Here is a 72089-nt window from a genome sequence, read left to right as displayed (position 1 = left end):
TGTTTGAATTGGGATATTCTGTAACTTTTGAATGAGTGGCCACACTTCTTTGTCCTTCTTCCATTCATCCCTTGCTTCATTTATCCAATTTGGTTGGATAATAGAAATAGCACAAAACAATGCTTCCACATCCTCATCCTTTCTTGAGAGTGCATCTGCAACAAAAAAATTCTTCCCTTTTCTGTAGATGATGTCAAAGTCATAACCCAACATATTTGTGACCCATTTTTTTATGTTCTTCTAATGATAATATTTGTTCTAGAATATATTTAAGGCTATCATGATCCATTTTTACCTTGAAGTGTCTTCCCATTGTGTAAGGTCGCCATTTCTTAAGTGCATGTAGTATTGCCAACATTTCCTTCTCATAAATAGCTTGCTTGAGATGTAATCGTAAAAATACGCAATCACCTACATTAAAACATTTTTCACTGCAATGTTGACCTACCTGTTTTTTCATTCGATTTTGCACGAAAGTGGCGTTATCTTTTAAAAGTTGGAGAACTTGTTGTTGATGCTCGATGTGATCTTTCACTACTTGAACCTTTTTCTTCTTGATATTTCCTTCTATCTTGAGAGTTTGAGGAGTGGTAATTTCTTCCAATGCTTTACAAGATATGGTCGGATTCATTTCTTGACGCTCGATGCGATCTTTCACTTCTTGAACATTTTTCTTCTTGACATCTCCTTCTATCTTGATAGTTTGAGGAGTGGTAATTCCGGCCAATGCATTACAAGATATGGTTGGATTCATTTCTTCTTTCTCGATGCGATATTTCACTTCTTGAACCTTTTTCTTCTTCATATGTCTTTCTATCTTGAGAGTTTGAGTGGTAATTCTTGCCAATGCTTTACAAGATATGGTCGGATTCACTTCTTCTTTCTCTAGGGTTGGGTCTTGGTGTATATCCTCTTCTTTCGATGTTTCTTGATCCTTTTCTTCCTCCTCTTCATACTCTATGTAAAATAATTTCTTCTGAGCACACTTATGACCTTTAGTGCATTTTCTATCGCAATTGTAACAAAGCCCTTTTCTCTTTTTTCTTCCAATTGTTGTGGTGTAAGCCTTGTAGGTTGTGGAAGGCTAGGAGAAGAAAAACTTCCATAATTATAGTCATGAGTGGTGGGATTCCTTGTTTTCATAATTTCACTTTCAATTTTTCTTGCCAACTTGAATGCCTCCTCCAATGGATCAGGTTCCCAAAAACGAACCTCATGTTGAACGTTATCCTTTAAAGTCCCTATGAAGACATCAATCCTTTGCTTCTCTGGAATATAATTTACCCTTCTATTCAATTTTTGAAAGTCTTCAATGTGCTCTTCCATTGAACCCTTTTGTTTGAGATTTATTAATTGGCTAAAGAAGGAGTTTTTTTTTGTATCCTCATGATGTGCTATCATTTCCTCCGTGAAAATTGGCCACGTGACAAGTGGTTTATGAGAACAAAACCCTTTGTACCATAAAAATTGATTCGGTTCTAAATAATTAGATGCAATACATACCTTTTGTAACATTGGTACACCATGTAGATCAAAATATTTCTCCATCTGTAGTATCCAATTTACCGGATCCTTGCCATCAAACTTCCTCATCTCGCTTTTTCTTGATTTTAGGAGCTCGATCTTGAAATGAATGTAACTCTATAATTTTGGATCTTCCAGTTCTGAAATCGCAACTTGCAGTAACCCTTTGCGTCCTCTTTCCAATGCCACCAGTCTGATCAAAATTGGATTCTCTAAGAAAGAGTTATGCACAATCTCCCAAGATGGCTTGATTATATACCTTTTTAGAAGAGATAACCTGTATGAAGTGCCACGTGTCACTGTTTTGACCTTCCAATCTGAAAAATATACACAGGAAACTACAGTGTGTCCTCTTTCTGTAACTTCTTACGAAATTTCAATCTGATGCTCAAATGAAAGATAAACGCCTTAGAGTTCAGCCTCTTTGAGGGGGCAACCTCCTTTACATTACACAAATGAACAATTCTTGGATGATACAAATGAACAGACCTCCTTTCTATATATAGGAGTCTAAGGGGTCATAATATAATCAGAGCCGACATAACTATAATAATGTAAGGACACAATAATAACAATAGTGGGTTTCTATGGGGCACAATAGTAACAATATGGGGACTACATGGGTACAACAATATAATAAGGGGGTTGTACTAATAATAGTAAGGGGTTACACTAGTAGTATAGGGGCCTAACATGCCCCTCTCCTTTAAGAAGTGTCTGTCCTCAACGCTTGAGTACTTCTTGATGCTTCTGTATAAAATTATTGTCCTCCCATGTGGAATCCTGAGCGGGTAAGTTCTTCCACTTGATGAGATACTCTCAAATTGATCGATTTCGTCGCTGTCGGATTCTTGTTTCTGTGACTGCTCCAGGTTCCAATATGATTTTTCCTTCCTTTTCATGTTCTGGCAATATTGTTTGAATTGGGATCTTCTCCAACTTTTGAATGAGTAGCCATACTTCTTCGTCCTTCTTCCATTCATGCCTTGCTTCGTTTATCCAATATGGTTGGAGAATAAAAATAGCACAAAACAATGCTTCCACATCCTCATCCTTTCTTGAGAGTGCATCTGAAATTTTTTTTTGCTTCCCTTTTCTATAGATGATGTCAGAGTCATAACCCAACATATTTGTGACCCATTTTTTCTGTTCTTCTAAAGATAATAGTTGTTCTACAAAGTATTTAAGACTATCATGATCCATTTTTACCTTGAAGTGTCTTCCCATTCGGTAAGGTCGCCATTTCTGAAGTGCATGTAGTATTGCCAACATTTCCTTCTCATAAATAGCTTGCTTGAGATGTAGCAATAAGAATACCCAATCACCTACATCAATTTTTTTTTCACTATGATGTTGATCTACCTGTTGTTTCATTCAATTTTGCACCAAAGTGGCATTATCCTTTAAAAGTTGGAGAACTTGTTGTTGATGCTCGATGTGATCTTTCACTGCTTGAACCTTTTTCTTCTTGATGTGTCCTTCTATCTTGAGATTTTCAGGAGTGGTAATTTCTTCCAATGCTTTACAAGATATGGTCAGATTCATTTCTTGATGCTCGATGTGATCTTTCACTTCTTGAACATTTTTCTTCTTGATATGTCCTTCTATCTTGATAGTTTGAGGAGTGGTAATTCCGGCCAATGCATTACAAGATATGGTTGGATTCATTTCTTCTTTCTTGATGTGATCTTTCACTTCTTGAACCTTTTTCTTGTTGATATGTCCTTTTATCTTGAGAGTTTGAGGAGTGGTAATTCTTGCCAATGCTTTACAAGATATGGTCGGATTCATTTCTTCTTTCTCTGGGGTTGGGTCCTGGCGTATATCCTATTCTTTTGATGTTTCTTGATCCTTTTCTTCCTCCTCTTCATACTCTATTTAAAATAAATTCTTCTCAACACACCTATGACCTTTAGTGCATTTTCTATCACAATTGTAACAAAGCCCTTTTTCTCTTTTCTCTTCTAATTGTTGTGGTGTAACCCTGGTAGGTTGTGGAAGGATAGGAGAAACAACACTTCCATCTTTATAGTTGTGAGGGGTAGAATTCCTTGTTGCCATAATTTTGCTTTCCACTTTGTAACAAAGCCATTTTTCTCTTTTTTCTTCCAATTGTTGTGGTGTTGCTCTAAAGAAGGTGTTGCTCTTTGTATTCTCATAATGTGCTATAATTTCCTCCGTGAAAATTGACCACGTAACAAGTTTTTTACGAGAACAAAGCCCTTTATACCATAAAAATTGATCTTGTTCTAAATATGAAGATGCAATACATACCTTTTGTAGTAGTGGTACACCATGTACATCAAAATATTTCTCCATCTGTAGTATCCAATTTACCAGATCCTTACCATTAAACTTCCTCATCTTGCTTTTTCTTGATTTTAGGAGCTCGATCTTGAAATGAATATAACTCTATACTTTCATATCTTTAAGTTCTAAAATTGCGACTTGCAGTAGCCCTCTGCATCCTCTTTCCAATGCCACCAGTCTGATCGAATTTACATTGTCCAAGAAAGAGTTATGCACAATCTCCCAAGATGACCTAATTATATACATTTTTAGAAGAGAGAACTTGTATGAAGTGCCACGTGTCACTGTTTTGACCTTAGGATCTGAAAAATATACATAGGAAACTACAGTCCATCCTCTTTCTGTAACTTCTTACGAAATTTCAATCTGATGCTCAAAACAAAAGTTATGACTATTTTCCCCAGGTCACCTGTTTGGAATGTAATTCGGGAGTCTACAAAAATGCCAACTTCCTCAGATCATATCTCCGCAAATATAGTGCGAAAAGCTCTGAAATTTGGACCTGTGGTTCAGAATGATTTCGGTCCAAATGGGTTTTTTTTAGCGTCTGAAACGTCGCTAAAAAAAAGTTATAGCGCAAATGCCACGATGACCTGTTTGGAGCAGCGAAACCCTAGAATCCAAAGCTCCGATACCAAATGTTTTGAAACCAGCTCACAAAAAGATAGAAAAGATAGATCAACGCCTTAGAATTCGGCCTCTTTGAGGGGGCAACCTCCTTTACATTACACAAATGAATGATTCTTGGATGATACAAATGAAAATACCTCCTTTCTATATATAGGAGTCTAAGGGGTCATAATATAATCAGAGCCGACATAACAATAATAATGTAAGGGCATAATAATAACAATAGTGGGCTTCTATGGGGCACAATAGTAACAAAATGGGGACTACATGGGTACAACAATATAATAAGGGGGTTGTACTAATAACAATAAGGGGTTACACTAGTAGTATAGGGGCCTAACAAGGAGATTCATAAAGGACTTCAACAAAGTAGCCTTACCCTTGTTTGAACTATTGGGCAAGCACTCTTGAATTTCTTCTGGTCAGAAAACTGCCAAGAGGCCTTAGAAACCTTAAAAGATAAGTTGACTACCACACCTATACTCTGAGTCCCAGATTGGGCTCTTCCTTTTCTCATCCATGCTGATGCCTCTGAAAAAGCTATAGAAGTAGCTCTAGGCTAGATAGATGACAAGTTACCTTATGCCATTTATTTCATCAACAAAAATTTGTCGAAGGCTGAATTGAGCAATATTGTGATTGAAAAAGATTTCCTAGTTGTTGTCCATTCCTTGACTAAATTTAGACATTACATCACTAGTTACTAGACCTTTGTATATACTGACCATGCTGCTATTAAATATTTGATGAACAAGCCTGATGTGAATGTCAGAATTATTAGATGGTTGCTTTTATTACAATAGTTTGATCTAACTATCATTGATAAGTCTAGTAGAGAAAATGTAGTTGCAGACTTTTTGTCTAGACTTTCTTTACCTACAAGTGAGGAAGGAATGGTTGATGATCAATTTCCAGATGACAATTTATTTTCTATTTCAGTTCTCTCTCCATGGTTTGCTGACATATCCAACTACTTAGTGGCTGCACAGTTCCCTCCAAATCTGTCCTCCAAGGAAAAGAGCAGAATTATAAGAAAGAGCGCCCCATTCACTTGGATTGGGGACAATCTCTTCAAGCTAGGCCCAAATCAAATTTTGAGGAGATGTGTTAGGGAGGAGGAAGTATTTGACATCCTTTTGGCCTGTCATGATGGGCCTTTTGGAGGTCACTTTGTAGCGAAGAGGACAACCTGCAAGGTACTCTAAGTTGGCTACTACTGGCTCACCACCAAGATGTAAGAAGATACACCAGTCGATGTGACCAGTGCCAAAGAATGGGGAAACCTACTCCCAGGGATGAAATGCCTTTGCAACCTCAAGTGACTCTTAAGCCATTTGATAGGTGAGGCATGGATTTCATTAGGCCCATCGATCCACCATCAGGGCATAAAAAGTGCATAATTGTGTGCACTGGTTATTTGAGAAAGTGGGTTGACCAAGGATGTCAAGGTAGTAATAGAAGAGAAAGTGGATGAGTTCTTAAGGGAGAATGTGCTTTACAAATTTGGGTACCCTAGAGAGCTAGTCACTGATTAGGGCGCTCAATTCACCTCACACCTTATTGAAAATCTATTGAGTCAGCATAAGATCAAGCACATGAAGTCAACTACTTATCATCCTCAGGCCAATGGACAAGTAGAGGTCACCAAAAAAGCATTAGAAGGCATTCTCACAAAGGTTGTGAGCAACATCAGAAAAGATTGGGCTGACAGACTAGTGGAGGCCACTTGGGCCTATAATACAACCTGAATGACAACTACTGGCTTCACCCCTTATGACTTGGTCTACGAGAAGAAGGCTCTGCTCTCCATTGAGTTTGAGTACAACACTTTGAGAATGGCAGCATAGTTGGATTTGGATGTTACAAAGGCACAATAAGAGAGGCTACTCCAAATCAATGGTTTAGATAAATTTAGGATCCAGGCCCTCCTACACATAGAGGCGACTCAAGTACAAAGAAAGGTTTGGCATGACAAAAACATCAAAGACAAAGTTTTTCAAGAAGGTGATTTGGCTCTGTTATATGACTCCAGGTTCAAGGACTTCAAAGGCAAATTGATGACCAGGTGGCTAGGCCCATATCTGATAGAGAAATTCCATGACAATGGGGTTGTGCAAATAAGGACCATTGATGAAGAAGGTATCCCCTTGCTATTCAATGTACAGATTGAAAGACTATAAAATACCTTTGTCAAGGGAAGAGTTCATCAATACCATCAATAAGTAAGTGAATGTGCTTGGAAGTGTCTCAACTTCAAATTCACAAAATTCTTGAAGATTGTTTTATTTATGAAAAAAATGAAGAAAAGAAAAGAAAAACAATAAGGGACCTAGGTGAAAACCTCTATGAGGCAAATAGGGCAAATTTTTGGGTTGAAAACCTCCTTGAGGCAGCCCAAGAGTAAAAAAAAGGAAAATAAAAAGATCCTTGGGCGAAAACCTCCCTTGAGGCGCTTAGGGAAAGCAGACTGGTTGAAAACATCCTTTGAGGCGACCTGTGTATCTTAAAAAAAAAAATGACATGGCAGGGACCTCAAACCTGCCCATTAATAAAATTTTGTGATTTTTGCAGGTTTTTAAAGGAAACAAAGGACACAAAGTTCAGAGGAAATCAAGCCAAGAAACACCCCATTCTTCTTTCATTCGTTTCATATTTCCCTTGCCTACCATGTCTCCATCATCCATCCTCAATTCCAGGCATCAAAAACCTGTTTGTAGGCATTTTTTGACCTCTACAGGGTTTCATGTACTTACTACACGAGTTTCCTGTAGTACTACAAGATGTCCTGAAACTCTAGAGGAATGAAATCACGATTAGGAAATGATGATGCATACCTGTTCTAGGTTGAAAGAGGGGACCATACACCTCACCACCTCTCACCCAATACCAACTCATGACCATACCACCCTTTATGTCCATAAAAAACTACTCAGACAAAAAAAAAAAAGCTACAGGATTTCCTGTAGTAACTACAGGAAACCCTGTAGCAGCCTGTGCTCTCACAACAATAGTTCTTCATGCATTCTCCTTCAGCACCAAGGCAAGTAAAGAGCTTCAAACCCTTGAAAACACTATGACTCCCATCCAGAGCTTAGCAGCAGTAGCAACAAGACAACGCACCTGCACATAGCAACATAGAGGACAACCACATCAACAGGAAGAAATATACAGAAAAAATGACCAAAGAAAAGCACTTACCTGAACAAAAAGAAGCACAACAGAGTCATCCTCCAACATGTAGAAACCAAGCGAAGGAATGCACAAGTACGACAACTCATCCGAATTATTCCCTAAGTATGATATAGTAAACGTGTAGGAATATGAAAAAGTCGATTTTATAAGCTGGAGGTGGCCAGTTAACTTGGCCACCCTTAGCTCGAAAACAAAACGTGAACTCTTAGTCAGCCTAACACGTGGCAACCTCACATCAATAAGAATGATTTGGAAAGGTGGTCGAGTTAATTTGTGTGAGGGTGGGTGATGATTACAAGGAGAGGTTGCATGATAACTTACGGTGGGCCAACAATCCCAAAGAGGAAATCCCGTACACTGCTAGCCAATACAACGCTCCAAGGAATCGACCATAAAAAGAAAATATTCCAAACTCTCATGCACCATTTGTTCATTTCGAGATCAGAGAGGACCGGGACCACCTTGGAGAGCCATCAAGGAGGAAAACCTATTTTAGCCACCCTACAGGAAACAACAACTACAGGAAATGCAAGGAGCTACAAGAAACAATGGAAATTCACAGAGAACGTTAAAAGGAGGTGCATAGGGTCCAACTACTCATAAATTCTCCTCATCCAAAGCATCACAGTGAAAGGTAGGTGGCCCATATCTCCTATTCTTTGAATTGATAGCTAGGAACATAAAAAATTGAGTTTTTAAGTGATTACAGTGGGCCTGGGAGTTTTAAAAGAATTGTGAACAGTTTGAAATTTGTGTGGAGATAGGGAGAAATTGCAGCCATCCACCACCCTCACTCACCCTAAAAACTAAGGCTAGACTACCAAAATCCCTACAATCAACCAACCAGAAAAGGAACATGGCATGAGGGTTTAAAAAAAGGGAATCCACAGAGACATCTAGAATACACCTCCATCCTCTTGTGGTAGAAATATTTACAAGACATAACTAGTTGGGATTCTTTGAGCTGCTTAGAGGGTATGATGATGATGTAGCTCAAGAATTTTCCATGGCACTTAACCCTCAGGCTAGGATCAGTGCTACCACTGTGGTAAGAGGACTGTCAATTCAAATTACTCCTAAAGTAATTAACAGAATCACTACACTTCCTCAAGGGATGTCATGGAGAAAGGAGGATAAGGCTACAATCACTTTTACAAAGAAAAACTTATTCTTAAGGAATGAGGAGCCAATTGAGGAAAAAAATGGGATAAGAAGGGAAAGCCTTCCCTACCCTTGGAATGAGGTGAGCTATCATATTCTCAAATATATCTCTTGTGAAGGGAGGCTCAATATAGTCTATGGCTATCAATTTAGACTCCTACATGAGTTGAGATTTGGGGAGGGGATACCCATTGATAGAAGAATCAATATGCCCTACTTCTTTCTACAATCAACAATAGACATGAGCTTAAAATTCCAAGAGGGGAAACATCAGCAATTGGCACACCGTGGACTTATTAAGCTAATACTAGAGGATGCCCTGAGCCAGCTCAGAATCCCCATTCAATGGTCCACATTCTGAGACATGGATAGAGAGGCTGTGATTGAAATACAAGCCCTTGAATATGATAGGGACAATACCTCTAGTGTTGAAGAGGAGGATGAAGAAGATCCTAGAGAGGAGGTAGAAGAAGAACTTGAAGAGGAAGAAGAAGAGCCTGAACATGAGGCAAAAGAAGAACTTGAAAAGGAAGAAGAGGAGAAAGGTGAAGAGAAATAATAGAAGGAAGAAGCAATCCTTGAGGAACACACCAATGAAAGGGAGGAATATCTAAGGTTGTCTCCTGAACCAACTGAGAGGGAGGCAATTGTTTCCTTGATTGCACTAAGCACACCTGTCAAATCAAAAGGGAAAGACAAAGGAAGACTCCCTTCTATTTCAAAACAAGGAGGAGCACTAGGATCAAACAAGGGAAACCACAAACACCCACCAGAAATCCAATCATTACTGAAGACTCACCAAAAGAGCAAGAAAATATAGTTTCCATAGAAATAAAAGGTGAAGAGGGCACATCAAAACAAACTTCCCCAAAGTCTCCCATCACCTATGTTAGGAGGCCTGTCACTAGGTCAAAATCAACAAAGAAACATAAGGAAACTTTGACCCCATTTTAGAAAGGAAATATCCTTCTATAGGAAACTCAAATAGTCCTACAAGAAACTCTTTCAGCACTACAGGAAACACAAAAAAATAGTAGGAAGGACAACAAGGACAGAGGGAAGGCAAGGAAGCAACAACATAAGTACAGGAGGTGGAAAATTCTCCAAAGAAATCTAAGGGAGAGTCCCAAGATCTATAGGAATGTAGCCCACAACCCAATCTAAGCTCTTATTACAGATTCATTAAGGGAGGCAGAGTAATACCACATAAATTTTCCATCCCTCTCTTCTTTGAGCTTGAGAAGGAGAGAGGAAGGACACACCGCTAGATGCAAATTTCCAAATCAAAGAATGTAGAGGACGTGGGCCATATGGAAGAGAAGCTACTAGAGATGGACAAAGAATTGAGTAGGATAAGAGACAGGGAATGAATGATTAGATCTCAACTAGAGGCAAAAACACACATGGCTAAGGAGGTAGTTATAGGAAAAAGAGAGCCAATTTGCCACCATGGAAAGCCTCTCCATGGACACACTCCAGTGTAGGATGCCACCAAAATCATATGCCTTGTACCTCAAATATCAATGGCTGAAATTTCAGATAAAGACACTAACACAATGGGGGACTATGCCTTTCCAAGACTATAGGTAGTTCATTGAGCTATGTGACAAAAGCACCCTAGAGGATAAGGCCAAGATATCTGAATTATACTTGCACAACTTGGCCTTAACAGACTTGAATGTGTGGGACCCCAATTCAAAGTTGGGGGACTTACAACTAATGGCCCTTGCATCATGGATGAGTCATGAGGAGGCCAGTGCTAAGGAGGTGAAGAGGGTGTTGGAAAGAGAAGAAAAAAATCCCCTTTACATCAGATCAAAACAAATCAATTCTATGGTTTTCCTTAGCACCCACAACATCATTGCCAATGATCCCCAACTTGCACCAAGATACCTAGCTACACAACAACACTCAATCACACATTTTGAGAACACCTTGAGATTGCTAGGGGATGAAAGCTAGCAAGGATGGCAAAGGAGATGGGCACCCTACCATAGAGCCTAAGGATCAGGGAATATTATTCCCCTGAAAAGATGAGAGATGCACTAGAAAGGACCCCACTGTATAAGAATGCACTGTAGAGACTCAAAATCAATTGGATTGGTTTGAAACTCAGTGCACCTTTGATATTGGGTATACTAGAAGGTAGAAAGGAGGAAGAGGAAAGAAAGCAGTGGGAGGAAATAGAGAAGCATTTAGGGTTTTATCCACAAGAGGAAACTCCATCAACAAAGGTCAAGGATGTCAGAGAGGCCATAAGAGTTATGAAAGACATGGACATAGACTAAGTTGCTCAGAGGATGAGCAACACTTTCAGTAGGGTGTGATGATGAGGATCATCAATAGGTCAATTATATGGGCCTTAATGCCACTCTCCATTTATTAAAATAAACTTTTCTCACATTTCTTTACATATTTTATTATATTTTGCTTAGCGAGAAGGGCAAAGGTGAGATGTTATGTCAAGTGGCCTAATGTGCATTAATTGCAAGATTTGGAGCAGTTTTTGGCTAATTTAAGTGCAGGAACTCGAACTAGATAAGCAAGAGGGATTTTAGGAGATTGGGTCTCCCTCCTTAACTCCTCAATCACTCAAATATTCCTCCACCAGATCTCATCATCTTGGAGTTACAAGCAACCAAGCCCACCGAGTTCATTAGCAGCCAAGCCAGTGATAGTTGAAGACAAGTTAATCTCGAGTTTGGGAGCCAAGCCTCCCTAATTTTAAGGAAGTCGTTGGTAGCTTTAGTTGTATAAATAAGAAGGCCTAGGGCCTCATTAGAATTCAACTTTTTATTATAGCCAAGAGGCAATTTCGAGCTTAAGATATTGTGACTGTTATTATCATGTTATTTTTGGCATTTTGGTGATAATGAAAAGGGTTTCGTTGATCCAACACTGAGTTGACTCAGAGGGTTGAAGCTTCTCGGTTAGGACCCAACCCTAGCAGCAAAGGTTCCTCTTATTTTTGTACATGTATCCTTAGATTAGAATCATATATTAGTTGCTGAAATTATTTATGTTTTGTTTAATTTGCAAGTCTTTGAATGATTGGTTAGTTTTGCTTCTATTAGTTGGAGAAGTAGATCAATGTTACATTAGTGAAAGAAAAGACTTCGAAAAATCTTGTGACAATGGCCTCATCCTCATCTCCCTCATGGGATCATGGTTTGAGGGCCCCACTCTCACAGCCCCAAAAACATAGTTACTTTTGGTTATTAAATACATTAGGGTTTCTTGTTGAGCAGATCATTTTTCATGATTTGTTAGAAGCATTCATTGTCATTTTGGTTTCTTGAGTTTGTTGCAGATTAGAAAGAATTTCATTCCTTATATTTGATCCACTAGCCATTAATAAATCACTTTCTTAAATTCAACTCATATTTTCCACATTTACATAAAGTTGTGCATAAATGAAGAAATGAATAGGTGTTGTTGCAAGAGTTGCTGATCTACAGGGAGAAATCATTCCATCAGCCTCATCTAAGTGTTCTCCACCTCTCGCCAACCCTACCAACCATCAATTCAGATTTCTGTTTTGTTGCCACCGTGGACAACCACCTTGAGCAAACCCAACCATCTTAAAGAGTTGGGTTGATCCTTGGGTAGTGTGCACCTTCCCCTCACTTCCTTTCACCTTCCCTACCTTCCTACAACTTTAAGCTAAGTTTCCTGTAGTAAACTAGGACATCTTGTAGTAACTACAGGAAATCCTGTAGCAACTACAAGAAACCCTGTAGCAGCCTGTTTTAGGAAGAAAAAATGATCAAAACCTAGGGTAGGTCTTCAACTTGACCTCCATACCCCTCAATGCCATTTTTGACTAGTTTTCCCATACCTTTCTCCCCTGCAAAAGATCATCTTGATTAGTTTAACATTTACATTTCTAAATTGAAAAACCAAAAGACTCTTTTATGCAATATTTAGCTAATGCATGCATACATCAATGTTAACAATATTAGCATCGTTTCCATACCTACTTAGTCTACATGGCTAGATGATATAATGCAAGGTTAAATTAGGTCTCTTTTGCAAGTAATGTGTGTTAATTCCTAGCTAGGTGATTTCATGTCATTTCCATAGCACTTTCTATTCAACACTTTCATTTCCTTAACATAGGCAAGCATTTACTTTTTGCATTAAAGATAGCTTTACATTCACTGTTAGTAGTTAGCCTCCTTCTAGTCAATAGAATACTAGTTTGAAAAACCCTAGTGGTCTATCGCCCTAGTTGAGAAGTGACAAGAGTAGACTGTTGCATCTGCTGTGCATATAGCACTGTCACCTCCAAGTTTGTACGAACCCCGGGTTGATAAAGTAAAGTTGGTCGCCCTAGGAGTTGCAACATCCTTGCTGCAATACTGGGGCTCATCAAAGCTATTGGTAATATATCTGTGTTCTTGAAATTATAAAAGATAATAAATGCACTCTTGCAAATTCATCATTTAATGGCTTAAGAAAAGTTGTTGATCCAGAGTGTCACTGTTTACTCCCTTTCACATTATTTCTGGCAATATTTTTGAACAAATAGAGCGGAGTCATCTTTGATGCCAATTCATATTGTATTTTGAAAAAATTCTCTCTATGACTATCGTTCAATAACAACTGCAATCAATCAGGCAACATAGATTTGGTTAAGCAGTCTATGCAAAAATTAATGATACAATTGCTACCTTGATAACAATGTAAAATAAAGATACAATAACATAGTTTCAAAGAAACTATTAGCTTTTTGTTCAAAATGCAAATATAGTTATTCTAGTAACAAACTTACAATTGCATTGTCCTCTATAGCGTCACCATCTTTTATATTGAGTTATAGTTGTTTGTTATTTTGGCGACAACATATTACTATTACTCCTATTGAACCAACTGCATATGCATCACTTGAGACAACAAGACTGTGTATTGTTGTATCTAGAGCCAGACTGTCTTTTTGCAAATCTATGCAATTTATTCAATCGTGGTTTTGTCCTGTAACAATATGCAACATTTTGTGTCTCCTTGTTTATAAATACCCTTGTTTCTTATCGCAACATTTGTAATTCGAACATTATTTCCAACAGTAAGCATTTTTTTGAAATGTTTTATAAGATTGTTTCCCATGTTCATTGTGATTGTTAGTTGGTTGTGGGTATCAAGCAAATCACCGTGGAGTAGTTGCGCCTTTGTAGGAGAGTTAGGACTTTTACTTTGTGCTGGCCCATAAATAACCAATATATCGCCTTCAAAAGTTTTTGCAAATGCTCCTGAGCATATTTCAATGATTGACAAGGATGTTGCTTCCATTGTTTTTCTTTGCTCATATGCAAAGTCGAAACAACATGCTTCAAAAAACACTGACATTGATTTAATGCAAACATATCATTTGACTATACAAACATTCAGTGCAACACAAATCTAACCTTTTTGGATTCTAATTTTCCACCACTTGTTCTTCCAATAATTGTTTGCTAGAGTTAGATGTTTCCATGATATTGTTCTAAATGACTAGATAAATCGTTGTGAGAAACGAAAATGCAAGTCGTCAAGTAAGAGACAAGTGTATAAAGAACATTTAAAACATTGTATACTCTACAATGATAAATTATATATACATGAATTCTGTTTTTATGGTACTATAAGCCATTGTTGGTGGCTATGTGGTAAATGTGCATAAGTTACAATAAAGAAATTGTTTTATAGATTTCATTGACAAATATACATATAGTTAACTTATGGAAATGTGTTATTAAGAATTACCATGGGAACATTTTTTTTTCAAAAGTAGTTGCACAAGAAATAATGAAATATAAACTACAAGTTAAAGCAAATAATATTATTCAGTATATGGAGCAAAATGCAACAAACTGAGATAGAAAATGAGTAAATTACATGCCAATCATGGCATAAAAATTTATAGTTATACTAGACAAACATAACAAATTTATGTTCATGGTTCGAAGACTTAACAAATTTGATATTTGAATGTTTTTGTTGTTTTTTTTTTGTGTGTGTGTGCAGAATTTCTTTGTTTTTCAATGTTTTCAAATCAAGGCATATGTCAAAGGTGCACATTTGCAAATGTGACGAACACTGTGACAAGTCAACAATGAAATTGTAGAATACAAACATTGGAAAAATGAATCAAGGCGACAACAAAGATATGGTGAGACAAATTGTATGATGATATATCCAATAAGCATCAAAGACATGGAAAGAAATAGTACTAGCTGAAAGGTTTGTCCAAAAGTGATCTAGCATTGAGCTATAGTGAGTTGTTGGTTTTTTTCGTATGAAAATTGAAGCCATTATTTTTCATAAATGAAAGTAGTTTTTTTTTGTTGATGGCTAGTTTCCAACATGTCCAAATTGAAATCACCAACAAGCACAATTGGGTAGTTGTTGCATGTATGCTTTAAAATGAATTTGATGAAATTAATTATTTCTTCAATGTTTGTATTTGGTGCAATATATACATTTGCAACCATATTGATTTTTTTTCTTTTCAACATGGAATGTTGCAATTGTTGATTCAATTTGGTGTTTTGTATAAGTGAAATGATTCTCAACCACAATATTTTTTCTATAGTATGTGAGAATTCCATGTAAAGGATATAAATGTATGTATTCATATTTGATACACAATAATGGATTTGATGGAGGTGATTTTGCTTTTGTTTTTTCGAAACAAAGAATGTCAACACTGATTAGATCATAGTCAACAATCTTGAGTGTTCAATGAACATATTGTCAAATCGTCAATTGTTTTATTTTGATATATGCTATATTCAAGCTCATATGAGGCATTTTGTCTAAGTCTCTTTAGCTCAATAACAACTTCGTCATTGAGACAAAGGTTACCATGTTCCAATTTGTTTAATAAATACAAGGACTTAATATCTTTGACACAAGAAATTGTAGCATAAACAAGTCTGTGTTGCCTAACTCATTTTGAGTCAAAAGCCAATTTGTCCATTGTTAACGCTTGTGATCGATGTATAGTTCGTGCACATGCCAATTGAACAAGAAATTGTTCTCTTGTAAAACTAATTTTGTTGTTTAATTCATTATTCCTACAAAATCTAGTAACAAGTGTCCATGTAGACATTGTTCCATCTTTGTATAGATGCACCATTTTTTCCCGTTGAATATTGCCAACAATTTGATCAACAAATTCGATCCAAATTGCACCATTTTTTCCCTTTGAATAGTGCCAACAATTGGATCAACAAATTCAATCCAAATTGCACCATTTTCAAATGTTATTGATTCTCTAAAAATTCCTTCAACACCGTTCGCCAAGCCATCCAGAATATTGTAATTTTTGCCAATTAGTTCAACAAGCATATTTTCTTTCAACACAATAGAAGATGGCAACTGCAGTTTGATATGTTTATTGTGATTTATATTTGTTGAGTCAATTTTTCTATCATATGCATTTAATATAATTGCTTCTTTGTTGATGAGAGACAACATTCTTTCATTATGTTGTACATTCTTGTTTAAATAAAACAACTATTGAAAAGTTGGATCATTTGGTGCCGATCTATCATAATGTTTGTTCAAGAATGCAAGATCATCATAAGTATGTGAACATGTCTTGATTTTGTTTAAGATATAAACAAATTATTTATTGTCTTGTCACATTACCTATTTTAGTTCATAAGTTTTCACATTTTCTTTCCAAAAAATGTAAGGAGCACTAGTTCCTTTAAGATGAGGTTGTTCAAATATCGAACAATTGCACACAGGCTGTGCTTGACATAGGTCACCACAAAATATTATGTCAAGGTTCTCAAACGGAGAAGATGGAGTATACATAATTTTGCGGAGTCACTTGTCAATGCTATAAAGCAATTGAGACCCAATTAATGAAGCAACATCTATCAACAAAAATTTAAGTTGTTCACATTCTTTGCTCAATACATCGAGTGTGTTAGAAGTCAATGGCACCATGTGACATGACAAAAGTGGAAAATGAAAAGATGAATGGACTGTAACACTATGTGCAATATATCTAGCTTTTCCAGTAAATGCAAGTATTATACCTTTTTTTTATTCAAAGGGTCACTTTGTAAGTCTTTGTTATAAAGTTGTGCAAGTGCACGGTAAAGTGCTTATGTAGTGAATGTTTTTCCCATACTTGCACCTCTAGTGATTAACAAATAGAAACTCTTATTAGGATTATTCTTTTTCCATAGAACTATTTGTTCAATTATTAATTGTTGCTCTTGATTTAATTGTCTAATATTTTCATGGTATGCTAATGTGTCCAAAACAAAGGGACGCTTAATGAATTCATTATTTTTTGTATACTTAGTTTGAGTGTTCTTGAATTGCATTTTCTTTTGCAAACTCTGTTGAATGTCATATTTTCATTAGAACAAGCCCTATTGTGAGTTTCTAATGGCAAGTGAAACATAAATACTTGTCACTTCGGGAAGTAATTGTAGTGGAAGCAGTTTCAATATCACCCCATGGTGTGACTAGAAAATGTGTTTATGCGAAAAGTATGCTTCAGCCCATGTTTATTCATTTTTCTTTAATGTGTATTCAGACTCCTTGAATTGGATGTAAAGCATCATTTTTTTCTCTATAATCGTTTTCTGGGTCCATGTGTTCATTGTATCAAGGATATATATATATATATATATATATCGTGACTGAATAAGAGGAAGCATATTCTGCCAAGCAAACTTGCTCAAGGGCAACATGACATGAAACTATCTATCGATAGTTGTCATGAAAATAATACCTTCAGAATTACCGGGTTCTTGTTCTAACAAAATAGGTTTTTTAGAACATATGTTTGTTTTTCAGTTGGAGCAGTGTTAATGAAAATTGTTTTTCTAGAAGCTGAATACAAAGGCAATGATAGAGCAATGTGGATTTCTTATCGACTTGACATTTTTTGCATATTTAGAAATGTGTTTCCAAGCTTACGAATAGTTTCAATTTTTTTTTCTCCACAAGATATGCAATTTTCTCTAATTTGTTTGAATGCAGTTGTCATGGAGCGATCCAGTTTTGTCATATAAGAGCTGCAATATGCTGCTGCAGCATAGGCATCTAAAAAAAATCGAGCATCCGTGTTTACTTGCCACAACGAAGGTATTTTTTTTGCAAATGCGTTTATCCACACATAGCAAGGATTTATTTTGAGCAGTATAATTGGCCGAGTAATACAAAATCGTAAGAGCACGATGTATTCTTGTTTTGTAATTCCAAGATCGGCTAAAAACATGGCAAATGTTATGTTCTTTGAATAGGATTTGTCTTGTAGAAGAAATGAAAGTTTCTTTTGCATTGTTTGCATATCATTGCACAAAGGATGCAAGATACAAGTTTCATCAATTGGTGGGATAGGGAAACCAAATCTACAACTAGAATTTTTATGTTTTTTGCAAGTTTTTGTGTGGTGATGAGTCTGAAATTGAATCATTTGATTCGAAAAAATTGTTGAATCACAAGTCAAATATTGATCAATGAAACCTATGACATCGACATCAAGGGATTGTTGATATATTGGCGCATTTTGAATCCAAATCAATCCATGGTCATGCTCAGTTCCTCTACTTTGGAAATCTATAATAATAAAAAAATAATCTTGCACTTGACCAAATAATTCATTGTTTTTTTTTATCAAGGAACATAGTGACAAGATTCTATGCCTATAATATCGACTACATATGACCAGTTGAAGTTTGATCAATGTGTCAATGCATTCATCATCGAAGTTCTTTGCCTCATTTGTTATGGAGTCAATATTTTGTAGTTTTAATGCATTTATTAATGGTTCCCAAAGATGCTCAACACTAGTGAATGTCACAAAGAAAGTCGGTGGACCAAGTTGTCTTATCATTGCAAATATATCTTTTTGTAAATGTTCAAAATAGTGAGGCAATGTGCGAATGCTTCTTAAACATTGATATGAAATTGGTGACTTTAATAACTTCTGAAGGTTGCCTTTATTTTTAACGTCTTTAGCAACTAGTTTTTGTCCTTTTACATCTCCTTTGTGAATAAAAATCCAAGCTGAGTTAGAAACCTCGTTTATCAAAATATGAATTGCTTTAAAACATATGTTTGTAATATCTGTTGAAAAGTCACTAGACATGTGAAACAATTCCCAGTGTGCAATTTTTTGATACGAAAAGTGATTAATAACATTAGTAGGGCGACTTGATCCAAAGAACAATCTCAGAAAGTCCAGTTCTTAAGAGAATTTGTCTTGAAAAATGCATAGGGGACAAAACCCTTCAGAAGGTGCAATATGTATTATTCTTGTATTAAGATCATGGATAAGGCGGGCCTTTTAATAACCATGTACAAGTGTTTCAATTTCTTTCTCTAGATCATTATCTGCATTTGGTGAGTCTAGTTCCTTCATTTTTGGACTATCATTATGATGATCTTGTCTACTTTGATCAAAATGTTTTTTCCATTCATAGTTGATTACTATTTGTTTGCTCTTGTATAGAGATGTGTTGCACAAGTCATGTAATGCACACATCACTTTCTTGGGTCGAATATTTCCAGACAAATAAACATTCTTGTATTCTAAATTTCTTTTTAGAATAGTTCCCATTGTCATATTGTCATCAATATCTCTAGGCAATTCTCTCTGAATTCTATCTAGACTCGAACGAACATTTATGATTGTTACTGTTAATACAATTTGTAATATTTTGTATCCAAGTTGTCTTATTTGTGCAAAATCCATTCTTGGTGCCACTAACCTCTCTTCCAAATATGTCAATTGTGTAAAAACATCAATTTTTCATTTCGTCGAATATAAAGAGGCAATGCAAATGTAGGGAATTTTTCATTGAGTATTGCATTGTTACAAGATTTGGATATTTGTTCATTGAGTTTAATGGTGTTGAACTCTAAAGCAGGCATCAGATAGAAAATAATAGATAATATGTCTTTGTTAAAATATTATATTTCCTTTCCAAAGGAAAATCTATCACAAATGCAACATGCATATGTAGGCGTGTCTTGGATTGATTGCAAATATGCCTCAATTACTTATTTGACTTTACATGTTGCTTTTGTGCTTCTTGTATTATAGCACCTTGTGCTCATATTGCAGATTTCAATTGATGTAAGTGAGTGTACCGCTTACTATAGGCATTGGAAAAAGAAGTAGAGACTTCTTGTTATTTTGTTTCTCCATTGAAAAAAAGATTATTGTTCTCATTTGATGATGTGGAATTCTTTGATACTACACCAAATTTTCTTTTCTTTTTTGATATTATGTTGTCAATTGACAAATGCTTTAATTGAGTAGAACATCTAGTAAACCTAGATTCTTTGCTAACAATATATCTACAAGGTACACTTGAGGTCGGCTTGCAGTTATCTCTTTCCGAGATTCCTTGGAGCATTTGTGGTGAATTGTCAATGTCACTAATATTCTCAACATTTTGAATTTCCATAATTGCATGGAAATGTGCATGTGTTGTAGATATTGGTACATGCATAAGGTATATGAATTTGGAGCAAGATTTTGATGAATAGAATCTCAAGGAAATATCTTTTGTTTCTATATTCTTGATATATATGTTAACATCAAGGAGTTCACATATCCATTATATTGCAAAACATTTTCCCTCTATATGTGCATATGCACATGGCAATGATAAATTTATAATATAAGCTTAACAATCATTGATACATTGCTCTTATTCAATGTTTTTAGCACTTATGTGTTGTTGTAAGCAATTGATAGGTCTATCATCATTGCAAATGAAACAATTGTAAAAAGTTTGTGCAATTGTTTTTCTGATATTAGACATATCAAACCATGGTGCAAGTGTGCAAATAGACTCAAACAAAGAGTCATGATAGTCATTGAAATTTTGTCGATAGATCATGAAGCCTTGTTCAAATAAGATTTTCTCAATTGACAATATATCAAACTGTCCATGTGAGAATTGGTATGGGAAAATGCATGGGAAAATCGTTCTATTTATTGAAGCTACACTATCTATTGTGATATGTAGGGACAGTGGTTCAAAATGTCCACATGTAGGATTTTGTTTATGTAGAAAAATATTATATTGACAGCCACGAATGCCTGAATTAAACCGTAGATATGGTTGGACATTTGTAAATAGCCAAACATTGATTGGAACTGACAACCACTTGGAGAACCATTTGATACAAAATGCATCCCCCCATAAGCTAATTGTAGTTTGAGCACAAATAGAAGAAGGTGTAGACAACCCTTTCAAGTACATTTCAAGATCATTAACATGAGGAAGATCCTGAAGTTATTTAGGAGTTAATTCTGTATGCAATGAATGCAAAGCAACATCATGTCCATGAGATAAGCAATGTTGAAAGTGGTTTACAATTCCATTTCGTATTTCAACTTAACTATAACGAAAGTAAAGAAGAACAATAAATGAGTCAAATAAACAGTCACCAGATAATAAAAGAAATGCTCTAACCTATGTAGATTGAATCTAGATAACTTGTGATCAATTTCTTGCAATTTTGATCCTTTCAATGTAAAACTATTTTCCATTGCCATAATGTATATTGAGACAAACTCACAAATTGTCCAAATGTGACAATGATTTATAATGTTAAGAACATGTATTGCATTGAATGTCCAATCAACAAATATGATACTAGGAAATTTTTAGACCTCATATATTATCTAGTCTACATTGTCTTTGTGATTATCTTCTCTCCCTGTTTTTTTGTTTCACAATACTCCAAAAATGAGTACCCAACACTGTGACAAAAGAGTAGATGAATTTTCCATAAGGAACCTTGAAGATTGCAATTTTTTTGCAATTGAACCATAATTTAAAACTAAAGACATTTATGCAATTTAAAATAATTGTTGGCACAAAAATGGCATGAGGGAAAGACCCTGGGTTCAGGCACAAGGGGCCAACAATGGTTCGTTGTAGTTGAGGAAAATGTCGACATTTTCGCCTTACCCTGAGGGATAAGGAGTCTCACCCGAGGCATGCCATGACAAAAACTAAGAAGGGTTTAGTATAATGTCATGGATATCTTAACCATTACTCTATATACGACCCAAGACATATATTCAGTCTAACAACATATCAACATGATGATCATTCTAACATGAGATTAGAATCCCAATATAAAAAAATTTAGTGGGTCCATGAATCATAACCAAATACACACATAATACCAAGTAACCAGTCTGATTTCTCATTTATATTAATACAACAGAAGGTTCAATACATTATACATCCGACTTCAACCATAGATAAATACATAAAATACCAGGCTCATAGAAGATTGCGAATCCGAATAGAACTCAACTCTGGCTTTCTTGCTACTGCTCTGGCCTTCAGGTTGGATACTCTAGTAGCTCGCATCCTCCTCGCTACTCGTTCTTAACCAAAACTATTCAACCCTTCTCTCCTTGCGATCTCCTCCTTTTGTATGTTCCTCTGCTGTTTACAATGCTAGTTCTATTCGGCTGTCTCTTTCCTCGGCTGCCTCTCGTCCACCTTGTCCGCTTGGCTGCCCCTGCTTTATCCTAACACCTTGCCACAACCATCCTGCAACTGCCTGTTCCTGTTTCCCTTCCCAACTGTCTTTTCCAGAACTTGACCATTGTTGCCACCACCTATTTTCCCTTCTTCGTATCCTCAAAACCATTTCAAAATTCAAAATGAAGGCCCCAACAGGCCCCGACCACAGTTCTTTGACTCATCCCCGAGTCAATCTATCTCAAGTGTTGTGGGTCCTATTGTTGTTTCTGTGGATACTTCTGTTGGTGGCTGATCTTGTTCTTCCATATGATGAGTTACTGCTTCTGTTGTCTCCTCTGTCATTGGCTGGGTGGTTCCTACTCTGTTTTCTCCTTCTTTTCTCTATTGGACTTCTTTCACAAATGAAGGCCCCAATGGTTGTTTCCTGCCTGAATTCATTGTATTTGTGGAGGGAATATTCCCATGCAATTATGATTTACTCAGCCTATTGGGTGCTACCTTATGCTGCTTTGGACGTTAGTTCACTTGGTCTTTGGCTCTGCAGGCGGTTCCACTATTCCTCACTATTATTGCAGACTTCCTTTAGGGCCAATACTTGTAGTCAGACTAGAGGTTGCAGGTCTCAGATGATATTTTTAGTTCTTGCCGATTCTTCCTCTATCTGAGCGACTTGTGCTTGAATAGTTGTGATTAGTGAGTGCTTGTTTCTTAGCTTACACCGTGCTAATTTTTCATCTATTGTCTGGGCATATATCTCCACTGGATCTGGCAATGCTGATCTAACTGTCTCTAGCTTTTTCTTCATGTCAGCATTTGTTGCCATCAGACTTGAGCATGCTACTTGAATGTGGTTGCAACAATTTGCCAATGTACATGTTGCAATATCCTTTGGGGATTCTGTGTTAACATTTGTTATCGTCGGCCAGAGTGACCAAAATTTTTCTGTCACCTGATCTACCTGTGCCTGTAGATCGGTATTTTCCTGTCTTAGGTGATCTCTTTCCTCTGTGACCTCCTGTAGCTGCTGCTTCTACTGTTCATTTTCCAGGACCAGGTCATCGTGTATCCTTTCAGCTCTTTGCATAGCTTGCTGGATGAATGAAAATAGATATGTTGATGACCAGTGCTGTAGGGTCTTGGTTTGCATTGTGTTGGGATCTAGAAATTGGCTTGAATGGGTAGGTCGTTAGCAATGGATTTTTCGGAGTGGGAGGTGGGAGAGTTTACTGGCAGTGAGGGCAGGGTGAACTGGGGGTTGGATGGAATTATATTAGGGTTGGGAACCAACGGGAAATTTATAGGAAATACTGCCCGATATTGTTCATTTCCCGCTAACTTCGGAGTGGGAATCACTAGTTCTTCCCCCTGTAGTGGGCCCGAACCCAGAAATAACGACATTAGCGTGGCCATTTGGGCACCATTGCCATGGGTGGCCCCTCTAGGTTGCTGGGTTGAGTCTACTTCCATCTCTTCAGTAGCTATCCATGTATCGGGGGGGATGGTTTCTGATAGGGTTTGTGGAGGTGGAGGCTTTTTGCGGAGAAGATTCCCGCGATGATGGTGGAATGACAGATGAATTTTGGGGGTTTTCTTCGAAAATGGGTGATGCAGATATTGATTGTATGACTTCATCAGTGAGGTTGAAAATGTGATTTTCTTCGGTAGTTTTAGGCTTCTTGGTTGCCAGTTTTTTGATTACTCATTTCTTCCTGGGCTTCGAGATTGTGGGTTGACAATGATATGAAATTCACTCTTGAGTGACCCAAGTTAATTAATTAATGAATGAAGGTATTACAAACTCATGTGCTGGTGTGCATCTATGTTATCTTAGGCAACGGATCATTCAGATTGCAAAATACAGAGACACTGGAAAATAGGAAACAATAAGAGAAACACAGTAAGCAAATACAAGAACACAACAGATTAATAAGGAGTTCACCCTATTCTCCAGGGCTATGTCTTCGGTCCAGATTTCAGTGGTGGCCTTCTTTTATTGTGTCTTTAAAGTAGAGATTTACAATGACGAGCTCAACTTGAGTCTCTTGAAACAGAGAATGCTTGTAGGGTGGTTCTTGGATTCCCCAAGCCACTAGAGTGCACAGACTCTTTTCCTTACCAAGTCTTGACCTCTCTGGTCTTTAATGGGATGAGTCCAATGGTGCTCGATTCCCAACAGATATCCTCACAGGGATGGCTTGAACCTCTCAAGTCTTCTATCTGCTTGATGCTGACTAAGGTCAACTTGGCTCTCTGTTTTCTGCTTCTTGCTTCACTGTCTCTTTCTCGCTTGTCTCTGTTCTCCTTCTTCTCCTTCTCTTGGTCTTTGTATTCTGTTTTGTGTCTGTTCATGGCTTAAAGCCAATTTGTCCTTGACTGTTCACTTCCTCTTCTACCCCTTCGGTTCACCTGCTGCTGTTCGCTTGGAGTTCCCTGTCTCTGCGTCATCGACAACGTCTCACAGGGAGGTGGCGACTTGTCCTCTCACGAACTATGCCAGCTCTTCCTTGATGGTTCGGTATTTTAGTTACATTGTGGAATGATTCATCTGCCAACTCAGCAGTCAAATTGGACGTCCAAATTTTCTATGCCACGGCTTAATTCCCTTGTCAAATCTGATTTCTCCATTCTCCATTGTGGGCAATCTCCGCGGTCAAATCTGGAGCCCCCAGATCCTACGATGTTTGTTCATTTCGTGCAGTTGACTTGGTCGACTGTTAGTGCGTGATGAGAGGCAGTTTTCTCTCTCATCCGCCGGACACGTGTCGTGCGATGAATGGAATCGCTCGTTTTCAGCCAAATCCACTTACTGCCCAAGGATGCCCCCGATATACCGCCGGTTTTGGAGCGCGGGTCCCACCTTTCGCCTTAGTGCCTTCCCCATGGTTTCTCGGCTTCCCATGCGACTGAGCACTCGGGGCCTCTCCTTTTTGAGGGGTTTTGCCCAGCGATACGCGCTAATCGCGCATCAGAAATGGCCTCCGTTTCCCGATCCGGGCTTCCTAACTGCCAGTTTTGCATACTACGCGGTCTCCATGGGCCTCAGTTAGCGTGCTTTGATCGAGGTCCTCGTCATTCCTTGCTGGCTGCAAACTGCCACTGTCCAGAGGTCTTCCTTATCGCTCTTTATCCATAAATTCGAAGTCTATCCTAATTTGATACAGTCATGGCACTTTGATAATTTTCATGGATCCAATTCGGATCACGGCCTTCCCACTGAAAAAGAGCTTTTGGACCACCAAAAGTTGGTTTTCAAGCATCGATTAAGTGAGGGTACTATTGTCTCACTTGTCCAATCTCTATCCACTTTGAACTACTCGGATTTGAACCCTTGAGCCCAACTCTAAGGTACTCAACATCTCCTCTGTGCATCGTCCTCACCTTCCTGTCTAGAACTGTGTCTTCCTACAATTCATTAAGGTATTCAGGTAGCAGGTCATCAATAGAAGGCAATTGACTCTGCTCTTCGGGATCTTCAATTAGTGAAGGTTCAAACAATATCAAGCAATCTGCATTTACGACTGAGTAGATGTGCATGTAAGCTGGTAGATCAAGGCGAAAATCATTTTCACCAATCTTCTCAAGTATCTTGAAAGGTCCATACCTGATAGGCTTTAGCTTTTTACCTTCACCTTGCATCCTATTCTTGCTGATATACAGCCAGACTTGCTAACCAACTTGGAAACTATGCTCCATCCGATGCTTGTCATGCCTTGCCTTGTATTTGGCTTGGCTTCTTTCTAGCTGTTCCTATACTGCCTGGTGGATCTCTTGGATTTGTTCAATGAACCTAGTTTCCCTGTCCACATCACTGTGTCCCTCAACTGTGGTGTCTTTACCAAAGACAAAATCCAAAGGAGACCTTGGTGTGAAACCAAAACAAGTCTCAAAAGGAGATCTCTGTGTAGAAGAATGTTTTGCTCTGTTGTAAGCATGCTACACATAACATAAATGTTCATCCCAAAGCTTAGGATGTTTGCTGCAATATCCTCTGAGTAACTGGATCACTGTCCTATTAACTACTTCTGTCTGGCCATCAGTTTGTGGATGAAAAGCTGTGCTTTTCTTCAGTTTGGTGTCCATTAGTTCCCACAAACTTGACCAAAACTTCCCCACAAATCGGGTGTCTCGATCAGATACAATGGAAGTGGGTAATCCAAAATGAACCCATACATGTTCAAAGAATAGTTTTGCAGTTTGTTCAGCTGTAATCTGTTTATTACAAGGTATCAAAATACACATTTTGCTGAACCTATCCACAACAACATACAGATAATCATGACCTTTCCTAGATTTAGATAGTCCTCCAACAAAATCCCTGGAAACACTTTCCCAAGGGTGAGAAGGAACTAGTAATGGAGTGTACAAGCCTAGTTTTCTGTTGCTGGGCTTGCTTTTAGCACACGTAGTACACCCTCTTACATATCTAGAAACTGTCTCATTCATTTTTGGCCAATAACAAAATCTTTGCAGCTGTGCAACTGTTTTACTTACCCCAAAGTGACCTGATATTAGAGAAGTGTGTGCTTCTCGAATTATCTTTACTCTCTCAGTTTGTGGAATGCATAACTTCCCACAATGGTACAAGAGTCGGTCCTTTACATGATAATGCAATTCTTCTATTCGTTTGCCTTGACTTAAAGTTGCATATACATCTTTGAAATCTATATCTTGAGCATATTATTCAATGTAGCTCTCATGTAACATAGAATTATGCTTAAGTATAGTAGATGCATTTAATGGGTCTAGATAACATATCTGCAACTTTATTATGTATGCCCTTTTTATATCTGATGAATAGATGAAACTGTTGTAGAAAACCCATCCATCTATAGTGTCTTGATTGCTGCAACTTAGTTTGGGAGTGTAGATATTGAAGTGGTTGATGATCAGTATGTATTACTGTCTCTTTGCCCATTAAGTAATGTTTCCACTTTTTCACACTCTGTACTAATGCATACAATTCTTTATCATATGTAGGATAATTAACTACTGTAGAATTAAATGTCTCAGAATGATAACATATGGGTTTACCGTGCTGTGTCAACATTGCTCTCATGGCATAGTCACTGACATCCTTTTGGATCTCAAATGGTCTTTGAAGATTAGGCAGTGCTAGTATAGGTGCTGTACTAATCTTTTCTTTCAAGGTGTCGAAGGCTTTTTGCTGTTTGCCTCCCCACTAAAACACCTTGTTCAATCCTGTTAAAGCATGTAAGGGAGCTGCAATTAAGGAAAATTTAGAAATGAACTTCCTCCAATATTGTGCTGCTCCTAAGAAGCTTCTAACTTCTGTAGCAGATTTAGGTTTAGGCCAGTTCACAATGACTACCACTTTAAAGGGATCTATCTTCAATTCACCACCCCCTACTATAAGATCCAAATAATTCAAAGATGGTTTGCCAAATTCACATTTTGAGAGTTTAACATAAATTTTTTCTCTTTTCAAAACATCTAGTGTCTGCTTAACATGCTTTAAGTGTTCTTCCCACGTTTTGCTAAATATCAGAATGTCATCTAGATACACAATAACAAAATCATCAAGAAAAAGGTATGAGTACATAATTCATTAATCTCATGAAAGTAGCAGGAGAATTAGTTAAGCCACAAGGCATAGCCAACCACTCATACAATCCCTTCTTTGTCTTGAAAGCAGTCTTCCATGCATCTTGTTCTGCAACTCTGACCTGATGGTATCCAATATGCAAGTCTAACTTGGAAAACTAAACAACTTCTTTCAATTGATCCAAAAGATCATCTATGCGAGGAAGGGGGTAACGATTTTTTATTGTTATCTTATTCAGTGCTCGGTAGTCAATGCACATTCTCCACGAGCTATCTTTCTTTCTCACCAAAACGATTGGTGACCCACATGGTGATGTGCTAGGTCTGATGAACCCTTTCTCGAGAAACTCCTGCACCTACTTCTTGATTTTAGCATTCTCTAAAGCGGACAACCTGTACATTCCAATGTTAGGCAATGGAGTATCTTGCTGCAAAATAATATCATGTACTATTTCCTTTTTGGGTGACAGACCTTTAGGTTCTTGAAACAAGATATCATACTCTGAAACAACCTTTTCTAAATCAGCTTGTTGTTCAGCATTACAACCCTCAAATACATTGGTTTTATCAGGTTTCTTTTCCTTTACAACCATCAGTAAGAATTGCTTACATGAATTTATCATTCGTTTCATCTGCCCTGAGTTTATGAGAGTATAATTATTCTTGAGCTTATGAGCTCTTACAAAGTATTCGATTCCATCTTTAACAAGTAGATACTTCTTCTCAGCTCTATAGAAGATAGCTTTTCTGTCATACAAGTAAGGACTTCGTAAAATAATTCCACATATATCCAAAGGAATTATGTCTAACTCAACCTCATCTACAAATGCTGACCCAAAAGAAAACTTGAGTTTGCATTGTCCAGTCACTTGTAGTTGTGCTTTATCATTTAACCATCCTAATGGGTATGGTTTCTTGTGAGGTGTAGTCACTAATACCAATTTCTTTACAATTTCTTCAGAAATTAAATTTACTTGTGAGGCACTATCAAACAAAGTATCAATCTTTTGATGTTTGGAAATAACTCAAATATGGAAAAGCTCATGTCTTTTTCTCTCATTTTCTTCATCAATAGTAGATTGTGTAGAATTACTAGTAGATGCTTCAGAATTCTTACCTCTTATACCCGTGGCTGCAATAGTTGTTTCATCTCCTGAGTCTGACCCCAAATCTTTCTGAATTGCTGCAGCAGTCTTCTTCTTCTTGCCCTCGAACTTCTTAAGTCTTAGCTCTGGATGCAGAATCCAACAATGCTTATCATCATGCCCATCCTTTTTACAGTGAGTGCATGAAGCTTTACTTTTCTGTGCAGTATTAGCCTTCCTTGCTTTCCATTTCTGCTTTCTTTTCTCCTTATTCTTGCTTGCAGTGGGTTGGGATGATCCCCCAACTTCTAGACTTCCATTCTTTCCTCTAGCTTCTAGATGAGTAGCTTGTATAGATACCTCATCTATACTAGTGGGATTAAACATGAGGATAGTGTGCCTCATGTAGCTGTGTAGACCACCAATGTACTTCAACAGAGTCTCAGGTGAGTCTAATGAGATTCCTAGAATCAATGATCTCTTTCTAAATTCTTGAGTGTACCCTTGCACACTTTTCCCTTTCAACTGTCGAAGAGTTTGCCAACTCATCGTGGCTTGTTGCATGTAGGCCAATGGATAGAATTGCTTTTTGATTGCAGAAACAAATTCACTACAGATAGAGATAGTCTTACTTTGTCTTTTCAGATCAGCTTGGGTCCTGCCTTCCCACCAAACCAAGGCAGTGCCTCCAAGATGTAGGCCCAGCTGAATCTTGCTCTTGTATGAGTCAATACTCTGCACTCTGCAATAAACATCAATTTTTTCTAATCCAATTGTCCATATTTTCTGCATTCAACTCTCCATCATATATTGGTAAATCAAATTTAACATCTAGTTTAATCTAAGATGCCTTCTTGTTATGTACAGGGCTATTAGGAGGTGTTAGGAAGCTTTCTTCTTTCCCCTTGCCTTTTGAGTGGTTATGGAAATGAGACTCATCTTCTCATTTGTCTTGTTTAGAGCCTGATGAATCTTCATCCTTATGTTTTCTAAAGTCCTTATACATTTCCTCTACCATGGAATTTATGGCTAGGAAACTATCTATGAATTGAGTGTCTGGCCCCATAAAACCTTCTTCTGACATTGTCTTCTAAGGATAGACTCTCCCAATTTCAGGATTGGTTTTGACCAACTCTCCTTTTCCTAATTTGAGCTTTGATCTAGTGAGCATTCAACAGCTAAACCAACACAAGCTTGTCTAACCTTAAAGCCTATGACTCTGATACCACTTGATCTAAAATTCACTCTTGAGTGACCCCAGTTAATTAATTAATGAATGAAGGTATTACAGACTCATGTGCTGGTGTGTGTCTATGTTACCTTAGGCAACAGATCGTTCAGATTGTAAAATACATAGACACTGGAAATAGGAAACAGTAAGAGAAACACAGTAAGCAAATACAAGAACACAACAGATTAATAAGGAGTTCACACTATTCTCCAGGGCTACGTCTCCGGTCCAGCTTTCAGTGGTGGCCTTCTTTTATTGTGTCTTTAAAGCAGATATTTACAATGAGGAGCTCAACTTGAGTCTCCTGAAACAGAGAATGCTTAGTAGGGTGGTTCTTGGATTCCCCAAGCCACTAGAGTGCACAGACTCTTTTCCTTACCAAGTCTTGACCTCTCTGGTCTTTAACGGGATGAGTCCAATGGTGCTCAATTCTCGATAGATGTCCTCGAAGCTGCCTAAGGTCAACTCGGCTCTCTGTTTTCTTCTTCTTGCTTCACTGTCTCTTTCTCGCTTGTCTCTGTTCTCCTTCTTCTCCTTCTCTTGGTCTTCTTATTCTGTTCCGTGTTTGTTCATGGCTTAAAGCCAATTTGTCCTCGACTGTTCACTTCCTCTTCTGTCCGTTTGGTTTGCCTGTTTCTATTCGCTTGGAGTTCCCTGCCTCTACATTATCGCCAATGTCTCATAAGGAGGTGGCCACTTGTCCTCTCACGAATTGCACCAGCTCTTCCTTGACGGTTCGGTATTTTAGTTACACCGTGGAATGATTCATCCACCAACTCAGTGGTCAAATCAGACATCCAAATTTTCTATGCCGCGGCTTAATTCCCCTGTCAAATCCAGTTTCTCCATTGGGCGCAATCTCCGCCGTCAGATCTAGAGCCCCCAGATCTTACGATGTTTGCCCATTTCACATGTTGACTTGCTCGACTATTAGCGTGCGATGTGACGCGGTTTTCTCTCTCATTCGCCGGACATGCATCATGTGATGAATGGAATCGCTCATTTTTAGCCAAATCCGCTTACCGCCCAAGGATGCCCTCGATATACTGCCAGTTTGGAGTGCGGGTTCCGCCTTTCACCTTAGCGCCTTCCCCACAGTTTCCCGGCTTCCCATGCGACCAAGCGCTCAGGGCCTCTCCTTTTCGAGGGGTTTTTCCCAGCGATGCGCGCTAATCGCGCATTAGAAATGGCCTCCGTTTCTCGATCCGGGCTTCCTAACTGCCAGTTTTGCCTCCTGCGCGGTCTCCATGGGCCTCGATCAACGTGCTTTGACTGAGGTCCTCATCATTCCTTGCTGGCTGCAAACTGCCATTGTCCAGAGGTCTTCTTGATTTCTCTTTATCCATAAATTCGAAGTCTGTCCTGATTTGATACTGATCTAATATTCACCCTATGAGTGACATCAGTTGAAGATTTATTAAACTAAGGTTTTACAGACTCATGTGCCGGTATGTGTGTTCTGTGTTATTGAAACAACAGATCGATCAAATTGCCAATACACAAACAAATAAAATGGAAAGACAATAGAGAAATACAGTAAGAAATCATAAAGATGCAAGAAATTTTAGTAAGGAGTTCACCCTATTCTCCAGGGCTACGTCTCTTGTCCAGCTTCAGTGGTGGCCTTATTTTATTGTGTCTTTAAGCAGAGAAGTTACAATACAGGGACTCAATATGAGTTATGCTGAAGTAGATTTTGCTTGGCAAGGTGGTTCTTGGATTCCCCTAGCCACTTGGAGGACACAAACTCTTCTTCTTCCTACCAGCTCTATGACCTTTTGGTCTACAGTGGAAAGAGCCAAATGTGATGCTCAGTCCAGACAGATTCCTCTATGGGAAGGCTTGAACCTTCAATTTCTCTGGTGCTCGACGCCGCCTATGGTCAGCTCGGCCCTCTGTCTCTTCTGCTTAGCTTTACTGTTCTCTGTGTTCAGTCCTCCTCTCAGGGTTCACTGTTCACTTCTTCGTCTCTCGACTTCTGTCTCTTCTTTGATTGATTCGACTGTCTTTGTTCATGGCTTTAGCCATTCGATCCCTATGCCTGTTCGGTTCCTCTTCCGCCTGTGCCGATTCACCTTCTGCGGCTGTGCTTGGAGTTCCCTATGTTCGGCGTCATCATGAATGCTCAGGGAGTGGCCACTTGTCCTCCTCTAAATGGCGCTAGCATGCTTCGTCGGTTCGTTTCTTCAGTTACACCATGGATGCGTTCTTCCTCCACCGTGGCGGTCAAACGGATTCCAAATCTCTTCAAACGCAGCTTAATTCCCTGTCGATTCTGCTTCTTTCCATCGAGTGCAATCTCAGCCGTCCAATCTGAGCCCTCCAGATCCGACGTCATACGCACATTTTGCGCAGTTGACTTGCTCGATCAATAGCACGCGATCAACAACGGTTTTCTCTCACCTCCGCCTGCCACGCGTCGATTGGTGTATGGAATCGCTCTGCTCCTGTCCAAAACCTCTTACCGTTCACGGGCACCCCGATCAATACTACCGGTTTTCCAGTGCGCGGGTCCCGCCTTCATACGTTAGCGTTTTTCGCTTTTTCCGCCCGCGGTTTCCTGGCTCCTGATGTGACCAAGTGCTCGGCTTCCCCTTCAGGGCCCTATTCGCTTAGCGATGCGCGATTAGCACTAATCGCACATAAAAAACCTCGTCCTTTTCCCATTCTGTGGCTCCCAGGGGCTACTTTGGCCTCCTGCACGGTCTCCATGGGCCTTGGTCAGCGCGCTTTGACCGAGGTCCTCGTCGTTCCACGTCGGCTGCCATGGCCACTGGTTTAGGGTGTTTTTGATACTGTTTTGGATTTCTTTAGAGATTTGTTTGACCTGATTCAGTCATGGTTCTCGACAGTCTTTCTATGGATCCAATTTGGATCATAGCCTCCCTATTGAAAAGCTGACCACCAAAAGTTGGTTTTCAAGCATTGACTAAGTGAGGATACTATTTCTTCACTTGTCCAATCTCAATCCACTTTGTGCTACTCGGCTTTGAACCTTTGAGCCCAATCCTGAGGTACTCAACTTCTCCCTTGCACATTGTCCTTACCTTCCTGTCCAGCACTGTGTCTTCCTGCAACTCATTGAGGTATTCAGGTAGCAGGTCATCAACAGAAGGCAATTGACTTTGCTCTTCAGGGTCCTCAATTATTGAAGGTTCAAACAATCTCAAACATTCCGCATTTACGACAGAGTAGATGTGCATGTAAGCTGGTAGATCAAGGCGAAAAGCATTTTCACCAATCTTCTCAAGTACTCTAAAAGGTCCATACCTGATAGGCTTTAGCTTTTTACCTTCACCTTGCATCCTGTCCTTGCTGATATACAGCCAAACTTGGTCTCCAACTTGAAAACTATGCTCCATCCTGTTAGAGCCTAGATTTGCCTCAGGCTGAAAAGACAAGGTTCTAGGTCCACATCAAACCACGCTCAGCCTCGTAGCTAGCCCTACGAGGACAGGAGAGGGCTCTATCCGGGTCAATCTCGGCAAAAGACAATCGATGGGGCTCGAGATGATTGTAATAAAAGCTAATCTTAGGCTAGGTATGAAGTGCAAGGATTAGATTGAGTTTTTGGGGGTTTTGTTGGAAAAAAGGGAAAGACAAATTTTGGGTCCGGGGATGAGGCACAGTTTCTGCAGAGTTCTGATTGGGGCAAGGAAGGCAATCGTTTTAATGCTTTAAAGTGAGTGAATGGATAGATCAGACTGGTGAGGAGCTAAGGAGAGCAAGAGAGTCTCAATAATTCTCCTTAAACAGATGAAAACATGGAAATTTAAACAAATTCAAAGGCAGAGCATATCAATTAATGGATTCTACCTTAATCACTCATTTGTTCAAATTCAGAGGAAGAGACAGGAAAATGATACACATAACACTAATTAACTTACAATTAATTAGAGAAGAACACCATCAAAACATAAAGCCACATGGATCTCAAACAGTGCTGCAAAACCCTGGTCTTTCCTTAGCAAAAAATGCAGAGATAGAATGTACAATGATATGCGAAAGCAATCCCTAGTGTCCAACCCTGAAAATGACTTAGGAATTACATGATATAGACTAGCCCAACCCATTCCCTTGCCTATAGGGGTCGAACTCATCATTCTAGGAGCTGTTTCAACCAATTCTAAACAAAGCACTAAAATCTAGGCAATCAAAACAACTTGCCTCTATAAGGTAGGAAACTGATTCATTCATTAATTTTTCACTTTTTAGTGAATGAATCCTCTAGAACAAGTAAATAAGTGCCAAAATTACATCATGTTTATCCAATTACATCAAGATAGATCAAAAATTACATCAAAAAGCAAAACTAGTCAAACTGGCCGAATTTCTGAGCTGGAAGGTGAAAAATTGAGCAAAAATCCTCTATGCATCGCGCCAAATCCTCTATGCGTCGCGCCACTTTGAGGCTCAGTTTGAGGCACTTCCTGAAGTCCAAATTGATCCCAAGATAGCTCATTGGAAAGCCCTGCCTGTCTACTTTCCAACCCAAGTGGAAATTTTCAATTTTTATGTCATTTCCCCTCCAAAACTGCAATCTCCTAGGACTGCTTCTTGTGTGTCAAAATAGGGGCAATGAGGTCATTTTTGAGTGTTTTTTGACCTTTTGAGGGCTCAAAACCTGCCCAAATTTATTGGCCATGCACACGAAACCATAATTTTTCATTCCAAATCCAAAAATGTAAAGTTTTTGAGATTTGGAGCTCCCTAGCAAAAGCGAACGCCACGTGGCGCGACGCATAGGGAGGAAAACCCTGTGTTAAGAATTTTTGTGCGTAGCGCCTTTTTGCAGACCAGTTTTGAGGGCCTTCCCGATGTCCAAATTGGGTGAAGGATAGCTTGTTGGAAATTTATTTGATTCTACTTTCCAACCCAACTATAAATTTTCAATTTGGAGTTCATTTTCCCTGTCAAAAATCAAATCTCCCAAGACTGGTCAAAATGTGCCAAATGAGGCTGCCTCAGGGCAGAGTGCTTTTGCAGTCAACTTTTGAAGGTGTTACTCAACTCCAAATTGAGCTCATGATAGTTCATTGGAAATATCTTTGTGTCTAGTTATCCTTTGACTCATCAAGAAAGTCATTTGGCCAACCAAGCTAAGAGAAAAGTGATTTTCCCAAGGTCACTTCAGAGGTGCATCAATTCTCTCGAGGTGAATGTATGTTTGACATTTCTCTAAAACCATGAAACCTTTGTAAAACGTGAAGGAGGTTTTTCTTCCTTGTCCTATTTTGGACAAAAACCTCTCTCAATTTTTCCAAATTCATCTTTCCTTGCTCAGAAGCATCATTTGAGTAAAACCTACCCCGATGTGTGGAACAGGGGATTTGTCGAAATGAACTGAAATGAAGGGGATAAGGGGCTTCTAAATTCTTGAGAAAATTTTTGGAAGTAGGGAGGGATGTTAGGAAGTAGGGGAAAGTGGAATCTCAGAAATTTAGTGAGGGGAAGGGGTCCAAAAGGGCAAAACACAGGTCTAGCCTAGAAAATTGCCAAGTTGTAGCAAGAAACTAGGGTTTGTGCGAAAATGAGGAATTTGGGGAATCTCAGTGATGGGAAGTGTTTAATAAGGTACATTAAGGATAGGGGAAGGTGTATGAACATCAGGATACAAGTTTTGCTGATGATTTGACCGTCCAAGAGAAATTTCCTTCAAAACCCTAGGAGAGGGAGATGACCTTACCTAGGCGCAACTGAAGCATGAACAAGGTGTAAAATGACCCATTGGAACTTGACATGATAAAGACAACCCTTTGAATGATGGTAGACTTAGCTGAATAGTGACATAGACTGACATTTTGACAACTTTGAAAGGAGTGAAAGCAAACCCTAGACCTAATACCTAGTGACCAAATTTTACTTGCAAACTCATCGAAATGACAAAATTTGACCTTGAAACTTTAAAATCACTTTGTAAGAGCAAGTTTGATCACTGGAGGAAGGCTGCAAAGACTGACACTAACACATCCGATGCTTATCATGCCTAGCCTTGTACTTGGCCTAGCTCTTTTCCAGTTGTTCCTGTACTTCCTGATGGATCTCCTGGATCTGTTCAATGAACCTAGTTGCCTTGTCCACATCATTGTGTCCATCAACCATGGTATCTTTACCAAAGACAAAATCCAAAGGAGACCTTGGTGTGAAACCAAAGCAGGTCTCAAAAGGAGATCTCTGTAGAAGAATGTTTGGCTCTGTTGTAAGCATGCTGCACATAACACAAGTGTTCATCCCAAAGCTTAGGATGTTTACTGCAATAAACTCTCAGTAACTAGATCACAGTCCTGGTTACTACTTTTATCTGGCCATCTGTTTGTGGATGAAAAGCTGTGCTTTTCTTTAACTTGGTGTCCATCAGTTCCCACAGACTAGACCAAAACTTCCCCACAGATCGGGTGTCTCAATCAGATACAATGGAAGTGGGTAGTCCAAAATGAACCCATACATGTTCAAAGAACAATTTTGCAGTCTATTCAACTGTGATCTGTTTACTACAAGGTATCAAAATACACATTTTGCTAAACTTATCCACAACAACATATAGATAATCATGACCTTTCCTAGATTTAGGCAATCCTCCAACAAAATCCATGGAAACACTTTCCCAAGGGTGAGAAGGAACTGACAATGGAGTGTACAAGCCTAGTTTTCTATTGCTGGGCTTGATTTTAGCACACATAGCACACCCTCTTACATATCTAGAAACTATCTCATTTATTTTCGGCCAATATTAGAATCATTGCAGCTGTGCAACTATTTTGCTTACCCCAAAGTGACCTGATATCAGAGAAGTATGTGCTTCCCTAATTATCTTTATCCTCTCAGTTTGTGGAATGCAGAGTTTCCCATAATGGTATAAGAGTTGTTCCTTTATATGATAGTCCAATTCTTCTACTCTTTTGCCTTGACTCAAAGTTGCATATACATCTTTAAAATCCATATCCTGAGCATATTGTTCTATGTAGCTTTCATGTAGCACATAATTATGCTTAAGTATGGTAGATGCATTTATAATGGGCCTAAATAACATGTCTGCAACCTTGTTATGTATGCCTTTTTTATATCTGATGACTAAGTGAAACTGTTGTACAAAACCCATCCATCTGTAATGTCTTGATTGCTGCAACTTAGTTTGGGAGTGTAGATATTGAAGTGGCTGATGATCAATATGTATTACTATCTCTTTGCCCATTAAGTAATGTTTCCACTTTTTCACACTCTGAACTAATGCATACAATTCTTTATCATATGTAGGATAGTTAACTACTGCAGGATTAAAAGTCTCAAAATGATAACATATGGGTTTGTTGTGCTGTGTTAACACTGTTCCCATGGCATAGTCACTGGCATTAGTTTGAATCTCAAATGGTCTTTGTAAATCTGGCAATGCTAGTACAGGTGTTGTACTAATTTTCTCTTTCAAGGTGTCGAATGCTTTCTGATGTTTTCCTCCCCACTGAAACACCTTATTCATTCCTGTTAAAGCATGTAAGGGAGCTGCAATCGAGGAGAAGTTAGAAATGAACTTCCTCCAATATTGTGCTGCTCCTAAGAAGCTTCTCACTTCTGTAGTAGACCTGGGTTTAGGCCAGTTCATAATGACTGCCACTTTGGAGGGATCTATTTTCAATTCACCTCCCCCTACTATATGATCCAAGTAGTTTAGAGATGTTTTGCCAAATTTACATTTTGAGAGTTTAACATAAAGTTTTTATCTTTTCAAAATATCTAATGTCTCCTTAACATGCTTTAAATGTTCTTCCCATGTTTTACTAAAAATCAGAATGTCATCCAGATATACAATAACAAAATCATCAAGAAAAGCTCTAAGTACATCATTCATTAATCTCATGAAAGTAGCAGGAGCATTATTTAAGCCAAAAGGCATAACTAGCCATTCATACAATCCCTGCTTTGTTTTGAAAGAAGTCTTCCATGCATCTTGCTCTGCAACTCTGACCTGATGGTATCCACTGTGCAAATCCAGCTTGGTGAAGTAAATAACTTCCTTTAATTGATCTAGAAGATCATCTATTTGAGGAAGGGGATAACAGTTTTTAATTGTTATCTTATTCAGTGCTCGGTAATCTATGCACATTCTCCATGAGCCATATTTCTTTCTCACCAAAAGGATTGGTGATCCACATGGTGATGTGCTAGGCCTGATGAAGCCCTTATCGAGCAACTCCTACACATGCTTCTTGATTTCAGCATTCTCTAAATCAGACAACCTGTACATCCCGATGTTAGGCAATGGAACATCTTGCTGCAAAATAATATCATGTACTATTTCCTTTTTGGGTGGCAGACCTTTAGGTTCTTGAAACAAGACATCATACTCTGAAACAACCTTTTCTATATCAGCTTGCTGTTCAAGATTACAGCCCTCAAATACATTGGTTTTATCAAGTTTCTTTTCCTTTAAAACCATCAGTAAGAATTGTTTGCATGAATTAATCATTCTTTTCATCTGTCCTGAGTTTATGAGAGTATAATTATTCTTGAGCTTATGAGCTCTTACAAAGTATTCGATTCCATCTTTAACCAGTAGATACTTGTTCTCAGCTCTATAGAAATTAGCCTTTCTATCATACAAGTAAGGACTTCCTAAAACAATTCCACATATATACAAAGGAATTATGTCTAACTCAACCTCATCTACAAATGCTGACCCAAAAGAAAACTTGAGTTTGCACTGTCTAGTCACTTGTAGTTGTGCTTTATCATTCAACCATCCTAATGGGTATGGTTTCTTGTGAGGTGTAGTTGCTAATCCCAATTTCTTTACAATTGCTTCAAAAGTCAAATTTACTTGAGAGCCACTATCAAACAAAGTATCAATCTTTTGATTTTTGGAAATAACTTGAATATGGAAAAGCTCATGTCTTTTTCTCTCATTTTCTTCATCAATAACAGATTGAGCAGAATTAGTAGTAGATGCTTTAGACTTCTTACCTTTTATACCTGTGGCTAGTATAGTTGTTCCATCTCCCAAGTCTGACCCCAAATCTCTTTGAATAGCTGTAGTTGTCTTCTTCTTCTTGCCCTTGGACTTCTTAGGTCTCAGCTCTAGATGCAGAATCCAACAATTCTCATCATCATGCCCCTCATTTTTACAGTGAGTGCATGAAGCTTTGGCTTTTTGTACAGTGTTAGCCTTCCTTGTTTTCCAATTCTGTTTTCTTTTCTCCTCTCTCTTGCTTACAGTGGGTTGGGATGGTCCCCCAACTTCTGGATTTCCATCTTTCCTCTAATCTCTAGATGAGTAGCTTGTACAGATACCTCATCTATACTAGTGGGATTAAACATGATGATGGTATGCCTCATATAGTTGTGTAGACCACCAATGTACTTCAAAAGAGTCTCTAGTGAGTCTAGTGAGATACCCAAAGTCAATGCTCTCTTTCTGAACTCTTGAGTATACCCTTGTACACTTTGCCCCTTCAACTGCCGAAGAGTTTGCCAAATCATCATGGCTTGTTGCATGTAGGCCAATGGATAGAACTGCTTTTTGATTGCAGAAACAAAGTCACTCCAAATAGAGATGGTCTTGCCATGTCTTTTCATGTCAGCTTGGGTTCTACCTTCCCACCAAACCAAGGCAGTGCCTCCTAGGTGTAGGCTTGCGAGATGAATCTTACTCTTGTCTGAGTTTATGTTCTGTACCCTGCACTACACATCAATTTGTCTAATCCAATTGTCCAATTTTTCAGCATTTAGCTCTCCATAATATATAGGCAAATCAAATTTAACATCTAACTTAATCAAAGATGCTTTCTTATTATGTAAAGGGCTATTACGAGGTGTGAGAAAGTTTTCCTCTTTCCCCTTTCCTTTGGAGTTGTCATGGAAGTGAGACTCATCTTCTTCTTTCTCTTGCTTAGAGACTGATGCATCTTCCACCTTTTGCTTTCTAAAGTCTCTGTACATTTCTTCAACCATAGACTTTATAGCTAGGAAACTCTCTATGAATTGAGGGTCTAGCCCCATAGAACTTTCTTCTGACATGGTCTTTCAAGGATAGACTCTCCCAATTTCAGGATTAGTTTCCACCAACTCTCCTTCTCCTAAGTGAGCTTTGATCTTGTGAGCATTTATAGCTATACCAACAGAAGCTTGTCTAACCTTACAGCCCGCAGCTCTGATACCATTTGATATGATATTCACCCTATGAGTGACATCAGTTGAAGATTTATTAAACTAAGGTATTATAGACTCATGTGCTAGTGTGTGTGTTCTGTGTTATTGAAACAACAGATCGATCAGATTGCCAATACACAGACAAATAAAATGGAAAGACAATAGAGAAATACAGTGAGCAATCATAAAGACACAAGAAATTTTAATAAGGAGTTCACCCTATTCTCCAGGGCTACGTCTCTGGTCCAGCTTCAGTGGTGGCCTTATTTTATTGTGTCTTTAAGCAGAGAAATTACAATATAGGGAAATTCTCTTGAAGCAGATTTTGCTTGGCCGGGTGGTTCTTGGATTCCCCCAGCCACTTGGAGTACACAGACTCTTCTTCTTCCTACCATCTCTGTGACCTTTTGGTCTACAGTGGAAAGAGCCAAATGTGATGCTCAGTCCGGACAGATTCCTCTATGGGAAGGTTTGAATCTTCAAGCTCTCTGGTGCTCGATGCCGCCTATGGTCAGCTCGGCCCTCTGTCTCTTCTGCTTAGCTTTACTGTTCTCTGTGTTCAGTCCTCTCAGGGTTCACTGTTCACTTCTTCGACTCCTGACTTCTGTCTCTTCTTTGACTGATTCGACTGTCTCTATTCATGGCTTTAGCCATTCGATCCCTATGCTTGCTCGGTTCCTCTTTCGCCTATGGTGATTCACCTTCTGCGGCTGCGCTTGGAGTTCCCTATGTTCGGCATCATCATGAATGCTCAGGGAGTGGCCACTTGTCCTCCTCTAAATGGCGCTAGCATGCTTCGTCGGTTCGTTTCTTCAGTTATGCCATGGATGCGTTCTTCCTCCACCATGGCAGCCAAACAAATTCCAAATCTCTTCAAACGTAGCTTAATTCCCTGTCGATTCCGCTTCTTTCCATCAGGTGCAATCTCAACCATCCGATCTGAGCCCTCCAAATTCGACGTCATACGCACGTTTCGCGCGGTTGACTTGCTCGACCGATAGCACGTGATCAACGGCGATTTTCTCTCACCTCCACCTGCCACGCATCGATCAGTGTATGGAATCACTCCGCTCCTATCCAAAACCTCTTACCGTTCATGGGCACCCCAATCAATACCGCCGGTCTTCCAGCGCGCGGGTCCCGCCTTCGTACGTTAGCGTTTTTTGCTTTTTTCTGCCCGTGGTTTCCTGGCTCCCGATGTGACCGAGTGCTCGGGCTTCCCCTTCAGGGCCCTGTTTGCTTAGCGACGTGTGATTAATCGCGCATCAAAACCTCGTCCTTTTCCCATTCCAGGGCTCCCAGGGGCTACTTTGGCCTCCTGTGCAGTCTCCATGGGCCTTGGTCAGCGCACTTTGATGGAGGTCCTCGTCGTTCCATGTTGGCTGCCATGGCCACTAATTCAGGGTGTTTTTGATACTGTTTTGGATTTTTTTAGAGATTTGTTCTACCTGATTCAGTCATGGTTCTCGACAGTCTTTCTATGGATCCAATTCGAATTCTGTACAGTCCTTGACTAGTGCTGCTTCCGCCCATCGTGTGAGATATTATGTAGCCATTATGATGTACCTCGTGTGTGAATGTTGTGCTGGTGGTGTTATAGGGCCAATGAAGTCTATCACCCACTTCTTGAAAATATGTACTGTGTGAACTGGGTTTAAAGGCAGTTCATCTCAACGTGATGGCTTTCCAACTCTCTGACAAACATCACAACTTTTAGCGTATTCCTTAGAATCCTTGTGGATGGTTGGCCACCACAATCCTGCGTGCAGTATTTTCCTTGCGGTGGCTTTCCCTCTGACATGGCCTCCCACAACTCCAATGTGACACTCCTAGAGCACTTCTTCCCTTTCATGTTGAAGTATACAACATCTCAGAATTTGATCAAGGCCCATCTTGTAGAGATGTCGTGCGATTTTTTGATAATACGCATGTCGCTTCTGTGCTGACGTGTACCCCTCCGGGCAGTACCCTGTCGTTAGTAGCCCAACAATTTCTTCTAAGTAGTCCGGAATTGCCTCTATTCTAAATAAGTCAACATCCAATAATTGATCATCTAATGGCCCTTCATTCTCTCCTGACTCCAGTCTTGACAGATGATCTGGCCCCACATTTAGCCTTCCTGGTTTTATGACTACCTCGAACGTGAATTCTTGGAAGAGTAGTAACCAACGACATATTCTGCCTTCCAATACTAGTTTGTTCACCAAGTATTTCAGTGTTGAGTGGTCTGTGAAGAATTTGAATGGCGCTCCCAGCAAGTAATGCCTGAATTTTTGTAGAGAGTAAACCATGGCCAGTGCTTCTCTCTCTGTTGTCGTATAGTTTCTTTCTGTTGTTGATAATTTCCTGCTGGCAAAGTACATTGGGTGATCCATATTTCTCTCTCGGTTGCACCAGTACTACTCCTAGTGTGATCCCTGATGCATCGATATGTACATGAAATGTCTTATTCAAGTATGGGTATATAAGGATAGCAGCGAGTACTGATTTTTCTTTCAACTTATTCAGTGTTGCTTGGCAGGCCTCCGACCAAGTGAATGCTTTTGTCTTTTTCAGTAACTTCTCCATAAGGGCTGTAATTGATGCATAGTTCCTAATAAATCATCGATAATAACTTGTATGGTCTAGGGTGGACTGCAACTACTTTACATTATGTGGGGGTTCCATGTTAATGATTATCGCAACCTTTGCAAGATCTACACCCACTCCGTCTTTGCAAACAATATGGCCCAATAAGGTTCTGAATGGAACTGGAAAGATGCATTATTTTAGATTCAAAGAAATTTGTAACTGTTTGCATCTCTCAAACATGACCCTTAATAAGCTTGTGTGTTTTTCAGTAAACTATACATTGTCTAGTCATCCATGTATACCTCCAAGAACCTGTGAATATAGTCTCTAAATGCAGCTATAACGATCCTTGAGAAAACAACTAGTGCATTCTTCAACCCGAATGGCATTACGTGATAAGCATATGACCCCCATTCTATTGTGAATGTTGTCTTCCTTTGCTATTCGAACCTGATGATAGCCTGAAAATCCATCAGTGAAGGAATACGCTTCATTCCCCGCTACATTGTCCAGAACCTCATCACTAAACGGTGTTGGGAAGGGATCATGCACACATGCATTGTTCAGACTTTGGTAATCGACATAGACTCTGATCTCCGTCACGTCTTTCTTGTTTTGTATAATGATTGGACTAATCCATTCCGCTTTGTCCACCAGGAATATAAGTCTGGATTCTAGCATTTTTTCAATCTCCCTCTTGACCTTTTCTTTCACTCTTGGGTTTAGCCTGTATGGTCTGTGCTTTACTGGATGGGCATCTAGTTTTAGCACAATCTTCATCTCTCCTATGTCCCCTTTTATCCCTTTTAGCTCAGCTACTGAGGTTGGAAATAAGTCTTGATATTCCCGTAGCAGATTGAAGATCTCCCTTGTTGTTTGCTCGTCCCAATAATCTCCGATGGATGCCATCTTGGGTTTATCATCTGAGCCGATGTTATGCTTCTGCAGTTTCATCAGGAGCAGATGTGCGGCCTCTCCTGTGGGACTTTCTTGAATATCCCTTTCTCCTTCTGTTTCCTGAAAGGTCAGGTGTCTTAATCCTTCTAGACCATCCTCATCTGGTTCTGCGTCTACTTTGTCGCAAGACATATATTCTGGATAACCTGCTTCATAAAAATACTGTAGAAATTTCTCATCAATGCAACCTTCCCATAATTGTCCTAGAGTGAACAGGATCCTTTTGATGGCATATAAGGTTTCAGTCATGCGTTAATCAACATCTTTGAACAAGAAGCTGCTGCTGAACTGGCTAGCCATGATATCCCAATCCATTGTCTGTCTATGAATTTCCTCTTGTATGTACCATGCTTGCAGGATTGTACCTAGAGTGTGTATAAATAAATGCACCCAAAGTTCCTTTGGTACCTTTTCTCTTTCCCATTTTTCTGTGCAGTCTTCTAAATGCTTCTTAGGATCCAAGTTTCCTCCATACTTCACCCTATTTTGCAGCCAGTCTTCTTCTTCACTAAACCTTTCTTTCATGGCTCTCTTTATAGTTCCCCATTCATGCAACGTGTTACGGGGCACTCTCTACCACCTTGCCGAGGTTGCATGTAGCGCGATATCTAATAATGGAACCTTGTGATCTTCTCTTATGTCTTTGCCTACCTTGTTTGAAAATATGTCTACTGATTCAATACCGTGAAATTTTGGATAGTCGCTTACCTTGACCCCTATCCAATTTATCTTGCATATCTTCACGCAACGTCTGTTATCAATTTCGTATCCCCCTTGCTGCCATGTGTCCCACGCGACTTTTGAACCAGCTTATGAGCTTTGAATACTCCTCTAGTTGACTGATCTTCCGGTTATAGGATTCATAAAATCTTCTCTCTTTCTTGCCGTTAGCATGTACAACTGGTCTAGCAGTCCCGACTCGTCTCTGTCATCAATAGGTTCCATGGACCTGGGTCCTTGATATGGATCCAAGGGTTGTATCACCCGTATCCCTTTTTCTTCAAAGATCATTAACTCTTTCTTTAGGTCGATGACAACATAGTTTTCATATGCCTAGTCGATACCAAGAAGTGCTAGGTACGGGTCCTTGTCACCCATTATATCAATTACTTCAAATTCAATATATGTCTTTACTCCTGCTACATCCACCTCTACATATTCCAACCTTCCAATAGGCAAGATACAATATTGATTTTCCATCCTCAATTGTATTGGTGAATATTTAAGTTGCGGCTTCCCCAGCGCCTCCCATGTTTTTCTGGGTAGAATGTTTACATCTGACCCCAGGTCTAGCATTGTGTCCTTAATCTGGAATCCTACAACCTGAGCATCGATCTGGAATTCCCTTCTGGTTCTCTTTTTGTTCCGCCACACTCTTCTTGTATGTCTTTCAGGCAAGTTGGCAGATATTGGTTCTCCTTTCTCCTCATCTTCTGGCAATACCACTTTCAAACTTTTGCGCAACTCCTTCAACATCTACTCATCATCAACGATCTGCAGAAATAGCTTAAACCATTCTTCTATCGGTTGAGCATTGCCGAGTATGTGTGTGTCCTGTTTCTAGTTTTCCTTTGTCTCTATCAATCCTTCAAATAATTTGGCTGCTTCCTGATAGTATTGTTTTTGTTGTGTGGGGTTGTATGATTTCTTCGGGGATGCTACCTGAACAATTGAGGGTGGGTCTACCATACCTCGATCTTCCCTTGTCTTCTTTCCTCCTCTTGTAACTATATTTATGTTAGTTATGGGAAGAGTTTCATTAGTACGAGGCTCTGCATTGATCAGATTGACCCCTCTCTGTCTAGTCCTCTCTTCCCATTTTGCAATGAGCTCAGGGAAATACTCCATGGCATGTGTATTAACCTTCATTGCGAGCACCATGGTCTTCTAGGGAGCGGACATTCTCTGGCAACATGCCCCTCCTAGTCGCAATTATAGCATCTTACAGGACCTCTACCTCCATCTCTTCCTCCTCTCATATTTCCTCCTCGTCCTCCCCTACTAGATTCGTTGACTCTGAATGTAGACCTGTCTAGCTGCTCTGCTAAAGCATCTAATGCCCTGCACTAGTCAGTGTGATGCGTTGTGGATGCACAAAATTCACAATAGCTGTTATTTGGTACATTGGAGTACTTTTGTAGTATTGGACATACCCGTAATTCCTACAAACCTCACAGTATTCTTGTGTATTCCGACCTGGAAAATCTCCTTGCGCTCCCACTATCGCAATTCCTACTGTTGGCGGGGTTCTTGATGATCCTACAATTCCCCCTGAATTATTGATGCCTCTCAACCTTGGGCATTTTGTCGCAACATGTCCTTCCACCAGGTAGTGAGTACACCATACATTAGGTCTAGCTGGTCGAATTGGCTGTAGATCTTTCAGTTTTTCTGTTAAGTTGGCGATCTGATTTTGGAGGCCCATGATTGACGGGTCTTGTAATCCCACCCCCCCGATACTCATGCGGGTATCCTGCCATGGCTTCTATACGCGACACTTGTTCTAAAGCATCTTGGAGAGTCCCAATATTTTGTTGTGTCAACGGTGTTCTTGTAAGGGGTAGGAGCACTTTGATGAACCAGTCTCTCTGATGATTAGGATCTAAGGTGTAGCTCAGCTTGGCAATATCATCCTTAAATCTCTACATCAGTTCCCAAGCAGTTTCACCTTCCTTCTGCTTAATTTCCCATAGTTCCGACAATCCCTGTTGGTCAGTCTGAGGTACTTTGAATTCTTGAACGAAGCCTCTCTTGATATCATCTACTGTGGGATTCTGGTTCTGTTCTGCCCATTTTATAAACCAACATAGATCTCTTTCCCTTAAGGTGGTCTGGAACTCAATTGATTTGACATTATCTGGCATTTGACGCACTCTCCATATAGCTTTGCAAAGGTACCAATGTTATTCTACGTCTTCATTTCCTCTACCAACAAATTTAGGATATCTAGTGAAAGATCCTACCATGTTGACCCGAGTGTGTGCCAACAACACAAATCCTTTGTTTTCGGGTTATTGAGATCCTTGTAGTCCTAAATTACTAACACTGCTAATTCCACTGCTATTTACTGGGTTAAAACTTGCCTTATACTTCTCATGCACGCTGTGTACTCGTATCACTTTAGCTAACTTAGCAACAAGTTTATCAGGGTTATTGTAAAGCACCAGGGGAAGGTCGGGGTGGATACTACTTGTACTTCAGGGATTCTGCTGCTGAATTCTTGTGGATGTTTCATCTTCAGTGAATAATATTCTCATGACATTACCCATTTCCTCTTCGTAACTACCGTGAACCTTTTCCTCCGGCATCTTTACCGCAACCTGTAAGGTAGATTCCTCATCATTATCCCGGATTATGTTCCTCCAATCGGCATTCCTGTCTTGTTCTTCATCTTTCTACATTCTCTTTCCTTATCCTAAGCCCCCTGACACAACTCTTGCTTGGTGAGGTCCCATCCATCTCTTTTTCAACATTTGTACTACTCTCTCCTACCACTTTTCGGCCAGGAGCAGTCTCCTTTGCGCTAAAAACATTTCTAGCCTTCCGCAATCCTTCTACATCCATTCCTTCAGCAACATCTACCTTCCCCAGCCAATAGCATCCTCCCCTTAGGCCCTTCCCCCAGTACTGGGGTTTTACGCTACCATGGTTGTTGTAGGTAGAGGTAACAACCCTAGGTAGAGGTAACAACCCTTCTTCCACCATGAACATCTTAATCCACAATGACACTTCCCTCACCAACTTTCCTCTTAACCCTTAAACACTGCTTCCACCCTTGAAAAGGACTGATAGTTCTCTGTCGTGAACTCAACTATGTATCCCTCTACTATAGTCTATACCCAAAAATATACCGCCCTTGTCAGATCGATATCCAAGTGTCAAAGTGATGCAAGGTTTGTGGGAACCCAGTCGTGACGAGCTGGTGTCGTTCCTTCTAGTCGACTTTGTGCTTTTAGCCTCCTTAGCCAATTATACAAGTCTTCTGGGAACTTACACCAGAAGATCTCATATTGTTCACTCACAACCTTAGAGTATAAAATCTTTTTACTCACTTTGGCAATAGGTCGACCCCGATGGATAGCCTGTTCTGATACAAACTGGTCTACTCTTTTATCCCACCAATCCCAGATCTCTTTCTTAAATATCCTCGACACCATATTCTAAACCGGTTCTTATAACTTCAAGTCCCAACAATGGAACCATTTTTTGGCACAAAAATGACATCAAGGAAAGACCCTGGGTTCAGGCACAAGGGGCCAACAATGGTTCGTTGTAGTCTAGGACAACATTGACATTTTCACCTTACCCCAAGGGATAAGGAGTCTCACCTGAGGTGTGTCGCGACTGAAACTAAGAAGGGTTTAGTATAATGTCATGGATATCTTAACCATTACTCTATATACGACCCAAGGCATATATTCAGTCTAACAACATATCAACATGATGATCAATCTAACATGAGAATAGACTCGCAATATAAAAAACTTTTAGTGGGTCCATGAATCATAACCAAATACACACATAATACCAAGTAACCAGTCTGATTTCTCATTTATATTAATCCAACAGAAGGTTCAATACATTATACATCCGGCCTCAGCCATAGATAAATACATAAAATACCAGGCTCATAGAACATCGCGAATCCCAATAGACCTCAACTCTGGATTTCTTGCTACTGCTTTGGCCTTCAGATCGGATACTTTGGTAGCTTGCACCCTCCTCGCTACTCGTCCTTAACCAAAAATATTCAACCATTCTCTCCCTGTGGTCTCCTCCTTTTGTATGCTCCTCTATTGTTTACACTGCCAGTTCTCCATTTTCAAATGTTCTTGATGCTCTAAAAATTCCTTCAGCACCGTTCACCAAGCCATCCTGAATATTGTAATTTTTTGCCAATTAGTTCAACAAGCATATTTTATTTCAACACAATAGAAGATGGCAATTGCAGTTTGATCTGTTTATGTGATTTATATTTGTTGAGTCAATTTTTCTATCATATGCATTTAATATAATTGCTTCTTTATTGATGAGAGACAACATTCTTTCATTATGTTCATGTACATTCTTGTTTAAATAAAACAACTATTGAAAAGTTGGATCATTTGGTGCCGATCTATCACAATGTTTGTTCAAGAATGCAAGATCATCATAAGTATGTGAACATGTCTTGATTCTATTTAACATGGATACAATTTTTTTATTGTCTTGTCACATTACCTATTTTAGTTCATAAGTTTTCACATTTTCTTTCCAAAAAATGTAAGTAGCACTAATTTCTTTAAGATGAGGTTGTTCAAATATCCAACAATCACGCACAGGCTGTACTTGACATAGGTCAGCATAGAATATTATGTCAAGGTTCTCAAACAAAGAATATGGAGTATGCATAATTTTGTGGAGTCACTTGTCGATGCTATAAAGCAATTGAGACCCAATTAATGAAGCCTCATCTATGAACAAAAATTAAGTTGTTCGAATTCTTTGCTCAATGCATTGAGTGCGTTAGGAGCCAATGGCACCATGTGACATGGTGAAACTGGAAAATGAAAAGATGAATGGAATGTAATACTATGTGCAATATATCCAACTTTGCCAGTAAATGCAAGTGTTAGACCTTTTTTTCTTCAAAGGGTCACTTTGTAAGTCTTTGTTATAAAGTTGTACGAGAGCATGGTAAAGTGCTTATACAGTGAATGTTTTTCCTGTACTTGCACCTCTAGTGATAAACAAATAGAAACACTTACCGGGATTATTCTTTTTCCATAGAACTATTTGTTTGATTATTGATTGTTGCTCTTGATTTAATTGTCTCATAATTTCATGGTATGCCAATGTGTCCAAAACAAAGGGATGCTTAATGAATTCATTATTTTTTGTATACTTAGTTTGAGTGTTTTTGAATTGCATTTTCTCTTGCAAATATTGTTGAATGTCATATTTTCATTAGAACAAGCCCTATTGTCAGTTTCTAATGGCAAGTGAAGCATAAATATCTCGTCACTTTGGGATGCAATTATAGTGGAAGTAGTTTCAATATCACCCCATGGTGTGACTAAATGAGAAAATTGTTTTTTTTTTTTATGTGACATTGATAATGTGTTTATGCGAAAAGTATGCTTCAGCCCATGTTTCTTCATTTTTCTTTAATGTGTATTCAGACTCCCTGTATGGGATGTAAAGCATCATTTTTTCTCTATAATGGTTTTCTAGGTCCATGTGTTCATTGTATCGAATGAATCTTATGACACATGGACATTTTTTTATATTTTTATATTTTTATATATATATATATATATATATATATATATGTTGTTTTTGTGATTGAATAAGAGGAAACATATTCTGCCAAGCAAACTTGCTCAAGGGAAACAGGACATGCAACATATCTATCAATAGTTGTCATGCAAACAATATCTTCAGAATTATCGGGTTCTTGTTCTAACAAAATAGGTCTTTTTAGAACATATGTTTGTTTTTCAGCTGGAGCAGTGTTAATGAAAATTGTTTTTCTAGAAGCTGAATACAAAGGCAATGATAGAGAAATGTGGATTGCTTGTTGACTTGACATTTGTTGCATATTTAGAAATGTGTTTCCAAGCTTACAAATAGTTTCAATTTTTTTGTCTCCACAAGATATGAAATTTTCTCGAATTTGTTTGAATGTAGTTGTCATGGAGCAATCCATTTTTGTCATATAAGAGCTGCAATATGCTGTTGCAACATAAGCATCTAAAATAAATTGAGCATCTGTGTTTGCTTGCCACAATGAAGGGATTTTTTTTGAAAATGCATTTATCCACACATCGCAAGGATTTCTTTTGAGTAGTACAATTGGCCGAGTAATACAAAATCGTAAGAGCACGATGTATTCTTGTTTTGTAATTCCAATATCAGCTAAAAACATGGCAAATGTTATGTTGTTTGAATATTATTTGTCTTGTAGAAGAAATGGAATTTTCTTTTGCATTGTTTGCATATCATTGCACAAAAGATGTAAGATACAAGTTTCAACAATTGGTGGGATAGGGAAACCAAATCTACAACTAGAGTTTTTATGTTTTTTTCAAGTTTTTGTGTGGTGATGAGTCTGAAATTGAATCATTTGATTTGACAAAATTGTTGAATCACAAGTCAAATATTGATCAATGAAACCTATGACATCGACATCAGGGGATTGTTGATATATTGGCGCATTTTGAATCCAAATCAATCCATGGTCATGCTCTGTTCCTCTACTTTGGAATTCTATAATAAAAAAATAATCTTGCACTTGACCAAATAATTCATTGTTTTTTGTTATCAAGGAACGTAGTGACAAGATTCTATGCCTATAATATCGACTACATATGACCGGTTGACATTTGATCAATGTGTCAATGCATTCATCATCGAAGTTCTTTGCCTCATTTGTTATGGAGTCAATACTTTGTATTTTTAATGCATTTATCAATGGTTCCCAAAGATGCTCAACACTAGTGAATGTCACAAAGAAAGTCGGTGGACCAAGTTGTCGTATCATTGCAAATATATCTTTTCGTAAATGTTCAAAATAGTCAGGCGATGTGTGAATGCTTCTTAAACATTGATATGAAATTGGTGACTTTAATAATTTCTGAAGATTGCTTTTATTTTTAACATCTTTAGCAACTAGTTTTTGTCCTTTTAGCTCTCCTTTGTGAATAGAAATCCAAGCTAAGTTAGAAACCTAGTTTATCAAAATACGAATTGCTTTAAAAAATATGTTTGTAATATGTGTTGAAAAGTCACCAGACATGTGCAACAGTTCCCATTGTGCAATTTTTTGATACGAAAAGTGATTGATAACATCAGTAGGGCGACTTGATCCAAAGAACAGTGTCAGAAAGTTCAGTTCTTCAGAGAATTTGTCTTGAAAAATGCCAAGGGACAAAACCCTTCAGAAGGTGCAATATGTATTATTCTTGTATCAAGATCATGGATAAGGTGGGCCTCTGAATAACCATGTACAAGTGTTTCAGTTTCTTGCTCTAGATCATTATCTGCATTTGGTGAGTCTAGTTCCTTCATTTTTGGACTATCGTTCTGATGATCTTGTCTACTTTGATCAAAATGTTTTTTCCATTCATAGTTGATTACTATTTGTTCACTCTTGTATAGAGATGTGTTGCACAAGTCATGTAATGCACACATCACTTTCTTGGGTCGAATATTTCTAGACAAATAAACATTCTTGTATTCTAAATTTCTTTTTAGAGTAATTCCCACTTTCATATTGTCATCAATATCTCTAGGCAATGCTCTTTGAATTCTATCTAGACTAGAAGGAACATTTATGATTGTTCCTATTAATCCAATTTGTGATATTTTGTATCCAAGTTGTCTTATTTGTGCAAAATTCATCCTTGGTGCCACTAACCTCTCTTCCAAATATGTTAATTGTGTAAAAACATCAATTTTTCATTTCGTCGAATATAAAGAGGCGATGCAAATGTAGGGACTTTTTCATTGAGTATTGCATTGTTACAAGATTTGGATATTTGTTCATTGAGTTTAATGGTTTTTAACTCTGAAGCAGGCATCAAATAGCAAACAATAGATAATATGTCTTTGTTAATAGATTACATGTCCTTTCCAAAGGAAAATCTATCGCAAATGCAACATGCATATGTAGGTGTGTCTTGGATTCATTGCAAATATGCCTCAATCACTTTATTTGACTTTACATGTGTACCACTTACTATAGGCATTGGAAAAAGAAGTAGAGACTTCTTTGTTATTTTGTGTCTCCATTGAAAAAGGATTATTGTTCTCATTTGATGATGTGGAATCCTTTGATACTACACCAAATTTTCTTTTCTTTTTTGATATTATGTTGTCAATTGACAAATGCTTTAATTGAGTAGAACATATAGTAAACCTAGATTCTTTGCAAACAACATATCTACAAGGTACACTTCAGGTTGACTTGCAGTTATCTCTTTCCAAGATTGCTTGGACCATTTGTCGTGAATTGTCAATGTCACTAATATTCTCAACATTTTGAATTTCCATAATTGCATGGTAATGTGCATGTGTTGTAGATATTGGTACATGCATAAGGTACATGAATTTGGAGCAAGTTTTTGATAAATAGAATCTCAAGGAAATATATTTTGTTTCTATATTCCTGATATATATGTTAACATCAAGGAGTTCACATATCCATTTTATTGCAAAACCTTTTCCCTCTATATGTCCATATGCATATGGCATTCATAAATTTATAATATAAGCTTAGCAATCATGGATACATTGCTCTTAGTCAATGTTTTTATCACTTAGATGTTGTTGTAAGTGATTGATAGCTCTATCATCATTGCAAATGAAACAATGGTAGAAAGTTTGTGCAATTGTTTTTATGATATTAGACATATCAAACCATGGTGCAAGTGTGCAAATAGACTCAAACAAAGAGTCACAATAGTTATTGAAATTTTGTCGATAGATCATGAAGCCTTGTTCAAATAAGATTTTCTCAATTGACAATATGTCAAACTTTCCATGTGAGAATTGGTACGGGCAAATGGATGGGCAAATCGTTCTATTTATTGAAGGTACACTATCTATTGTGCTATGTAGCAATAGTGGTTCAAAATGTCCACATGTAGGATTTTGTTTATGTAGAAAAATATTATATTGATAGCCAGGAATGTCCGAATTAAATCGTAGAGATGCTTCGTCGTTTGTAAATAACCAAACATTGATTGTAACTGAAAACCACTTAGAGAACCATTTGATACAAAATGCATCCCCCCATAAGCTAATTTCAGTTCGAGCACAAATAGAAGAAGGCGTAGAGAATCATTTTAAGTACATTTCAAGATCATTAACATGATGAAGATCCTAAAGGTATTTAGGAGTTAATTCTATATGCAATGAATGCAAAGCAACATCATGTCCATGAGATAAGAAATGTTGAAAGTGGTTTACAATTCCATGTCGTATTTCAACTGAACTATAATGAAAGTGAAGAAGAACAATAAATGAGTCAAATAAACAGTCACCAGGATAATAAAAGAAATGCTCTAATATATGTAGATTGAATCTAGATAACTTGTGATCAATTTCTTGCAATTTTGATCCTTTCAACACAAAACTATTTTTCATTGCCATAAAGTATATTGAGACAAACTGACAAATTGTCCAAATGTGACAATGATTTATAACATTAAGAACATGTATTGCATTGAATGTCCAATCAACACATATGATACTAGGAAATTTTTAGACCTCATATATTATCTAGTCTACATTGTCTTTGTGATTATTTTCTCTTCTGTTTTTTTGTTTCACAATACTCCAAAAATGAGTACTTAGCACTGTGGCAAAAGACTAGATGAATTTTCCATAAGGAACCTTGAAGATTGCATTTTTTTTCAATTGAAACATAATTTAAAACTAAATACATTTATATAATTTAAAATAATTGTTGGAACAAAAATGGTATCAGGGAAAGACCTTGGGTTCAGGCACAAGGGGCCGACAATGGTTCGTTGTAGTCTAGGACAACGCCGACATTTTCACCTTACCCCGAGTGTAGTATACCTAGGGGGATTACGGGGTATAGAGGGAGGTACCCAAGGGAATAATGTAATAATGTGATGGGCCATAGTTAATAAATAAAGTGGTTAACCCGCATCATGTAAGGGACCATAAGTAGTTAGCAATAATGTGATAAGCCCATTGTATTAGATATGTGGTATTGAGAGACCCATGGTAATGATCCATGGTATTATATGTATGAAGCCTATATAGAGGCTAGAAACTCCCCATTAAGAGATGTGAAGGATTATTGTATTGGCAAGCATATGGCGTGTGGAGTGTTCTCCTTCATTAAAGAGTGATTGCATGGTGTTACCCTACCTCAAGGGTTTGATATTAATAAAGATTTGAAGTTTATCTATTTCTCTCTTGTTATTTCTGGGCATATTCCTATTTTCATATATTTGCAGGTTAAATCTATTACAAGTGGTATCAGAGCACTTTCTTGGGAAAACAGAGAGATACTTTTATTTTTTATTTTTTTTGTAGGAATTTTTGGGGCGACGAGTTTATAGATCAGATCTGAAACTTCTGGTGCAAAATTTGTAGAAACAAATTTAAGATGTAGATTTTTTGCAAAAAAATACCCAAATTTAAAAAAAAAAGAAAAAAAAGAAAAAAAAAGGGAAGAAAATGGCTGAATCGGAGTCCGGATGAGGGAGATATCGTTGATTTAAAAATCAGCTATGTTGCAAAAATGTTTCTTACGACAATTCGTGGATGGCGGATCTCCAATCAATTTTCGCAGTTTTTTGTGGTGAATTTTGAGAAACTAATTGTAGATCTAAGATCCTCTTGAAAAATTACCCAATTTAAAAAAAATTCGGTTGAATCGGAGTCCGGATGAGGGAGATATCGCTGATTTAAAATCAGCTCTTTTTAAGAAATTTTTGGACGACGGGATAGTTGTAGAGCGAATTTGAATTTCCAGAGTGCCTAGATAGAGATTTCTATCACATGGGAAGATACAAACTGGTCGTTCCATTTCCAAAAACTGGTCATAATAAGGATTTTGAGCCATATTGACCGAAATGTGGCCATTTTACATTTGCTGCATAAAGTAGGTAATTTTTTTCAAAACCCTCATTCTACTTCATGACTTCTACTGAGATGATTTTTACAGGACATGATGATGGTACCATTATTGAAGAATTTATAGAATATAACAAGCCTCTATTCAAATATTGGACAACGACCCTATGGAAAAATGGAAAAATGGTCTCATGCTAGAAAAAAGGATGATGAGAAACATAAGTGGGTATTTTTGGCTGGTATCTCATTATTACATGTTCATGGATATATTCAGAAAGAGAAGATAATTGTGCCTATCAATCCTAATAGCAAACATAATTTTATTAATGTTCATTTGGCTAAAAGATTGCAAGTCCCAGCTAAACAAATGGAGCACACACAGGTTAATAATGAGTAGGTGCAAGTTTATAAAGATTTGAAGATTTCTATGGATAAGTATGTATTGCATTCTGATTTTTATGCTTCAGATATGGCTAATGTGGATGTTGTTTTGGGATACCATTGGATGGAATTTGTTGGTACTATCAATATTAATGCGCAGAAGAAATTCCTGCAACTCTGGAATAAAAAGAAGAAAATTACATTACAAGATATTTCCATCAATAAACAGGTAGAGTCGAAGGAGGCTGAAGCAAAAAATGTTGCAGGTACTGACACATTAGATGAGGAATCTGTGGTTGAACTAATACTGGAATATAAGCAACAACCATAGGTGCCACAACATGTACTAGATACCAATCAGGCTCTATTAGGTGGTGAATTAAAGAAAGATACACCATTGGTTAAAACTTCAGCATATCACCACCCACATCACCCAGCAAGAAAATAACCAACAAGATGACAACGAATTAGCAACAAGGACAACAACCCCTGCATGACAGATAAAGAGGTGTGCTAATCCACCTACAACACATCAACACAGAGGAACCGCCAAGATCAACTCCCATCTCAAGCGAGCGAGGCATCGACTAGATCGAGTAATCACCTATCTCTGGGATGGCTAGATGCATGTGCATGGTACCAATGGACTACTCTTTTGAGTAGATCTTATTATTTGTGTTCTTCTTATGTTTCAGGGACGAAACATGTTTAAGGGGGGTGGAATGTAGTATACCTAGGGGGGATATTATGGGGTACAGAGGGAGGTACCCAAGGGAATAATGTAATAATGTGATGGGCCATAGTTAATAAATAAAGTGGTTAACCCACATCATGTAAGGGACCACAAGTAGTTAGCAATAATGTGATAAGCCCATTGTATTAGATATATGGTATTGAGAGACCCATGGTAATGACCCATGGTATTGTATGTATGAAGCCTATATAGAGGCTAGAGACTCCCCATTGAGAGATGTGAAGGATTATTGTATTGGCAAGCATATGGCTTGTGGAGTGTTCTCCTTCCTTAAGGAGTGATTGTATGGTGTTACCCTACCTCAAGGGTTTGATATTAATAAAGATCTGAAGTTTATCTATTTCTCTCTTATTATTTTTGGGTATATTTCTATTTTCATATATTTGCAGGTCAGATCTATTACATCGAGGGATAAGGAGTCTCACCTAAGGCGTGTCGCGACCGAAACTAAGAAGGGTTTAGTATAATGTCATGGATATCTTAACAATTACTCTATATACAACCCAAGGCATATATTTAGTCTAACAACATATCAACATGATGATCATTCTAACATGAGAATAGACTCGCTATATAAAAAACTTTTAGCGGGTCCATGAATCATAACCAAATACACACATAATACCAAGTAACCAGTCTGATTTCTTATTTATATTAATCTAACAAAGGTTCAATACATTATACATTTGACCTCAACCATAGATAAATACATAAAATACCAGGCTCATAGAACATCATGAATCCCAATAGACCTCAACTCTGGCTTTCCTGCTACTGCTTTGGCCTTCAGGTTGGATACTCTGGTAGCTCGCACCCTCCTCGCTACTCGTCCTTAACCAAAACTATTCAACCCTTCTCTCCTTGCGGTCTCCTCCTTTTGTATGCTCCTCTGTTGTTTGCATTGCCAGTTCTATTTGGCTGTCTCTTTCCTCGGCTACCTCTCATCTGCCTTGTCTGCTCAGCTGCCCCTGCTTTCTGCAACCATCCTGCAACTGCCTTTTCCTGTTTCCTTTCCCAGTAGTCTTCTCCGCAACTTGACCGTTGCTGCTGCCACCTGTTTTCCCTTCTTCGTATCCTCAAAACCTTTCAAAATTCAAAACGAAGGCCCCAACAACAATAGCAACAAAAAGATTATTATCATTTTAACAAATTTCAAAAGAATATTTAATTTGCAAAATTTCATTAAAAATATTTGACAATTACTGTAAATTCATTTCGAAATGTATAAATCAAATAGAATTCAATTATTAGGTTAAAAAACAAATTACAATGTACCTTCTTATAATAAACAACTCTAATTTAAGATAACAAGCATAAAACTACTTAAAACAATTATCATATTCATAAGCTTATTGAAATAATAAACATATTCAAATGCGTATTACTATAAAGCTATTAATTGCACCATGTGTAAGTTACTAACCTATTGTGGCATTATAAAGACATTATGCTACGAAATAAAATGTGAAGTATTTAGCTTTGTAGCATAATGCAATATTTGTTTTTTAAGACCCGATGCAAATGGATATAGCTCCAATTGTTTGAGCATACCTATGGCCAACACATGAACATCGTAGTTTTTTGACATATCCACATCATAGCATCTGGACAAAGTCCCATAGCTAGTGTGTGCATATGCAAGAACAAAACCTAGGCATAATTGGTAGACAAAAAAACAATGCATGGAGTTAATGGAAAAACTGAAAACTAGAAAAACTAATAATTGATATTTCTATGTAGCAAGAAGCACCAAAGAAAAATTGTAAGTGTTTTGATCAATAAAACACACCACACATTGCTTTTTTTTTTTCGACAAATACCTATGCAACCTTTTTTTTTTCCATAAAAAATCTAGTTTTTTTGTTATACATATGATTTTAGAATTCTTTTATCTAAATTGTCTCTCTATGATTTATGAGACAATAAAATTAATTACATCAGTTCTATATACTTTGTGTTCATGCATAGCCTATACATAGTTCAAATGTATTTGTGATCACACACTGATCATTAAGAGATTGACATACTTAGAATGAGACTACATGAGAATCGCCAACAATGTATGCAAGGCACAACAATATTAATAGCACCATAGCCATGAATTTATGCAAGCTACATACAAAGACAAATTAACAATGCATTCAATGCTACCAGAGAATATATATATATGTGTGTGTGTGTGTGTGTGTGTTTAATCTATTTTCTGCAACTAACAATGACCAAAAATGGGTAATGTGATTTTGTATCATATTGTTTACTAGCCATTAAAAGCATTACCTATTATGTCATAAGCAATAAACAACATTCTAGTGACACGTGACTAAAGAAAGCACAAATAAAAAATAATTGCCCAATTGTAATCATAGTACTATAACTACATTAAATTGCAAACCAAGGTGGGCATGCTAACTTTGTATCATATTGTTTGCTAGACATTGAAAGCATTATCTACTATGCCATAAATAACAAATAACATTCTAGCCACACATGACTAGAGTAATTGCAAATAAAAACCATCACTCAATATTAATCATAGTTCTATAACTACATTAAATTGCATATGTACTTTAGTAAATGTGTCAATTTGAGCAAAACATATTGCACTAAAATTTTCTAGAAATGCAATAATTTAAGCTTCCATAAGCACTCATATTGGAATACAGATTCCAAGTAGACATACATAACAAAAATGCCTATGAGATTTAGGGGTGCATTTAATATCCTTTGACAGTCATTCATTGTTCTCTGGATTTGAACAAAGATATTGCATGCAACAACATAAACATTTGCACCATTTAAAACTACAACTAATCTACCTGCCATGAAAATTACATTCAAACTGCTCATTGTTTTTCCTCTTCTCCGAATTATTTGCAAAATGCAATTTTTGATTATTAGTCTCCTCCTCTTTTATAAGTTGTTGCAACGACTTTGACAATTCCACAACTACACATTCCATGACTCAAAATCATTCACAATTGCATAACACTATTTTATAACAGATTCCACCCAAACTAGCAGACATCACCTGAATCCAGTATATCATCAAGTCAAATAATGATTCTACAATGTAAATAATACTACTCTTTAAAGGCTTGTTAGTATCAACTACAATAAATAATACCAGGAAAAAGTGTTCTAAAAACTAATTTCATTAGTCAAAGATGTTCAATTGTAAGCAGATTAGACATTGTACTTCAAATCATACCAAATGTCAATTGGCAAAAAAAGTAAAATCTAAGTATCTAAAAGTATTTGAAAACCCTTATAATTATCTTTAAGTGTTTAGACATTAAATACTATTAAACACCACAATTGCAAATAACAAAGGTTGTAACGTTATTTAATTCCTTCTAGTTCCCATTTGTCTTTTTATTGCTTTCCACTTGTTTTGAAAGAAAAAAACACATAATTGCTACATAAAACATTAATATTATTCCATAATTCAAAAATTCTTTAAAAGTTTAACTTGCAATCTAGCCATAAATAACGTGTAATTTAATCCCAAATTAATGGACAACAATAAAGTTCATTTAAAATTTCTAAAAAAATCTGTCAAGTTTTGGATATTGCCATGTCTAGATAAAAGTATTCAACACTTTAAAATTTAGAGAAAATTCAAAATTGCACAAATGTCTAGAACATCTGAATCATTACAATCTTATAAATATAAAATAAAAAGTACATGGAGAGTAAAATATTTCTTAGCTAATATGACAATTACTTTATCGAATCCTAAAAATATATATTTCAAAGGTCCATCATAAACATTGTGAAGACATTAAACCAATGCATGGTCTATTTACATAAAACATCTAGATAAAATAATTTATATTAGCAATTTGTATGCATGCCTCCATATTTTTATTGCTCAAATCAATCTTTATTTTTATTTTTTATTTTTTCCAATAACATCTGTTTATTAAATATCAAGCAGTGCATCATGATTTACAAAAACCACTAATAAAAATAATAACGCGTTTCTAACTATACATCACTATATATATATATATATATATACACTACTATAATATAATACATGACAATGTATTTATTAACTATAAAATTATTGCAATTTTCATGTTTATTTACATTTCCTTAAATCAAATATAAATGATACAACATCACAATGATGTCCAAGCATACTAGATGAATAAACAATTTTAACATCCTAGCGTTCCATGCGGCTTAGTTTAGATATAGCTAAATTAAAGTAAATAAATGAAAAAATAGTGAAGAAAACCAAATTCATTTGATTCACTTTTTGCATGAAACCATTAAAATAAATAAATAAATAAATGTGAGAATCTTTCGGATGTGAATTGTGTAGAAATTTTTTGACAATATGAATAATTATTCAGATCTCCAGTAATAAATAAAACAATTTAATATAATAACTTAATATTGATTATAGTTATATGATTTTAATGATAATGTAGAAGAACGGTAATACCCAAGGTAGAAACATTTTTTAGTTTAGAAGTATAGTTCTACGATTTTGATTCCTAGGTCTAGTTGTAATAAGGTAGAAACATTTTTTTAGTTTAGAAGTATAGTTCATATTTAACTTATACTTATCATTCAAATCAAATTTATTTTATATGAAATTGCGTTATTTAAATTTGTATTACTAAGTTGTCAATATTCATCTCATCAAAAGTACGTAGTATCACTTACACCAAAGAAATTAACTTGAAGAAATTATGAAAAATTAAAGACACTACTAAAAATTGGTTATATTAGAACGTTGAACTAATTTAATATACGAGGCTCTGCGGATTGGATTTGCTGATCGCCCTCGACCCTCCCCTTCTGCCTTCTGCGCGCCTCACAGGCTGCGTGGCTTCGTTCAGTGCTCTGAGATGATTGATCAATTCGATTAACCATATCCTCTGCGGATCGGATTTTGCTGATCGCCCTCGGCCCTTCCCTTCTGCCTTCTGAGCGCCTGTTCTGTGCTCTGAGGGAGGCTTGTTTCCCGCCTGTCATGCGGTCGGCCGACTCTCTGAAAGCTTGAGCAGGCCCGGATCGGACTGGGCAGGCTGCTTGAGGCCATGGAGGTGCTGGGCACTCCCCAGGCGGCGATCTCCTCTCCCCCCCCTTCCTCATCAACTGAGGCCTTCAATCGTCTCCTGGAAGGTCTCCCTAAGAAGAAGAATGTCGAAGCTGCAAAATTTATCAAGAAACTAGACGATATTCCAGAGATCTCCCTTCCCCCGGAAACCCCGATCCAGGTAGCATTATCCTTGTCCGAGAGAGCTCTTGTCGGCCAGTTCACCGGATTATGGCCTTCCCCCAAATCCACAGAGAACTGGGTCAAAAGAAACTGGGCGCCGTTGATCCAAGAAAGTGTGACTTCTTACTTCCTGGGAAGAGGTTTCTTCCTTTTCTAGTTCACCTCAAAAGACGACAAAGACCTGATCTTTCGAAACGGCCCCTACTTCATGGGCCCCCAGGGTCTGTATCTGAACAAATGGACTCCGGACTTCGATCTGGCAGTGGATGTGCCCAAAGCTGTCCCAGTGTGGGTCAGGCTGTCAAATCTTCCAGTGCATTGCTGGAATTGGGACTCATTGATGCATATAGGAAATGCCCCTGGGGAAATTTATAGATCGGGCAAACAACAAGGACCAATATGATTGCGCCAGGATCTGCGTAGAGGTGGATCTAGAGGAGGGGCTTCCAGAGGCCATTAAAATCAAGGTTGGGAGCTAGACACACATGCAGAAACTAGACTACGAACAGTTGCCCTTTAAATGCCGGAAATGCCATGTTTATGGCCATTTCGCCAGAAGCTGCCCGTCCAATATTGAATCTGTGCAAGGGAACGAGGACGATTGGAACCAAGTTAAGCAAACAAAAAATTCTCTCAAGGCTCAGAAGGTGGGAGGTTCTAATGGAAATCCTCATCAGGGCCCTGCCCAGCAGACCCAGTCTAAGACTGTCCTAGAAAACAGATTTGATCCCCTCAGTTCGCAACCTGAGGACACCCACGAAGTTGAGGCCCAGAAATCAGTCGCTCTAGAGAAAGGAGGTCAGCCCAATCCCCCCAAAGACTCAGGTCTAGCAGAAAGCTCAAAAGGAACCCCAGAAGGTGTCGATGAAGAGGAGCATGAATCGGAAGACTCAGAGGAGGAAGGAGAAATAGGAGACTCCCAAGCCTCTGTAAGGATATCTACAAGAGGGCGCAAAATAGATCGGGAGAAAAGGGAGCATGAAACATATAAGGACAAGTTACAGGGCAGTCAACCTACTCTGGAGAAGCTGCTAGCAAAAAAACCAAAGATGGCTAGAATCTAGCATCAAGGTTCCAAGGGAGCCCATTAAAGCAAAGGTAAATAATGAAAATTATCTCCTGGAACTGTAGGGGTATGGGGAGCAAAATCAAAGAAGAGGCAATAAGAAATTTAATAAGAATAGAAGCCCCGGACATACTCCTCCTCCAGGAGACAAAGATGGAGGATTCGAGCCTCCTCCTCCTAAGTAGAAAACTATGGAATAAGAGCAAAGCAGCTGTTGTCTCAGCCCAAGGAGCCTCTGGAGGGCTGGGATCTCAATGGAATGATAGCATGTTCTCGCTAATATCTGAAACTTCAACCACCCACTGGTTGTTGTTGAAGATGCAACACTTAGTTACTAAAGAAATCTTTTGCCTTTTCAATGTATATGTGTCGGTCAGCACTGGAGAAAAAAAATCTTGCTGGGACTCATTAGGAAACCATGCGAATCTGGGCACTCTTGAAAACATTATCATTGCAGGAGATCTAAATCTCACACTGCATTCTACAGAAAAGCATGGAGGAACCATTGTGCGAGACCCGACAAGGGAATGGGCAGAAGATCTTCTCCAAGACTGGGACCTGCTAGATATTAAGCCTGTCTCAGGTAACTACACGTGGTCAAATAAAAGAATAGGGCCTGGGCATATTGCAGCAAGGCTAGATAGATTTTTTGTGCAAAGTTCCTTCCTTCAGTTTGGTTTAGATGCCAGCATGCATATCCTTCCCTGTAGCACCTCTAACCATAATCCCATCAAGCTGATACTCCGAACCCTCACGGATCTTGGCCCCATCCCCTTCAAATTTAGTCCCCTTTGGATCAAGGAACCCACCTTCCTGCAGATTGTCATGCAAAGTTGGTCTCAGCCAGTCAATGGCTCCCCATTCTATATCTGGGAAGAGAAACTCAAAAGAGTGAAATCTACTTTAAAAAGCTGGGCCAAATCTCTTCCTAATCCAGCTTCTGAAAGGAAAAAGATCCAATGCATGCTAGATGCCCATCATCAGATCTTGGAAGAGGCCCATATCTCTAAAGAAATCCTTGACAAAGAGGCCCACCTTCAGCAGCAATATCACAAAGCCTGTCTAAATGAAGAGGAAGCCTGGAGAATCAAATCTTGCTGCCTATGGCTCAAAGCAGGAGATAAAAACACCTCATATTTCCACAAACAGTCTCAAGCCAGAAAAAGCTTCAACTACATAGCAGAAATCAAAGAGGAAGTTGTGACTCACAAAGATTTTACAGACATCAAGCAGGTAGCCTTTCGCCATTTTCAAAATCTGTACAACGAAGAGGAGAATGGGCTCCAGAATTCTTGTCTGCTGGACGGGGTTCCCTCTTAAATCACAACTCAAATGAACACCCAACTGGAAGCTAAAGTCACCATGGATGTGGTCAAAGCTACTCTCTTCGCCATGGACCCTGATAAAGCCCCAGGACTTGATGGCTTCTCTGCCGGATTTCTTCAATCCTGCTGGCACATTGTGGGAAAAGACCTGCTTAAAATGATAGAAAAATCGCAAGATTGTCAGAAAATTGGAGGAAGCACAAACTCCTCGTTCCTTGCTCTCATTCCTAAGGAGAAAGGCGCCAATTCGTTCAACAGATTTCGCCCCATCTCTCTTTGTAATATTGAATACAAGCTGATCACCAAAATGATGGCTAGTAGGCTGAAACACATCCTCCCTAAAATCATTCTTGAGAATCAAGGGGGCTTCATACATGGAAGACAGTTGGTGGACAAATTCATTCTAGTGCAAGAGGCAATCCTAACGAGTCACCAGCGTAAGGAAAGAGGTATGGCCATTAAATTGGATTTAGCAAATGCATTTGATCGTGTTAGGCATAGCTTCCTGTTGAATGTTTTAAAAAAATTTGGATTCGGAGAGGGCTTTATAAAATGGACCCGGGCTTGCATCTCGGAGCCATGGATAGCCCCCTTAATTAATGGCAGAGCTGCAGGTTTCTTTAAGGCTACAAGAGGATTAAGGCAGGGCTGCCCCTTGTCTCCTCTGTTGTTCGTTATCCAAGCCTCAGTTCTCAGCTTCCACCTAAACAAAAAAATGCAAGATCAAGAGATTCTAGGGATTTGCATAGCAAGAGGAGTTCAGAACATAAATCATGCCCTGTTTGCAAACGATACATTGCTTCTTGGGGCTGCTTCAATCCACTCAGCCACCAAATTCAAAGAGGCCCTGGATGAGTTTGGCTCAATATCTGGAAGCTGTCTTAACAAAGGAAAGTGTCACATATACAACTGGAATACCTCGACCCCTATTCTCAACTCCATTGCCAGATGTTTAGGATTTGCTGCCTCTATTGTTTGGACCTCATTTAAGTACTTAGGAATGCCTATCTTCCTCAAGCGCGCCTATAGCAGGGACTGGATACCTCAGCTAGAAAAATTCAAGGTAAAATTACAGGCATGGGGCTACAATTGGTTAAACATTGCAGGCAAGACAGTCCTTATCAAATCTGTCCTCAGCAGTCTCCCTTTATTCTAGTTTTCTATGGTTCTAGCTCTTGTCGGCATCCTTCAACAAATGGACCAGCACATTCGAAACTTCTTTTGGAAGGGTGGTAAGCAAAACGAAAGGAAATTCCCCCTGGTCAACTGGGAGAAAATCCTCAAACCTCAGATGGAGGGTGGCCTAAAATTTAAGAAGCTTCCCCTTCAAAACATTGCCATGGGAGCTAAGTTACTTTGGAAAATTATAGCGCCCAAGCCTGGTTGGGCTCAGCTAGCGCTATGGAGGAAATACTTTACAGGTGAGAGGCAAAGATGCCTGGACGGGCCTCTTCCCCAAGGAAACTCTCCATTTGCCAGACTCAGCTCTAAAGTAGCGCCTCTGATCCGTTCCAAGGCCTATTGGATCCTAGGAAATGGGAAAAAAATCAACATTTGGTCAGACCGTATAATGGACCGTGATCCGATTGGGGACTGTCATCCCTTGCAGAAACTGCGTGACTAGATTACAAACATAGGTAAACTCACACTCTGGGACATCTCCAAGTGGGAAAGAACACGTTGGGTGGGCTGGAACTTCCTCGACCCTCCAACGGATCTTCTTCAGGATGTCAGCCTACTCTGCGATTTATTAAACGGAGCTGCCCCTTCACACATGCACAGGAGGGACAAACGAGGTTGGGGCTCCTTAGCGGCGGGTTACACTATGTCATATGGCTACCTGAACCTTGCTGCTATCCCGCATGTTCCTCCAGACCCGGCCCCGTGGAAAACCGTTTGGAACACTCCATCGCTGCCTAAGATAGATATGTCAATTGGCTTCTCTGTCATGGTAAAATGCTCACCGACGAGAACCTACAGAGGTGAGGCATCTATGGCCCGTCTAGATGCTCGTTGTGTAGAGAGAAGGAGGAATGTGTCTCCCACTTAGTTTTAAAATGCAAATTTTCAGAGCAGGTCTGGAAAGCGTTGATGGAGAATTGGAATCCGAGGTTCGTTCTGCCTGATTCCATATCCGAGCTCTTCACTAACTAGCAGAATAGATATCTAGCTCCCCCTTCTAAAAACAAAGTGATAAAGGCTGCCTGGTCTTCCCTACTCAAAATCTGCTGTTGGCAAATTTGGCTATAACGGAACAACAGAATATTCAAAAACACTCAGCACGATGCCAAGGTGGTGGTGGCTAAAATAAAAACCCAGCTAAAAGAATGTCTAGAAAATAATAAAGATGATTCGAATCTTAGTCAACTCGACATTATTTGGGGGTCTTCCTTAAATCTTCAATTCCGCCAAGCCATCAGAAACATTATTCCTTCTGAGGAATGGCAAGTAAGGGGGATAAATAAGGAAGAGTTTCGAGACTGGATCTCCAATCATAAGATTCATTCCCTCTTTTTTGATGGAGCAGCAAAAGGAAATCCTAGCAAGGCTGGGGCAGGAGGAACGGTTAATAGCACGGAAGGCACTCAGATCCATAGCTATGCCTGGGGGCTGGGGTTCAATTCCAGCATTCATGCAGAAGCTTTGGCCCTTTATCAAGGTCTCAAACTGCTACTAGGTCTGAAAATCAAGGAGGCAATCATTCTAGGGGACTCTCAAGTGACCATTAAGCTCATGGTGACCAATACTGCCCCCCGGGATTTAAGATTAGCAAGGCAGATTCAAAGAATTAGAAGCTTGGGGAAGTTGTTCCAAAATCTGAAATACTATCATGTACTAAGAGAAAATAATAAAGAAGCTGATCGTGAAGCAAATAAGGCCGTTCTTCTCTCCGCCAGAGCATTGATAATGGATGGGGAAGAAACTTGGGATCCAATACCTTAAACCTTTCAGCAGATATGTTTTATTGCCTGATTCTTAACCAGTATGTATGCATTTTCAAGCTTGGGCAAATTACAAAAATCACCTCTATTGTAGAACCTAAAAAGAGCTGGAAGAGGAATACAAACCCTTCAATACTTCAGGAGGTCGGTTCTATTTGGACCTGGACAACTCCCATTGTAATCAGAATTCTGGCAACTAGGCCAACCAGATAATATAATCCATAGCCACTCTTGTGAAAAAAAAAAAAATTGGTTATATTAAATTGACGCGCAACATGTACACTAAAAAAATTAACTTGAAGAAATTATGAAAAATTTAAAACATTATTAGAAGTTGGTTATATTAAGTTTGACAATTTTTTTATGTAGAATAATGAAAATATTATATCAAGTAAAATATAAAAATTTATGTCCTAGTGTTCTGTTCTTACTAAAAACAATTCAAAAGAAAATCTACCAAGATTCCCTTTTGTTTTTGGAATAATGACGACCCATGTATATATACAATTGTGCATTATTTTTATTTAATTTTATGGTTTTATTAAAAATATCTATCCAAGGTTTTTTTTAACAACTACTAATAATATTAAGTAATACAATTGTGTTTGATAATGTGAGCTATGGTTCTTATGGGTTGACACATAGGATAGGCCTTGCGGATCCGTGCAGGGGTCTTATCAATTTTTTTTTTTTTAATATTAAAATAAAATAATATTAAATAAAAAATAAGTACATAAGAATAATATTTTTTAAATAGTGGAGGGTACACTATAATAATTATAGTACACATGTCATGTCATCAGAGTACAAATTGATATAGAGTTGTACAAATTGTAAGCATGTCATTTTTACATATTTTTTTCAAATTTATATTTTTAATTTTTTTTTTTGTCTAACAAGTAAAAAATAAAACCCATAAAAATTGTCTATTTAATACTTTACACCAATGAGAAAATGGAATTTTTTAATTTATATTTTACACCAATGATCCAAAAATGGATCCTGGATAAACCTCTAAGTCTAAAAGACTTCATGCAAGAGGTAAAAGGTGCCAAATGGCACAAATCCTTTGTAAATAAGAGGAAAATGAAAGTTGCATGCTGCTCCTAGAAATAGTCTCATTGCAAAGATCTTCTCATTCTAAATCCAACGCAATTTGAATGGGAAAAAACAGACTTTAGATGAAGAAGTTATCATGAAAAGAAGCTCCCCTTGTTCTTTGAGAAAAGAGGCTAAAAACATGAGAAAACAACGAAAAAAGGCATATCGGAGGCTTAAACCAAATTCGCACATGAGTCGTTGGATATGGCTGATCAATGGTCTAGATCCGATCGGCGAATTACAATCGATGGGTCAGATCGGAGGAAGGCACATAACATGCATGGGACCAGGCCGATGCAATACTGCGATCACTGATATCGGCGGATCGCAATCGGCGCTGGCATAGACCCTATTATATGGAAAGGCCTTAGACTTGTGCGATTGCGACTTGTCGCATCATAGTATCGCGTCGGCACGTTATAGTGGAGCGGGGCTGATATATATATATATATATATATATATATCTATATCTATCTATATATATATATATTCATATATATATATATATATATATATAGATATATATATATTATATATATATATATATATATATATATATATATATATATTTATATATATATATCTAGATATATATATATATATAAATATATATATATATATATCTATATATATATCTATATATATATATATATATATATATATATATATATATATATATATATATATATCTGCGCAATGTGATAGCCGGACCTGATGGAAAAATAGGCGCTATCTCATAAGATTTGAGATCCGCCAAATGCCATTTTTTAATGTATTTCGAAATACAAAGGGACAGGCCAATTGCGATATGCGATAGCGACTCCCAAGTGGACCCGATAGCGTTATAAAGCGGGGTTATGGGAATTTCAAGTCCGGATGAACAGTGTTTAGCGGATTCTTCCATGTTTTGCAGCATTTTTCTGTGTTAAGAAAACAACTGTTTCAAAGGATTGCAAGCGCCGATTGCCCCTTCCGTTATGATATAGGTGGCATCCATCCCCGAGAGCGTTTAGCAATGATTGCTAACACTCAGAGAAGGGATTTGAACAGACCAAAGCGAGAAGACAGAGAGCCCGAGAGGGACAATGAATAGGCAGCACTGATTCGGCTTAAAAAGCCACAGAACAACAGAACGAGGAGACTGTTGGTTGCCACTGGGTTGTTGGTCGTTGTGGGAGCTGTTGCTGAAGCCAAAGTAGGAAGCTAAGGCCAAGAGGCAGCGTAGAAGCCAAGAGGTAGCGTAGAAGCAAAGAGAGCAGCCTACAGGGTCACTTGGAAGCCAAGTGAAAGGCCAAGAGGACTGTTTTTCTGATAGGAGGTAGAGAGAGCCAGAGTGAAGAGCGAAAAGCGAAAAGCCAGAGCTAAAGAGTCGAGTCAGAGCCAAGAGCCAGAACCAAGAGCCAAAGAGCCAGAGTTAGTGCCAAAAGCCATAACCAAGAGCCAAGAGCTAGAGCCAAGAGCCATAACCAAGAGCCAAAGAGCCAGAGTCAGTGCCAAAAGCCATAACCAAGAGCTAAGAGCCAGAGCCATAGCTTCAAGAGCCAGGGGATTAGATGGTGTCTGAACCCACTGTTTTTGTGCAAAACAACAAGAGTTAAGCCAAGAGCTTGTAAAAAAGACTTATACCATAATCCCAGAGAGCCTAGTTGAGTTGACTAGAGCTCACGGAGATGTAGCCCAAGAGTTGTGGGTGAACTCCAAATCAATATTATTGTTCATGTGTCTATTTTATTGCTGCATTGTCTCTGTTGTTTTTTTTACTATTATATGCATTTATATATCAGTTTAAGCACATCAACTTACAACACAACAACAAAAATTAAAGCAAGTAATCATTTGAAAACAAATACAAGCATACACCCATATTTTCAAGAATTTCTTAATTCAGCATTGGTTAATCAATAAGACTTGGGAAAATTTAAAGCTTTGGAAGTGGTAGATTTTATGGTAAGTTAGACAAGAAGCCTAAGAGCCCCATTTTTAGATCAGGTGGTATCAGAGCTTAAGATTGATTAACCCCACCTTCAAGGAAGGTTATATCAGAATGCTTGATTGACAGAGCAAAGACTGCTTGTCTGAAAGGTGTTTGAACAACAAGAGGCTGTATTTAAGACATCCGTGGTTTATATCTTTTGGCTTAGTTACCGGAAAATCCACAGTACGAACCATTTTTCATCAACGTTTCAAATCCCAAGTGGGATCCATCATCAGGACTTTATGAATGATGATATAAGAAGAGCTTATTTGAAGGTCCGCAGCTCTTCTTGCTATCTTCACTCTAAATTTTTTGAGTAAAATGATTTCACTCCAAGTATCCCCTCCGTATAGGGACAAGATTCTGGATTTAAGACATCTGTGGTTTATATCTTTTGACTTAGTTACCGGAGAATCCACAGTACGAACCATTTTTCCGTCAACGTTTCAAATCCCAAGTGGGATCCATCATCAGGACTTTATGAATGATGATATAAGAAGAGCTTACTTGAAGGTTCACAACTCTTCTTGCTATCTTCACTCTAAATCTTTCAAGTAAAATGATTTCACTCCAAGTATACCCTTCGTATAGGGACAAGATTCTGGATTTAAGACATCTGTGGTTTATATCTTTTGACTTAGTTACCGGAGAATCCACAGTACGAACCATTTTTCCGTCAACGTTTCAAATCCCAAGTGGGATCCATCATCAAGACTTTATGAATGATTATATAAGAAGAGCTTACTTGAAGGTCCGCAACTCTTCTTGCTATCTTCACTCTAAATCTTTCGAGTAAAATGATTTCACTCCAAGTATCCCCTCCATATAGGGACAAGATTTTGGGTTTAAGACATCTGTGGTTTATATCTTTTGACTTAGTTATCGGAGAATCCACAGTACGAACCATTTTTCCATCAACGTTTCAAATCCTAAGTGGGATCCATCATCAGGACTTTATGAATGATGATATAAGAAGAGCTTACTTGAAGGTCCACAGCTCTTCTTGCTATCTTCACTCTAAATTTTTCGAGTAAAATGATTTCACTCCAAGTATCCCCTCCGTATAGGGACAAGATTCTGGATTTAAGACATCTGTGGTTTATATCTTTTGACTTAGTTATCGGAGAATCCACAGTACAAACCATTTTTCCGTCAACGTTTCAAATCCCAAGTGGGATCCATCATCGGGACTTTATGAAGCTCTTCTTATATCATCATTCATAAAGTCCTGATGATGGATCCCACTTGGGATTTGAAACGCTGACAGAAAAATGGTTCGTACTGTGGATTCTCTGGTAACTAACTCAACAAGAGGCTGATTGTATGCTTGTTTTGCAGACTAACTATTTTCTGAGTTTGCAGAGGTGAAGGGAAAGCTATTGATAGCTCAGTCCAAGAAGGATAAGAGGGATAAGGGATGAAGGCACTCTTCATATCCCAAAGGACTTCAAGGCAACCCAAAGCACAAGAGGTTTGTTGTAAGAGGTTGCTTAAATAAGCTCTTTATTTATCTTGTTGAAGTTTTTTTGTTCATTGGCATAATGACAACTTCTACAAGTGGGTCCTCAAATTATGCGTTCTTCACAAGATTCCTTGATGAAGACATGAAGCAAGAATTGTTCACCATGATGGATATGGTGAGAGAAATGTATGAGGATGGAAGGAAGAGCAGCATGCTTAGAAAGCAGCTGAATTCCATGAAGGAAGAGAAGCAGTTGCTTGTTGACAAATTGCAGAAATGGAGAGGCAAATTCATATTGCAAATATGACCCTGAAAAGGATGCATGAGTTGGAAGCACAACTCTTCATTGCCCAAGAAACCTTAGTCAAGTATTAGCTTGAAGAAGAGGTAAACCATTCGATTTTGTCTTCAAATTCT

The 72089-nt window shown here is 38.3% G+C and overlaps 1 protein-coding gene across 1 annotated transcript; it reads left to right on the top strand.

Moving 5' to 3' along the window:
* Positions 1-63020: 63020 nt before the first annotated feature.
* LOC149238531 (uncharacterized) lies at positions 63021-64187 on the top strand. Its single transcript, XM_089369591.1, has one exon. It carries the CDS (start codon positions 63021-63023, stop codon positions 64185-64187), a length of 1167 nt encoding a protein of 388 aa, XP_089225717.1.
* Positions 64188-72089: the final 7902 nt, after the last annotated feature.

The sequence above is a fragment of the Pinus tabuliformis genome, chromosome 8 (assembly GCF_031772625.1).
Source record: "Pinus tabuliformis cultivar Carrire ecotype Pingquan chromosome 8, CPIR1, whole genome shotgun sequence".
NCBI classification, from domain to species: domain Eukaryota; kingdom Viridiplantae; phylum Streptophyta; class Pinopsida; order Pinales; family Pinaceae; genus Pinus; species Pinus tabuliformis.
The sequence above is the reverse complement of the archived record's forward strand: the minus strand, read 5'-3'. Positions and strand labels throughout refer to the sequence as shown.

Bases quoted from the DNA above. Each gene is read 5' to 3' on its own strand.
- LOC149238531 (XM_089369591.1), top strand. From the start codon at position 63,021: ATGGAGGATTCGAGCCTCCTCCTCCTAAGTAGAAAACTATGGAATAAG.